Raw genomic sequence first — 72,089 nt, forward strand, 5'->3', positions numbered from 1 at the left:
AAGATCGACCTGAAGGCATATGCGAAACCAGTGTGCCACAGAGTGAGAAATATCCTGTTAGCAATCAGAGAGAAGGTACAACTTGAATTACAGAGGCTGGAAGACAATGGCATCATAGAGCCGATAAATAGTGCGGAGTGGTTGGCACCGTTGGTAGTAGCGATGAAACCAAATGGCAAGGTTAGTCTGTGTGTGGACCTGAGGGAATTGAACAAAAACATAATAGTAGAAAAATTCCCACTACCAAGAATAGACGAAATGCTGGCAAAACGAAGGGAGTAAAATGGTTCTCCACCATTGACCTCACCTCCGCCTACCATCAAATAGCTCTACACCACACATGCAGGAAATTGACGTTGTTCATAACCCCATTTGGGTGCTATCAGTTTCGCAGAATGCCGTTTGGACTAGCATCAGCGGCAGCCGTTTTTCAGAAACCTATGCACAAGTTGTTCAAGGAAGTGGACGGAGTTCAGTACTTCCAGGATGACATTTTAGTAATGGGCAAAAACAAGGCGGACCATGATGCTCAGCTGTCCAAAGTCCTGCATGTCTTGGAACGTAATGGACTCACTGCAGAGTGGGGCAAGTGCCGGTTTGGAATGACGTCTGTCACATACTTAGGCCACGAGATCAGTGACCAAGGCATCACACCCAAACAAACCAACGTCAACGCAATATGCAAGAAGTCAGGTCCTTCCTAGGCATGGCCGAGTTTTAAAGTAAATTTGTGCAGCAATTCGCCACCAAGACACATCACTTACGCCAACTCCTCCGAGACAAGACTACCTTCGAGTGGACGGAGGAGACACAATAAGAATTCCAGAGGATCAAAGAGGACATCAGCACAGCAGTCCCTCTATGTGGGTTTGATCAGCAAGCAAGATCAGTACTAACGACGGACGCTAGCGAAAATGGACTAGGAGCAGTCCTAATGCAAGAGATGAAAGATGGAGAAATGTCCACCATCAGCTTTGCATCCAGATCTTTGTCACCCACGGAGCAAAATTTCTGCGTAATAGAAAAGGGGATGTTGGCAGCAGTCTGGGCCATGGAGAAATTCCGCAAGTTCATATGGGGCACAAGATGCAGGCTTAGGACGGACCACAAGCCTCTGGTCAAAGTCCTCACGTCTTCTGGACATGCGAATGAGACCTCCCCGCATAGCTAAGATGACCTTGAAATTGTTGGACTATAGGTACAACGTAGAACACATACTTGGAGCTAGAAACAAAGTGGGCGATTATCTCAGCCGAGCCTCAGCCATGGAGGAAGCTCCGTGTGGTTCAGAAAACGAGGATATCAGAGTGGCGTTCATGGAGGATCACGAGAAAGTGATACGCGAACAGGAGTGGAAGGAAGCATACGAGAACGACTCTGACATCAGAGCTGTCAAGCAATTTACACTACAAGGATGGCCAAAAAAGAGGCATGTGAAGGCCGAGCACAGGAAACTCTTTAAAGTGAGAGAGGAATTATCGGTTGGTGACCTGCGAAGAGGAGAAAAGGTAGTTTCTCCAAATTCATTGGTGCCAAATTTACTCGCCATTTTACATGAAGGGCTTCTGGGCATCATGAAGACAAAGCTTAGGGCGAAACAGATGTACTGGTGACCGGCTATGGATAGCCAGATAGAAAGGCACGTGCGCGAGTGTGAACAATGCCAAAAAGCGGACAAGTCACAAAGCCCGCCAAAGGTGAAAGGCCCGCCAAATAGTCCGAACTTGGAGATATTTAATGTGTATGTCAGAGGGTCACAGGGGAATGCTCACTCGGCTATTTAAACAGCTCTTGAATCTGAATTGTCCACCCTACCCTCTAACTCAGCCATTATAGTGGCAGGAGATTTTAAGTGCACATTCGAACCACTCAGTGAGGGGGATGTGCTGGGTATCGGGGAGCAGGACAGCAAATTTGCCATCCCATTGCTTAGTCTCCCCCCAATTAAAAAGTGGACGCAACGAGCCATACAATTGAATGCCATATCTGTGGAGTTCAATTTGAGAGCTGCTAATGGACGAACACGTTCTGATCTCAAAGGGGCTAACACATACAACAGACCCAGCTGCCCATCGTGGATTGATTATATTTTTCTAGACATCCGACTTTGGGGAGATCTATTGGATATGGAGGTGAAATCAACCCAGGATAGTGACCACAATCCACTCTGTATGCAACTAAGAAATAACTGGACGATCTCCAAGTCCTTAAATTTGGTGAGGACACTGACAAAAGAGGTAGTCCCCTCCTACTGTAATCGCCGCCTTAAATGACGCAAGGTCGCCTATCAGGAGGACAAATTGGCTAATATTAGAGAGCTCATCGAGCAGAAATCATTGGAGCTTGAGGTGATTAATGCTGCTACTGAGACCACAGTGCCCTCTCCCTTTCCCGAATTCTATCAGAGGACAATTGATGGATTGGGGGAGTTTTTCGCCATCCCGGACCCTAGCAATCAGAGTACCAATAATAAACAGCTTCCCAGGCCTTCTAACCCGTGGTACTCAGACGTTTGCAGGGAAAAGAGGCGTAGCCTTTCCCTGGCTTTAAAAAGGAACAATCCTCTTCTGGTTAGATTAGCAAGAAGGGAGTACGCAAGGGCAGTTGAGCTAGCTAAACGCAATTGGGAAGAAGACCACTGGCAGGAACTCAAAGCTGCCTCTCTATTAAAAGATTCTGCAGCATTCTGGGAAATACTTACCAAAGGTAGCCGAAAGGGTTCTGATCCGATTCCTAATCACATCGCGGAACATGAATGGCATGCCCATTTCCTTGCCCTGTATTGCGATGCCGAAACAACTACGACAGGGTCTAACGGGTCTATCCCAGTAACAGGCTGGGATCATAGTCCAGACTACCTGATAGAGGGGGCTAATCTAGACGAACCCTTTGAGCTCAATGAGGTTTCATCTGCCATAGCTGTGCTAGCGGCAGGAAAAGCGGCGGGTCCTGATGGCCTTCCTTGCGATCTACTCTTGCACGAAGTTAAAGTGTGGGCAGACTTCATCCTCCTCATAATGAACCTGATAGCCAGAGGCCACCCTGTCCCGGACTCTTGGAAAGGGGCAGAGGTGGTCACGATATACAAAAAGGGCAATAGGGAGGATCCTGCCAACTATAGGCCGATTAGTCTAATTGACGTAATACAAAAAGTGGTTGGCAGGGTCCTCCTAACGAGAATAAGGTCGTGGATGGATGAAGCCAATGTCCTTTCCCATTTTCAGGCGGGATTCGGGAAGAAAGTAGGGAGGATTGATCAAGTGTTCAGATTCTGTACTCTACACTGGAAAGTGGTATCTATTGGGAAGGGTAGCCTATACCTGGCTTTTATGGATCTTAAGACCGTATTCGATCATTCGCAGATGATACGTTACTGGTCTCAAAAACAACCTCAGGCCTACAAAAATTATTAGATAGGTTTAGCCTTTTCTGTAATTTACGGGGCCTAACGATCAATACTGATAAAACGAAATTGATGTTACTTTCCCCTTCCAAACGCTTTAAGAATAGTATCAACCTGAATGGTACTCCTTTGGAAACTGTAGAGTCTTTTGACTATTTGGGGATCAGGATGAATAATCAAATGAAATGGAATACTCATTTAGCCAAAATGCTCCTTAATCATAGAAGGGTAGCGGGAGCCATTTTAAGAGAACAGCACCTTTCATCTAGTAGACCAGTAGGCCCGGCTCTCGTGGTCTATGAGGGTAAGGCGCTCCCTTCGGCTCTCTACGGGTCGGAGTTATGGGGATTTGAGGGTGTTTGCGAGTCGGAGAGATCTGAGAATAACTTTTTTAGGGGCTTGGTATCTCGGCCTCTCTCCACCCCTCTGACTCCGCTCCGTAGAGACCTGGGAAGGCAGTTCTTTACAAACATTGCTAGATTACATCCCTTATTGTTCTGGGTGCGCCTAAGAAGGACCCCTGAACTGGCAAACTATGCGGCCGCACTGAGCGAGATTATCAATCTAGACTCAGGGAACAAGATCAAGTGGATCGGTAAATTAAAACAGTTGGTAAAAGAAATTGGGTTCGGAGAAGCTTGGGTAACCCAGACCGCGCCGGCCAAGCAATTCATTAAGAAGGGATACTGGGAATGGGTGAAAGGGGTGGAGGCACGAAAACCCAACTGGGGGACCCTTACAGAACAGTTTTTAGAACACAAGCCAGTTGCTAAATTTGAGCACTATCTTGATTTTATACAATCTCCCCACGATAGATTGTTGTACATGAAGTTCAGGCTAGGAATGCTCCCACTCAACGACATGGTAGCGGGTTGGCGGAATCATAGCTTGGCCTCTGTGAGCTGCCCAGGTTGCCAAGCACCATCAGAATCGCTTCCCCATTTCCTCTTTGCATGCCATGCTTATAGTGCTGCAAGGAGGAAATGGTTGAAACCTACATGTAAAAACCTTGGGTTTACTGACTATAGGGCAGCACTACGCACGTTCAAATCTGATACTTCCTCCCTTAGCATGATCTCTGCTGTAGCAAAATACTTGGGCAACGCCTGGCTGATACGTTCAAAGATGGTAAAACATAGTAAGAGCTAGCGTCTTCAGGCCCCAAATGCTGTTTATATGCCAACTCTAATGAAATTGTTTTTATTGTACATAGTGTAAAAATGTCTTTTAACGGATTTTTAGATGATTTTTATTTTGTAAATTGTTGTATGAATTTATCTTGTTCATTGTTGTATGAACTGCTGGATTTCCCATTCCAAAAATATCTTGTTCATGCTTTTATGATATTTTATATCGAATAAAGTACAACAACAACAAAGCCTGATGCGCCCACCCTTAGGAAAATTTGGCAACCCCTCTAACCCGTGGGAGGATTTGTCGATAGACATTCTAGGTCCGGTACTGGGCACACATGGAGTCCAGAAATATGTAGTGGTGCTCATGGACAGGTATTCCAAGTGGCCTGAGATAGACATACAGGAAGACATGGACACAGACAAAGTATTAAAGTTTCTTACAGCCATCTTCCTTAGGGAAGGTATTCCACGCTCCATACTAAGCGACAATGGGCCCCAGTTTACGTCAGAAAATTGGAACGCTTACATGGGAAGGAACGCCATAAAGGTCAAACACACATCAATATATCCTCAGGCGGGAAATGGCTTAGCCGAAAGGTTCAATAGGGTCATCATGGGCTCTGTACAGTCTGCGATAGGAGCCGGAAAGGACTGGGAAAAAGAATTGAAGTGCACGTTGTGGGCCTACAGGATCACCCCGGCCAGCACGGGATACAGCCCCTTCCAGATCCTAAGAGGTCGAGACCCCTTCACTAAGGACAATGTCCCATGGAAAGAGCGCACCATCACGAGCAAGTGGTCTCCAGCAGTAGTTCACCACAATTTGGAAAAGGCGCAAAGAATATATACAGAACACTTTAACAGAAAACGCAACAGAAGGAGATGGAGTTAGAGAGAGGAGAGTGGGTCCGAGTCAAACTAGCCCAATTGAGAAGGAAAGGTGACAGCAAGTTCAGTGCACATTTGCAAGTGAAAGAGATTTATAACCGAGCGGCCATGCTGAGCGACGGGAAAGTTTGGTCTCTGGATCGGATGTCCAAATGCAACAAGGTATTGCAATGGAATAAAAAAGAAGATGGACAGGCAGAAAACCCCCAGACTCAATGCACGGAGGTCATCCAAGTGGAGGGAGAAGCAGGAAATTCTGGAGAGAGAGAGAGAAGAGGAAGTGGAGATGGGGAGCGATCCCGACACCATGGAACTCTCGGGAAGCACCGGCGGAACATCTCAAAAGGGAATTCCCCTGAGTATAGAAAGAACCGAAGTAAGAAATCCCCGAGAAGTTACCTCGAACCCTTCCAATACTCCAGTGAGATGCACCCGTGCTGGGAGAGCCGTGGTAAGACCGTTGAAGTACAGAGACTTTTAGATGGGAGATGGGAATGAGCCAATCAGCAGGTAGAATGAGAGACATTACTTTTTGTTGAAATGTGTAATCCATAAAGAAGGGAGATATGTAGTGTCGCACTATAGTCTTCACGCTGCGACGTGATGACGTAGAGCACAGCAGCCATTTTGTGTGGGATAGAGAGCGAGGAGCCCGTGACACGCGCAGACGCTTCCCGGCGCTCTCCCGCCGATATTGATAAATATAAAAGTACCGACCGGCAACCTGGGTGTCTGAGAGCATCCTTTACGAGGGTGAGTAAACATTACACATGATCTAATTGATCTAACACATGAATATGTTTAGGTAGGGATTTTGGGGCTGTGGGCACATTGAAACACCTGTACTATTTTTATGTTCTAGAGATGCAAAAACTATAAATGTGATTGCAGTATTGTATTTTATTGGTATCAGGATTTTCAGAGTGTTGTTTTAGTCATGTTTTAATTAACTATGCATGATAAATAAAAATTATTTGATCTGATTTGTACCCACCAACTGTTGACGATGAAGTATAAATTCAATAGAAGATTGAAGATGTTGCAATCGCCAATGAATACTTTTTCTGAGGCAGATTCGAAGATACAACTGCAGCAATTGGAGCACTTTGGGAAGCAACACTAAGGGCCTGATTCACAAAAGGCCTCCGCACTCAGGGCGGAACCTTCTTACTGCAGTCACCCATTGCGGGGCGCCCGCTATGAATGCAGACCCCCCCTGCCATGACTGCAGGCCCCCACCACGACTGTGGGGCCCCCGCCATAGATACGGAGGCCCTTTGTGAATCGGACCCTCAGTGTATATGGAAAAAGTGATATTGTTGGTCCCACACATGTCAGTACATGTGTCATCACAGGTGAAAACTTAAACACAGCAGCATTGGCAATGGACAAATGCATTGCATTGCAGAATGCCCGATGCTCTCTGATTGGTCAAGTTCATTCTCAGTAAACAACAGGACGTACAGCTTGTTGTTCCAACCGAATGTGCAAGATGACAGTTTGAAAACAGTTCCAGCATTGAAACACAGGCCTCAACGAAGCAGTTTGAAGTTTGCAAAAATGGAGAGCCCGATTCACAAAAGTAATCTGAGACAAAAACATAGGGGCAGATTTACAAGCCCCTTGCGTCATTTTTGCGCAGCAGTTGCCACTTTTTGTGACGCAGCAGCAGCGCAAAAATACGGCCCATTTTAACGTGACGCATCTAGGGATATGCATCACGTTGTAAAGCCCTGCGTCACATTATACCTGCGTCAGGGTAGGCATTCCCACGCAGAAAAGCCTCGTAAAAGTGATGCAGTAAGATCTACAGGATTTCACAGCGTGACTTTTAGGACGCCACTGCGTCAAAACCTTACACCTGCTTGAAGCAGGCAAAAGGAGTGATGCAGTGTATTGGAAATAGGCCACAACACGCATTGCTGAAGTTGAGTCACGCTTGCGACACAACTCCAGCAATGCTTGACTTTTCCACCAACAGATGCATCAGAATTTCTGACGCATCTGTCAATCCTTGCGCCATAGTGCGCCGTATTGTAAATATAGGGCATCCATGGTGGCGCAAAGGTTTTTCACTCAGGCGCAGGGAAACTGACGCATCTATGCAGATGCGTCAGTTTCTTGAAAATATGCCTCATAGAGTTTAGTTCTAGCTTAGTAAGCAGTTTACCTCCAAGATAGAATCCAGTAGCTTTACAACATTGAAATGCTGTTGGATGGGATGTGCTGTTGTCACACTCGTGTTAGTTCTTCAGCAAAATAAATAAAAATGCACACCCCATGATGAGAAGAGTAGTTGATATTCCACTAAACCAGTTTGAAAACAAATAAAAAAGGAAGGGATGAATCTAACAATAGTTTGAAAGTCAGTCAACAAGACAGATCCGATAATTTAAAAAAACACGGCTGATGCCAGTTGTGTTCGAGTCATGGAATACAGTGTGCAACAGGTCCACAATATGTGTTGGAAATTGAGTTTGTAAAAGTCATTGGATCTTAGATTCAGAATGCGATATTTGGAGAGCGAAAGTCTCTGTCCTAGAGGTTAACGTTACTTCTTTCTGAGTTAGGACTGCTATAAGCTTATTCCATGTGTTAAGGCATGTTTTATCAAGTCAATGGCCATGAAGTGCTTTTAAAAACATTAATCAGAATAGGATAACATTTAATTTCACTACATTTTACTATTTTGAACAGTCAACAAATGTAAAAGCCCTTGGCCAACCCACTACAGGAATCAATTCTTCGACTAATATATCTTGCATTTCTTGAAGCCGTGGGAGAACAAGGAATCAAAGAAGCAGGTGTTGTGTGGACTTTACATGTAAGCCGCTACTGAAAGCGTTGAAAGTGCTGTGTATAGTTATAGAACTACAAAGAAGTAAGTGCCATAAAAGAATAGTACATGAAGATGTGCTAATGAACGCAAGATTGCCTTTTGGCCATCAATAATACTCAAAAGGAAAATATTGTAGGAATGCGTTATGCATGCTTTAATGCAAATGAAAGACAGGAATACATAAATAAACTACTCTATGCAGGACCCACACAACATGGGAATGTTCAGCAACAGAGAAAGGCGTGCTCTCTATCTGTTTAATTGAGAGAAGTTTGTATGGTGTATCTTATTTAGACACCCAAATACAGTGCGTCAGTGCATGCATTTGAGCTTGCCCGTGTTGCAAACAATTTAAATCTTCCTGAAAAAGATTCAAAGCAGATGAATTGATAGTGGAGGCTGTATAGATGTGTTTGAGGTCCAATGTCAATGACTTTCAAATTTGTTTGCATTATTTCCCTATCAGCTTCCTGTTAAGTAAACACTGAAGCGTTGAATATCTTCAAGTAATGGTAGTTTACGAGCACGTTGTATGCAGGTCCAGAGGGCCCAAGTGAACAGCTTCAACTGCCTAATAATTCTAACATAAACATTCTAAATAACACATGACATAGTGAAGGCTCCCCGAAGGACGACCAACGAACATTCCACCCACTAATATATAATATAAGGTGCAGAAAGAACATACAGCCTGATTCATCAAGCTAAATTGCACTCGCAAAGGGCAAGATTCTCAGAATCTTGCCTTTTGCGAGTGCAATTTTTGCATTTGGGATTCATCATCCCAAATGCAAAAATCGCTATTTAAGAATTCGCATATTTGCGAGGAATTGGATTTAAGGAATCTCTAATAGAGATTCCTTAAATGCAATTCATCAACCAATTAGAAATAGCGAAATCCCAATATTTGGTCTCAATTTACCACCAAGTCTGACTTGGTGGTAAATTGCGAAAATAGTGTAAAAAGCACTTTAGTGCATTTTTTTCTTTTGCATGTTACACACACACATGTCCTTTGGACATGTGTGTGCGCAACACCTGTTCAAATGTGCATTTAAGGGGTGCTACAGGGTGTCCTTTGGACACCCCTGGCACCCTTAAAATCGCTATCTTATTTGCGAGTAGCAAATTGCTACTCGCAAATAAGGGATACTCCCCATTCATTCATAGGAATGAATGGGGAGTTATTCCTTATTTGCGAGTAGCAATTTGCTACTCGCAAATAAGGAATGTATAGGAATCGCTATTTATTTAGCAATTCCTACATGAATACCGTTTTGCGAGTCCTCAATAGCGAATCGCTATGATTCGCTATTAGGGGCTCGCAAAACGGCCCCTTGATGAATCAGGCTGATAGATACCACACATCTCCCCTTTTACGAGGAGAAAAACATAGAATAATGTAAACAAAAGAAAAAAGACAATAGCCATAAGTTAAGTAATTACATATTTATTACATTTTCTAGGCAACACCTTGAGTCTCGTACTCTTCCGAGTAACCTGGGTACCACAATCGATTAACTTTTTAGTGGCACCAGAGTTGTTCCCTTTGACCTTAGCTTTGACCTTAGCTAAGCGGGACACATTCCACCACTGACAATTCCTTAGTTTCATAGCCTGTCCTTTGATTTCTGCACTGCAAGCAGGATCCCTGAATTTAGAGTACCCTTTTTGTAACAACAATGATTCTTTGACACATACCCATTCACCAACAGAAAGATTTACCACTTTTCTTTTTCCGTAAGCAGGCCATTTTTCACACCATCGCGACTGATGTTATCACTGATAACCTTTGCTTTGCTGGACTCCTCCAAAACATTACACTCATCACCCAATGTCTTAATTTTCCAACAAGGATTCAATGTCGAACTCACCATCCTACTCCTCATCAATTCAAAAGGCACAGATCCAGAAATTGAGTGCGGATTGGTTCTATACGTCCATACTACATCTTTAACAGCAGTTTCGCATTCAACCTTGGATTTAACTGCACTTTGAATGAATTAAACTAGTACCCTTTTGAACCTCTCAACTTTTCCATTGGCTTGAGGGTGGTACAGTGAAGTGAGTGAATATTTCACCCCTGCTTTGATTAAAAACTCTTGCATACCAGCCGAAGTAAACGGAACACTATTGTCAGACAGTAACTCTTCAGGGGTACCCTCTCTACTAAAGACATCTTGTAGAAACCGGATAACTAACTTGGTGTTGGGCTCAGACACACCTCTCACTTGGATAAACGGTCTAAAAATATTATAAAATATTTCATGTTGTTGGGTAAAACATGAAAGGGGCCCAAAGAGTCCAAGTCAACTCTTTGCCAAACTCTGTCAGGGCATGGAACAGATCTTGGCAGAGAAGTGGTAATGGTAAGATGTTTGTTGCTGTATGAGCATTTAACACACTCCCTCTCTAATGACTCCACCTCGCAATCCACACTGGGCCACCAAAAATCATTGCAAACTTTGCGTTTGGTAGCAGTCATTCCTAAATGGTCCAGATGAGCAGTTTCAAGTATCTTAAGCCTAAAACACTTTGGGGGAATCAACCTGACCAGTAAGTTATTCTCAATTGGAAGTTCATCAGCGATCTTGCAATAAGGTTGTAAATCAACATGAATGGAGTGCTCCAGTAACTACAAACTACAAAACTTGTTTCAAAATGGGATTTGCCTTCAATGCATTCTGCCATTTATTCATGTTGGGAAAATTTACGGAGTCTTCCACACTTGCAATGATGCACTCTTCAACATCCTCTTGCTCCTTTGAACATACCTTGTTGTCCTCTACGGGTAACCTTGAAAATGTTCTTGATAAGTGGCTGTCCAAATAAAATCTGCACCATTCTTTAGTAGACCTCTGAAACATTCTGTGAAATCAGCATAGTTGTTTATGAACTTCGCATAGAATTCGCATAACCCCATAAAATCCCTTAATTGCTCCTTATTTGTGGGATGAGGGGCATTGACAATACCTTCAACAATGTTGGGCTTCGGTTTGACACCCTCATCTGAAAGACTGTGACCTTAATAGTCAATTTTGTTCACAGCAAAAATGCACTTGTCCTCTCTGAGTGTTACACCATTAGTTTGTAAGGTAAGAAGGACTGCATCAATGATCTCCTTGTGTCTCTTGTGTGTGTCACTTTGAACCAATATATCATCTTGAAAGATCACTACATTGGGTACATCTTTAAACATGTTAGTCATTGCCTTCTGAAAAACAGAGGTTGCTGAGGCCAATCCAAATGGCATGTGGCAAAATTGAAAGGTACCATCAGGTGTAACGAAAGCTGATAAATGACGAGAACATTAATCTAAAACCACCTGATGAGAAGCCGCTCGCAAATCAAACTTTGAAAAACATTTGGATTGGCCAACTGCAGTAATCAAATAATCAATGCGTGGCAGCGAATAATTTTCTACCCAAATGGCATTATTGAGGGATCTCAAATGAATGCAGAGGCATAATTCACCAGACTTCTTTTTGGCCAACACAAAGTGGCATCCACCTTTTCAATGATCCCTTCGTTTTGCATTTTAGTTAACATAGCAGATAACTCATTCCTGATACTATGAGGAACATTGCGAAGTTTGTGCTTAACAGGAGATACATCTTCCTAAATTTTGATAAAATGAGAACAAATGTTGATCTGCTCAATTCTTTCTTGAAAGACACATTCAAATTGTCTTTTACCGTGCACCTCCTCAAATACTGAATTGACCAGAGGCACCTGATTTTTATGACCTGGTTTGATAACCATACCAAACTCAGCTTGATGCCACAATCCTAATACATTAATACCTTTAGAAACAACTCAACTTTTACCATGAATTGCTTTGTTTTCACATTTAATACCCTCCCAAAAGTACCCTTTCAAATCAATCCTGCTTCCTTCAAATGCAGTGGTGATTACATCAGGGGGTAAAAGAATTTTGTGAGACCACGAACCCTTGTATTGGTCAATTGAAATAATAGTAATCCTAGCTCCAGAATCAATGAGCAGCAGAATACCACACCCATCAATTTCTATGTGCACTAGTGGATCATCAATGTTCTTGTTTGATTGGACGTTATTAATTTCTACACAATCTACAGATAGAAGTAGCTCTTCAACTTTTTTTCAACAATATCTTGTTCATAGCATGTTGCACGGTCTTGGACACTCCTAATAGGTATGCGTTTGCCACCCCTGCACACATTGCCAAAATAACCACATTTCTTACACTTACAACATTCTTCTGATGCTGCTGGACAATTTGTAAAACTAGAAACGTGAGTAGGAGAGTCACATCTAAAACGTTGCAATTTAGAGGAATTGCATCCAGAATTTATACCTTTGCCTCCTCTAGCACTAGTTTCTCCGGAGCCCGTCCTTTTAATACTAGGGCCACTGGTGTTATACATGGGAGAGGTTTTGGTGGCACGATTGACAAAAAGTACTCCAATGACAGGAGTAGCAACCTCTAACTGCTTGGCATCAAGCGATGAGCTTTCGATACTTTTTGGTATATCAATAGTTTAGTCCAAAGACGGGTATTTGCATGATAACAAATTCTGTTGTATCTTTTTAGAGTGACATCGACATACAATCTGGTCTCTAATAAGTAGAGAAGTGAAATTTTCAAAATCACAATACCCGCTAACATTTTAGGAGCAGTAACATGGGAATCAATAGATTCATTGGGTCCCTGAACACGTATAAAGAACTTGTGTCTGCGTACTACTAAATTGACTTTTCCTTCAAAGTACGTAATCAATTGTTTCACTGCTAATTGAAATTCATCAAGGTGTTTGCTGTCGTGGCCTGTGCACTCAAATGGTCAAACAAATTCTGACCTTCTACATCTATGTAATAGTACAAAAGACTGCGTTTTTTTGTCTGCTTTAAATTTAAGGTCCTCAATTGCTCCTGAATAGGCATTAAAAGATCTGTACCATAAACGCCATTACAAAGGTGGTTCACCTGGTTCCTGTAGAAAAGGACTGGGAGGTGTAACTGTTTGCATCGTAGAATCTTGGAAATTAAGTTTTTGTTTAAAGATAAACCTGGAAGGCAAAGAAGGTTAAAGAGTAAGAGAAAAGGAGAAGAGAAAAGAAAAGAAAGAAAAAAGTATAAAGAAGTAAGTAATGAGAAACGTTAGGACACAATAGGCATCATAGAGCATTCAATAAAGTTCAATCCATAGAGAAGAAAAAAGATATAGTTCTGTGTGGATGTGGTACTGGAGATAACCACACAGGGTGCTGAACAGAACATAAGACTATCCGGTGGACACCCGCTGGTTGCAATTGAAGTTTGTCGTATCCGGGCAGGGAAGCAGTCCCTGCCCTGACTACAGACAAGGTAGACAAGTGCAGACAAGGAAGAATTGCAGATGAGATGGAGCTGACAGCCGAGCTAATGCTCTATTAATTATAAATAGAGCAAAGTTTGTAATCGTACGTAGCATTGAAAATGAAGCCGGTTAGAGAAAATCCTTGCTCCGGTACAAATAACAGAGCACAGTCTGGAATGCACTAGGACCGACATAATAAAGTTAACCTTAAAAAACAAGCTGAGCTGACAGCAAACACATGTGAGGCTAGCAAGCGCTAACCATGAAATTGATGGCATGAGAAAGAGCTCGAGCAAAAATTAGCACAATCAAATTCCAAAGGCAGTCTCGAGCCACGAGCCACGCCCTCGTAATATGCGAAAGTATATGGGCATGCACAAGCGCGAGTGTGATAGTACATTGGTTACTGCTTTGAGGACAAAGGAATGGGAACAGATAGAGTCCTGCACACAGTAATCCCTGCGCCCTCGAAATTCAGGTGGACAGTACCTGAGTTTTGTAGAGTGGATAAATCCTTTAGAGAAGATTCCAAGTCGAAATAGGAGTTCATCCAAAGCTTGACGCCATAATGTTAAGTAGACACTCAAGCATTGTATATCTACAAGTAATGGTAGTTTATTGAGTGCATTGAATGGAGTTCCAGAGGGCCTAAGGGAACAGCTTCAACTGCCCAACAATTGTAACATAAACATTCTAAATAACACGTGACATAGTGAAAGCTCCCAGAAGGAAGACCAATAAACATTCCACCCACTAATATATAATATAATGTACAGCAAGAACATTAATACCACACTTCTCTATGCAGCTTGTCTCTCAGAGTATACCTTTTCTTTTGCTAAATCTCAAAATAACTCATGTAATCTCGTCATGATGATCACCTGAAATTGCCCAGGTTGGAATGCTCTTGACAAAGTACAATGTTCCTATGGCTTCTTTGGTTCATAACATGTTTTATATTGATTGTGGCCCAACTGCTCATGTAATGTACCATTTTAATCACGCAATGTCACCATATCATATGCCTCACTGCGCAGTTCAACCTTTCACAAGCACTATGTGTGCACCTTTGTGATTACACCTACATTGAAGAAAGAGTATTGCGGTCTGAAATTAATGCCTTTTGGCTATGACATCTAATACAAATAGTGATATTCAATTTTAGTGTTGCTCCCTTTTTCTCTCCCTCATATATTTGTTTACATTTGTTTAATTGTCCTTCAAATATTACCTGTGTAGACGTTGTTGTTTATTACCACATTGCCCGGTCGCAACTGGGTTTAAGGGATTCCTCCTGTTGTTTTTTACATTTCTTCTTATAAAGCAACATACATCAGTGTAGCTATAAACCTTTTATTCTTTACATGATGTGGCCTCCGAAGACATTCACTCAAATCCATATATTCACAATGTTTTTGCATATTTTCATCACAGCGCTCAGACTAGATTTTTAAATGTATTATACTACACTATAAAAAGGTACAGCCATATGGGAATATGTATCATATCTAAGGTCTGGTCTATTTGCCAGTGGTTCTCTAGTTTTAGACACAAATCTGTACATAAACGTATCAGTACTTGTTGGCCATAAGGCTATACCCTATGAACCAAACCATTGCCTATATTTTACTGTATGACAATCACGGCCCCTACTGTGCGATCTCCCTATGAGAAACAATAGGGAAAATTAAACATTTTTGTTAACTTGAAAATAAATATTGAAAATATTTTAATATTGAATTTTAATGTAAATGTATTTTATATATTTATTTTTAATGTAGAATAAAATGAAAATAGTATTCTACTATTATCTTAATTTAGAAATTAATCTTTAATTTAATGGAAAGATATTAAGTTATTTTTCTAAAGTTTAAATTGAAAAGTAAATTCCCACATAATGTTACAAAATATGTTTACTATGCATTAATAATGATTAAAAATAATGCGTAGAAATAATTTAAATTAATGTAGGTATATTTGGATAAAAATATTACACAATTCTTTTAACTCAAAATAAGATATTCAAATATTTGATAATTACATAATAAACATGTACTTTATTTAGTATGTTTATTTTTTTAGTATATTTTAACAATAAATATAGTAATTTATATAACTATTTTAAATAACTGAAATCAATTTAACATCATTTCCTATGGGATTTTATACCCTACCTCCATTATTTTCTATGGGAGGGTGTTGTAGTACCTGTGGTTGGACATGTGTGGTGCTGGACTTGACTTGCTACAGTTTTGTGAGTAGGAACCTACATTCAAATTTTAAGAATAAGCAAAAAGTGTGCAAAGACTGATTGGTTGGCCGTCTCGGGCCACCCAAACCAGTCATGCACACTCTGTCTTTCTCCATGCAGGCTGCAGAGCAGCCTACATGAAGAACATGGCCACCCCATTAGCCCTTGGCTGGGCGGGGTCCCCACCAATCACAAAGCTGCTTGCAGCATTGTGATTGGTTTAGGGGAGGGTCCGAAGGGAGCCTGGCTGCCTGCTTCCTGTTCCTGTTGGAGGCAGGAGAGCAGGAGCCAAGAAGACACGGGACCCAGCGGAAAGGAAGGTAAGTTTAATTTAATTAATTTGTTCAAAAATGTACCCGTGACAGCCCCGCGTTTCCACCCCACTCATGACCGCTCGCGCCCGCCCCCCCACCCGCGAGCAATGCCGGCAGCGACTGGTGCTGAGCCATTTAAAATTCATAGAGGAGTAGGGCAGGGGTATGTCTTAGCCTCCTTCCTCATCAACAGAGATGTTTTAATGCACGGGCAAAGTGGGCCCTGGCCCAGGGTCCCAGCCTTTCAGGTGGCCCCCTGTCAGAGTCAGCTCCGTTTTCCAGAGTTTTGCCCCAATGACCTTGAATATTTCTTAAACAGATTGTTTCAAATAGTGTTTTCCTTTAATTTATTTTTCATGTACCTGATGTGTGAGAGTCTAGTACAGCCATTTTGCATAAAATGTTGTGTTTATGTTTCATACAATATACATAAAAAAAGTTTCTTTTAGATCAAAATAAGGCCTAGCATATAAGAAATGAGAGGGCGTCACAGAGAATATTTGCAGTAATATTGGTGAGCTGCTGCTGTGTTACAATATTGAAAACACACATAACTATCCCTGAATATTAGATGTAAACACATTTAGGGTCTTATTGACGAGAAGTGATGCATCGCTGTGTCAAATGATGGATGCGTCATATTTACTGTATGATGCATCATGTCACAAGGAGTTACAGATACGTCAGTATTTCTGACGTATCTGTAGGTGCAAAAGTGATGCACTGCTGGGGTGTGTCTGAAAATAGATGCAACTCCAGCAATGTGTCCTTTCACCTAGGGCAAGCCCCATGTGAAAGGGCCTGCATCAGTCTTACGCCTGCTGTGAGGCAGGTGTAAGATATTGACGCAATGGCAACCTAGAAGTGGCGCACTGAGTTCTCATATATTTCAATGCGCCACTTCTACGAGGCTTTTTGCGGGGGAACACCCACCCTGCATACATTATACCTGGTGCAGGTATAATGTGGTGCAGGGGTTTACAAAGTGACGCATCTGCCTAGATATGTCACTTTGTAAATAGGGCGCAGATGGCACATTTTTTACGCTGCCGGTGCGTCACAAAAAGTGACGAACTGCCGGCATAAAAGTGAAGCAAGGCCTCATAAATAAGGCCCTTAGAATTTGGACGGGTGTTCCTTTGCACTGTCAGGGACCTAATGAAATTAAATGAAATAGTGTATTTAATAAAGCACGCAGTTTCTCAAACTAGAGTGTCCTGGCGCATGACAACGGGAGGAAAACGTGTGTAAAAGACCTATAATTTATTAAAAAGCCAGGTTTTTAAGTTTTTCCTCAAAGAGAGTAGGTCTGTGGTTAGTCTCAGAGACTCAGTGAGCCTATTCCTCAATTTTGAACCTTGAAAGCCGAGGGACTGCCTCCAGTTTTAGGCATGATTGCCAGGTTGACTTCTGGAAGATCTTAAGGGTCTAGATGTTGTGTAGCAATTAGCGCGTTAATTTAGGTAGCCGGCTCCTAAGCTGAGGAAAGCTTTAAAGAAGATGGTCATTGCTTTGAAGTCAATCCGTTCTTTTATGCGGAGCCAATGTAGAGACTTAAGAACAAGGGGTCATACTAAATCTGGGTTTAAGTCTCAGGATGGCTCTGGCCCCGCATTTTGTACCACTTGAAGGCGCTGGATAAGGGATTTGGGAAGACCGAAGTACAAGCTGTTGACATAGTCAAGCTTTGATGTCACCAGATCTGCACCACGATCTTTCTGCTCTCAAGCGGTAATTTTATTATACGCAAAGTCACTTTAAAAAGTGGATCTAGTTCACTTACAACTCAATTTTTGATGTTTAAGATAACTCCCTGTTTTGAATCATTTCTAGATGAAATTGAACCCCAACTTGCGGAGATATAATATCTGAAATTCAGATATGGTATTCTTCAAATAAAGGCTTTTACATCTAAGTGGGGACCTTTACAGAATGGGGAGAAAGATTGTAAGTGTACATTGTGCCACCTAGGAAGACAGGAGGATATAGCACGTCTTTTTTTTCTGCCCTGCTTACACTAATACTAGAAGAAAATGGATAAAATCGTTGGCCAGGAATCTGGGTGTTAGGAAATACATTGACATGTTGCGTATCCTAAAAACTGATAACTCAAAGCTTAATGTATTTGGTGTCTGTAGATTTTATTGGCTATTAAATTTATGAGAATGAAGAAAGGGCTGAAGTTTTAACTGCTTAATTGTATTGATGGCACTAAAGCACTTTATTATGTGAATCATGCACTGTAGAAAGGCCTTTACGAAAATACTCTTTGCACTCTGCATTCGAAGCGCATTGTATTTGGCACCAGTAGATTTCTATTGGCTATTAATTTTATGAGAATGAATAAAGGGCTGAAGTTTTAACTGCTCAATTGTACTGATGGCATGAAAGCACTTTGGGGCAGATTTATGATGGGAATGCGCCACGTTTGTGTCACGCAACTGCGGCGTAAACGTGGCGCATCCCTACGACCCATTTACAACGTGACGCATCTAGGCAGATGCGTCACGTTGTAAAGCCCTGCGCCACTTGTGGGCGTTCCGGCGCAGGGTGGGCGTTCCGGGGCAGGTGCGCCTCGCAAAAAAAAGTGGCTGAGTGAAAACTATAAGATTTCACCCAGTCACTTTCAGGCCAATGCTGCGTCAAAACCCTGCGCCTGCTTGAAGCAGGCGCAGGTCTTGACGCAGCATTGTATAGATGGGGCACCCTCGAGCCTTGCTGGACTGCGTCGCGCTTGCGACGCAACTTCAGCAATGCGCCACCTTTACGGCACAGATGCGTGACGCATCTGTGCCGTTTTTTCCCCATGGTGCGCCGCATTGTAAATGCGGCGCACCATGGGTGGCGGAGCAGCGGCGCAAAATAACTGGCGCATCCCTGGGGATGCGCCAGTTATCATAAATCTGCCCCTTTATTATTTGAATTGTGTACTTTAGGAAGGCCTCGACGAAAATGCTCTCTGCACTTTATTGAATTCTTACATATCAGCGTTAAATGCTAATAATAGAAAACCCAAGTATTGTATTTCACTTACCAGATGATTCATGTATTATCCATGTTTTATGAAGCAAAAGTGATGCTTTTATTGTTCTTTTATGATTCTATGAATCGAATAAAGATGTTTTTGACTTGACTTGACAACTGCTAGATCATTTTCACATTTTTATGGCTAATTCGGACTCAAATGTTAACTTTAGTAAGACTTTATAATGATTTGTGGATCATCTAAGAAGGGAATTGTACCCATGTTATAAAAGATACAAATATAACTAATAAAAACATATTTTCCTACCGAGCAAATACCTTCTCCTACCAGGTCCATATCTTGACTATTTGGTAACTGGCATCATCTGAAGGAAGTTACTTTTTGAGAAATCTATTGCTGCAGTTTTCAGGTTTGCAACTAGGCTAGTTCTGAAACCACTAAAAGAGATGACAGTTTTAAACACACCTATATGTGTGTCAGTGATTTATATGCAGGTATTTGGAAACATAGAAATGTGGATATTTTTCAAAGGGTGGAAAACAACTGTCTAGGAAAATGTTAGCAGTAGCCACTAGCTGCTTTACCACCAAACGAAATTCTGAATTGCGCACTCTTTAGATTGGAGACCACATTAAACTATCCCCACTTTTAGTCGGGCACTTTAATCGGTCTAAACCAGCTGCTGTACTAAATAGAGAAATTATCCATGATTATTTAAAGCGGGATGGTGTTAATATCTTGGTTATAATAACTAAGTTTGTAAAGCGCCTGGTTACACCAACTGGTGTGTCCCCGCGCTATAAGAGTCCTCGTAAGTCCCAGGCACTAACCTGCTGTAGCTTTCAACTTCCTCACATTACTTCTCAGCTCTTATAGGTTAGCAAATATTAAGAACATGCTCCAATTTAGGTACCCCTGCGTACTTTGAAGATGCGGAATCTATGAAGAGAGTGAGCAAGGGGGATTTTAAGATATGTATCCACAGAGGAAGTGGAAAAAAACAGGGCAAAAAAGAAGGGACAAAAAGTCACAGTCATGTCACACTTGGAAAACAACACAAATTGGATTTCGAGAGGAAAGTATGAGCTGGTGTATTTGCAGCTGATTGCTTGATTTTCAAACGCAGATTAAATTGCTGTACATGCTTTTTCGAATTCTAGGTAAATAAAGCCACCAGTATCACTGCTGTACCACTGAAACAGTAGCACTGACGCCATCATAATCCGAAGCTCACCCTTCACAAGCTTCCCTAACCAAACCTAATCTAACTCACTCATAAGGTGAATGCCTGTCACCTAATCTAGGTATAAAAAAACAAAGAAAATGTTTCTTTCTTGCGGGTATTAGAAAATGTTGAAAGTAAAACGTCAGGTGGCCTTTCGCTTCACAACAAGGGATTTCCCTGAAGTGGTGGGGGAGAGCGGTGAAGCATTTTGTGTTGTACATGCACATGCTGCGTAACTTTTGGAAATATTTTACTCATAGGCATATTTGGACCCTGTAGGTCAGTGCTTCCCTAAATTTTTAGAACCATGATCCAATTTCTAAAACAACACAGTTGCGACTGACCTAGCTTGGACATGTGGGGGGCGATATTTTACTGTAACTAAAGCATCATGTGGTAGCGCACTGTCATTTACAAACAGCACATTTTGAAATGGCTACTAAATTTGCATAGACGAAGAGTTTTACTGATCAAACTATATTGCAAACAAATGATAATGTGTAGAAATCGAGTTTTGGTGGCTATTTATCAATTGTGCATCACCAAGTAAAGTGTCTTGATTTGTTTTGATCCTAGTAAAATCCTTGTTTCCATCACACTTCAGAATTTTCATGTGCTTCATTTTTGCTTTCCTAACTGATCAATGTGTACAGTTCATTTACAGAGATTTACATGTTGTTGTGTGGGATGTATGACGTTACAACGCATACTATTACAACGCATACCTTTACAATGCATTTTTTACAACACAACATCCATTACAACGCATTTCATTACAACGCATGCCATTACAACGAATTTTTAAAAACTACCTTGACAACGCATTCCATTACAACGCATACTACCTTTACAACACATACCATTACAAAGCATAACATTACATTGCATGTATGGTAAGTATTGGATAGTGTAGGGGTAAAAATTACTATTCTAACTCCAGGAGGCTGCAACAGTAGGGTAAGTGTTGGATAGTGTAGGGGTAAAAATGACTATTCTAACTCCAGGGGGGTGCAACAGTAGGGTAAGTGTTGGATAGTGTAGGGGTAAAAATTACTATTCTAACTCCAGGGGGTGCAACAGTAGGGTAAGTGTTGGAAAGTGTAAGGGTACTATGTGTTGTAATGTTATGCGTTGTAATGGTATGCGTTGTAATGACATGCGTTGTAGTGTTATGCATTGTAGTGTCATGCGTTGTAATGGTTACGTTGTAATGGCATGCGATGTAATGGATGTTGCGTTGTAAAAGTTTCGTTGTAATGGTAGGGCAATGTAAAAGTTGCGTTGTAAAGGTTGTTTCCCTGTTGGGTGTTACAAAAATGGCAACGTACACTTTCCTTTCACTCTTCCTGTACCCTAGTAAGAGTGTCACATAGTTCACTTTAATTTTCTTTCTCTGAATGCAAAAGAGAGAGGAGTTGGTAAACACTAATCCCCATGTAAAGAAATATAAGCAGCAATTTGTCAGAAGAGATATCCTGACACTCTCCATCTGTCTTTAAAGTATAGCAAACATGACAAGATAAATACAGACTTTAAAGGAATCTTTATTTATTTCTTGAACTTTCACAGCCCACCAAAAATCGGATTGCAATCCACCAGTGATTCGCACCCCGCAGTTTGAGAAGCACTGCTGTAAATCTAGGCACTTTCATATCTATAAATATGTAGCTAAACCTGATGAATATGAATCTCATCAAAACCTAAAAATCTGAATGAGGCATCAGAAACACCAAGATTGGTTTGATGGACTTGTACCACATGGAGTGCAGAATGTCAAAATAGTACCCCGGGGAATTCAGTGGCTAACTTGTTCATGTTGACTTGTTATTCTCTGTATCCAGATACATCAAATCTAATTGCTCTTTAATTGAGGCAATTATTTAATCTATTAATGGCAATATACATATGGCTTCAACAGTACATTCTACAGATTGTAAAGATTTGGACCCTGCTCCTGCACAACTGCTTCATCGAGCAGCATATGCAAATAGTCCACACACTTTTAATGAATTCATGGGCATAACTCACACAAAGTGATACAAGATTCCATTTTGGCTTCTTGCCAGAACAAATCAATTGGAAGCGATCTATTCTCACATTACACACCAACACAAACATAGAATGCTAAAAGTCCATAGGTCGCAAACTACTCCACCCAACAGCGGGTATACCCCATGAGCATCATGGTAGATGTAGTTCTTAGAAGCGTGTGCGCTTATCGTAGATTCAGGAGTGTAAAGGCAAAGTTGCAGGCCAACTCTGGACACCGGTGTTTCAGGATTATTGTCCTTCATCAGCACAGTATAGGCAGTTTTTCCGGGTTTGCTGTGCAGGCTGCCAAGTATTATCGCGTCTGGTACCTCTCACGGCGCGTAGGTGCATAGCCTGAGCTCTTCAGCTCGTGTGGCTCGAGGGAGCCATATTAAGTGAAAGTCCATAGGTCAGACACTACTCCACCCACCAGCGGGTATACCCCATGAGCATCATGGTAGATGTAGTTCTTTGAAGCGTGTGCGCTTATCGTAGATTCAGAAGTGTAAAGGCAAAGTTGCAGGCCAACTCTGGACACCGGTGTTTCAGGATTATTGTCCTTCATCAGCAGAGTATAGGCAGTTTTTCGGGATTTGCTGTGCAGGCTGCCAAGTATTATCGGGTCTGGTACCTCTCACGGCGCGTAGGTGCGTAGCCTGAGCTCGTCAGCTCGTGTGACTCGAGGGAGCCATATTAAGTAAAAGTCCATAGGTGCACACTACTCCACCCACCAGTGGGTACACCCCATGAGCATCATGGTAGATGTAGTTCTTAGAAGCATGTGCGATTATCGTAGATTCAGGAGTGTAAAGGCAAAGTTGCAGGCCAACTCTGGACACCGGTGTTTCAGGATTATTGTCCTTCACCAGCAGAGTATAGGCAGTTTTTCCGGGTTTGCTGTGCAGGCTGCCAAGTATTATCGGGTCTGGTACCTCTCACGGTGCGTAGCTGCGTAGCCTGAGCTCGTCAGCTCGTGTGGCTCGAGGGAGCCATATTAAGTGAAAGTCCAAACATAGAATGCTAACTGTGGGTCAGATGTACGTACCAGTGGTTGCAAAATTCTGGTTGCAATTTCGGATCAGTATTTTCACAACTGGTGTGCTATTTTACAAACTGACTAATTAGTCAGCTTGTAAAATATACATTCTACGTGAGTTGCAGTTCAACCAACCTCATAAATATTAATGGGGTAGGTCACAAATTGCGGCCCACTTGGAATCGCAGTCATCACAGGTATGTATGAAAGAAGGCCACCATGTCCGTAATTGCTTTTAATAAAGCAAATATTTTTTAAATTCCGCTCATTTTCCTTAACGCCTTAACCGCGGCGGTTTTTCCGCCGCTGTGCGGGCGTTCTAAAGGGTGGGTGGGGCTCCGGCGGCCATTGGCCGACGGCAGCACTAGCCAGGTAGTGCTCCTGTCGGCCAATGGCCGACGGCAGCACGGAATGGGTTAAAGGAAAACAGAATGAATTTTTGGAAACATGTATATAAATGTTACTAACATTTTTTAGGAGTAGACAGTGGTCCATGGTCCATGAGACTTTTTGCAGAACTATGCTATTTTGAAACCACCAAGCACACTGAGAAAGGTGCAGGCCCTGATGAAGTTTTAGAACTGGTGAAGACCTTGCTTTCCACATTATAGCTAATGGGTTAGGTCCTTATTTGAATTAATAACGTCTACATTTTCTGAAAACAATTGGAAAAAACAGACATGTTTGAGAAGTAATAAATACAGATTCTGGACAATAAGACATACACGGTCATTAGGGTTGCATTTAGGCTACACCAATGTAGTTTACAATGAGGGACAGGTGTCCCCTATTGCATATAGATCACATAGATTATACAGCAGCAGAGAAACGGTTTACTGCAAAAAGTCTCACAGCTGTACTGGTGGCAATTTTAAAAGTGTCCTCTGGCCCAGGGAAAGAAAATAGTCATAGTTTTGCCTATAGCTAAGTTTGAAGTGGCTACTGTAGTTAGTATCCCCAGTGGGAAAGCTCTTTGGTTGCAGTGGGGCATGGTGCAAAATGCGACTTAAGTCAAGTGCAAACTGTAACCCTGTATGCAGAATGCTGAATCCAACACAATAAGTGTGGGAAAAGATGGTTCAGCTTTCTGAGAAGCAAGTAAAAGAGCATGCATTTCTGTTATTTACTTAGTGGAATCTCCTAATACTTTTGTATGTGTACAGAGTGTATTGAAGTTGCTGTCTTCAAAAACACCTTCCGCCGCGGTCGGAAGGCGACCGCGGCGGAAAAGCTACGGACGGAATTCCAGACCCATCAGCCATCCTAATATGGCGGTGGGTCTTTGGAGGCTCCACAGCAGTTTTTCCGCATCCTCCGGGCCGGCGGTGGCTTCCGCCGGCCCGAAGGATGCGGAAAAACCGCAATCATAATCGGCCCCTAAGTGCAGGTAATGTGTATAGATGTAACTATGAAAACAAGCAATATAATGGCAAGGAAAGCAATTAATATGCAAAATGTTAAAAGTAATTGCAGTATTGTGATATGCTTCAGAAGGTTATTGCATTGAATGAAGGAACTAGTCTTTGTTCACCATCGCCTGCTTCTACCGCCTAGCTTGCCTATCTGAGTTTCATGAAGTGACCTCTAATCAACGGACCTTATATGAACAACAAGGCTCTTGTTTTGTACATGAAGGAGGCCAGTCTCAGTCTCTATGTCTCAGTTGTGGTGTTCCCAAGCCAGCTGATACATCCAGGCAGGTTCCTAAAAGCTGATGGTCATCACTGGAAATGTTTGCAGGTCAGCTCGCACAAACGAAATATCCGTTCTTGGCAACCCCTAAAGGGTCTTTTGCAACCATATAGTTCCGTACCTTATGAGGGAAGGAAAAATGTCCAAAACAAGAACACCTAGTTTAGACCTCATGGTTGTGAACTAATATAACAACCAAGAGAAATGTAGGATGTTTGTGTGCTACCAAATCTACAACAACTTAACCAGAGTTTTTGGATTTGTGTAGTAGGTCTACACAACAAAGACATTCACATTCTTATCATCAAAAACAGCAGAATATTCCCTTGTTTTAGCATCCGAAGGAAACATCACCAGTACAAAGGGCTCTTGTTATTATTGAAGTCTGCCATTTGCTCCTTATCGAAGTGAATGGCAGTTGTGGTAGCTTTCCTAGCCCATTAGAAGTATTTGTGTATCCAAACTTGGATGACTATTTGTAAATTCTCATCATTGGATAATGAAAGATTTAAATATGACATCTTAGGTTCTATACAATCTGAAGCTCCAGTTAACAACAATAAGTCAACGGCCATGTCATTTCAAGTGCTTCAGTATTTCAGTGCAATTCTGGGCACAAGGTTTGTAAAGTGTATCCTTCTGAGGACAAGTCTTATATACACAGAAAATATCTTCAGCTTCAGGCACTCCTCCAACAGACAGCTAGATAAATGTACTGTCTTGTAGGGCCCATGGCATCGCATAAAATCCTGGGTGCAAAAGCTTAAAAAGTTAGAATGGGTTCTAAATTACAAAGTTCTCCTTGGTATCTTCTTCGAAAAAGGAGCATAACTTAGAATTTTCCTATTAAAAAATGGAAAATGCAGAGGGTGACCTCAGGGTAATCCAATTTCTTACATAATACAATATTCCATTGCAAACAAACATATAAGAAAACCTCCTAAATCACAATATTGCGGTACCTGCGAATAGGCAATTAGCAAAACACATGCAGGAGGGTATCCAATATAGGTAAGATATTCAGAGCTAATCACTAGGAGCAGCTGGAACCCACCAAGAATGCTTAGCCAGAAGCAGGGCCAGCTCAATCAATTTAGAGATGATCTTCTTAGGCTTGGGCTGAGGTGTTAGTCCAAAACGTCAGACCTTGTAATCACACATAATGTGCCAGTTTGTGATGGCCTTAATCTCATCTACCAATGTAGGCCAACCCTTGAGGGACTTGGCAACCCTAAATCATGTGGAAGAAAACTGCCTCTCCTGCCCTGCATCTGGGACATGAATGGAGAACTTTTGGATAAATACCATGTAGCCACTTGGGTGCTGGGTATGTTCTGCAGGTGAGCTGAAATAATTTCAGTAAAGCCCTGAGCCATTGCCCATTCCTGATCTGTAAATTATCATTCAAGTTCTGTTTCCCGTCTCGCACTTAAGTCTGTAAGCCTAAGTTCATTAGATCTCAGAACAGCTGGATATAGGTATGTCACCTGTCGTTAGAGTCTCCTAGTGTCATTAATGTGTGCAGTATGTTGACAGTTTTTGGCATCATGTACTCCATTCTCCATATTAATCTAGCATGTTTGTCAAGGACTCTATGGTTAAAAATGTTATGTATATATGTATATATATATATATATATATATATATATATATATATATATATATATATATATATATATGTATATATATTATATATATATATATATATAGAGAGAGAGAGAGAGAGAGAGAGAGAGAGAGAGAGAGAGAGAGAGAGAATAGGTAGCTCAGCAGCAAATGGCACAAGTGGGTCAATCTTCTTTAGGTATTCGCTCCAACAGTGCTCATCTGCTCTCCATCCAATAGGATATGAAGGCTTCAGTTTAGGATTATGAAGTGCAAACTCTGAAAAAGCATTCATGCCGAGTGACTTCCTCACATTATCTCATTCAACTTGACCCTTTGGCTACCTTGCCACCCACTGAAGCTGCGCTGTTAAATAGTCAGTTTTGAAATCTGATGCCCTGTGTGACTTCTGCCCTCTTCAATGGGTAGGTGCAGTTTATGAAGTGAAACTGTAAATTTGCCTGGTCCCCAGCAAAACTCAACGAACATAGAGTTGAGATCATGGAACAATTGTTCTTTAAGTGGCACAGGTGAAGTGATACAACAACTGACGAAGGAGAATCATTTTAGACATGTCGCCCCTGCCCAACCATGACAAAGGTGAGATGTTCCCAGAAGGTCATGAGGGACTGAATGGGCCAGAAATTGCCTCCTCCAAAGGTGAGTAGATCGACCAACTTAGAAGTACTCCAATAGTCAAGAGGGAACAGGATAATGTATCTTTGTTAGTGACTAGTCCTGAAACTGTACTGAAGACCTGCAGTTGTTCCAAGATTGGTTCCAAGTCTACGTTGAAATCAGGCGACTATCACAGAGAGATGACATGCGAGTTCTCCCACATATCAATTCCCTGAGCCACCCCATTTATCTACTCTCGCTGGCCAGTGGCTGTATTGCTAGGGCAAAGCGCAAGGGAATCAGATGGCAGCTCTGCCCGATACCATTCTTTACTACTGTTTAATCCGAAAAGATCCCACCACTTTGATGCTTGCCATGGGGGATGAGTACAACAATCGTATCCAGCCTACTAGTACTCACCTAAACCCATGTGCTGCAAAACTGAAAATGTATGCCCAGTCTAGCATGTCAAATGCCTCTTCCATTTCTAGGTGGATGCATCTCTAAAAGTAGGGAATGTTAAGCATATCTTCTATAACGTGGGAAAATATTCATATATTCATGGAAATGCTCTTGATGGGCACAAACGAGCACTGATCCAGGTAGGCCATGTACAGTACGACCGGCAAAAATCTGTAGGCTCAGAATGTTACAATCCAAGTTAATCATAGGCGATCGCAGTGCTTTTTTGGGCACATAGATGTGGTATGAGGAAGGAAGGCTGTGTACTTAGCAGCCTCAAATACATCTTATAAAGGTTGTGCTAACTGTGTCTGGAAAGTGCTATAAACTCAGAGGGCAGGTCATCAATACCGGGAGTCTTGTTCAGTGCCAGTTGCAATTTCGCTGGTTTAATTTCTGATAGTGTAATTAGACTGCCTACTGTGTCTTTTTTCAGTAAATAATGTTCTTAGATCTGAGAATTATACATAATCATCAAAGCAAGATATCTGGAATAAAACTAAAGTGAGTATAAGAGAGTGTTGCATAAAACTTAATGAAAACATTGTTAATTTCGCTGCAATCGCAATATTCCCCATATCATTATGTGGTGCTGTTACTGGGGCCTACGCCGAGCCATTTTTAACCAGGCAAGTCACTAACCTGATAAGCTGTAAAACATCTGAGTGTTGCCTGGAGAGTGACTCATTGTAAACAGCCAGTCCCAAACCAGCTGAGTGATCCCTGGACAGGCCCATCCTATCTGATGCCTCCATGTGTTCGGCCTTTTCCTGAGCCAGAGTCTCATTCAAGAACGTTTTATTGACTTCTTCTGTTTCGATAAGTTTCAATTCTTCTTTCAGTTTTGTTAAGCTCCCTAAGTAACAACCTCCTTTCTCCAGATAACATCTTTATACAAATACTTCTGATATACACAATACATATCTTCCATTCAGTCACAACTTTTCCGCCGAAGGACAATCTCTTCTTTATTCGTGCCCCTGTATCCCAAGTCCCTAAGAGTCCTTGGTTGTAGTTGCTAGCTAGGAATCCACATCAAAGCCCCACCCCCACCCGGCACACTGTGACAGGTATTGCGGTCCAGTACTCTTTTCACTACATAGAGAGACTCAAAATTACAAAGATTTTGCATTGGGTTCTGGAGCATCCTCCCTAGCTCTGGTACTGGTCAATGACTAAGCCACACACCGAGATTAGTATAACATGTCTTTATTCTTCTGCATGTAACCGCAAATTCAACATTCTGAACCTGCATTCACTTCACTTCACTCCGCTCTAAAGCTTACATCACAGTTCTATGGAGCCCATCAGGAGCTGCAAGGGTTCTGTCATTGCAAACTCACACAATGCTACATCGCTCCCTTTGTTAAATTTTTTTTTATTTACAAATATATATATAACCATAGCTCTTCCATGAGTCTTCGTGGTCCTTTGATCACATGTGCCGACCATGTCTTCGGAAACCGGAGATAGGCAGTAGAAGTGTCCATGACCTGCATTGGTGATGTAGGAGCAACAGCAGTCAGAGGGTCTTCACTTGTCCTTTCAGACCTAATCTCTACATTGACATCCGTGCTTGACGAGCAATGAGCCACATGTCGGAAATGCGAGGAATCTCATGTAATGGACTTCCCAGGACATTGGGCGTTCATCATGTTTCCTTTGCTGGTCACAACATGAAATGGTTCAGCATCAAAAGGAGCATTCAACTTTCTTTTTCTATGCTGACAAACAAGCACTCTAGTGAACGTAATGTCTTTTGCATTTTGACGCTTCTCTGCATAGGGCTTGATTTTCCTTTTACGATCCAAATCTTTCATGCAGGTTTCTTCCTTTGATCTTCTTTTGGTCCATTGAGGTAACTTGGTTATCTTGGCTCTCACAAACATCAAGGTTGCAGGGCTTGCACCTGTGGTTGAGTGAGGGGTCGAACGGTAAGCTCGAAGAGTTGAATTTAAGACAGTTTTATGGTTGAGCTTTTCTAGTACGGCACACTGGACAGCTTTCTTAAGAGTACTCATGAAATGTATGACAAGGCTATTGGCCCTCTAGCCAAAGAGATGTGCGTGCTTTTCTGACGCTTCACATTAAGATGATTGAGAAAGTCTCTGAATTCTCGACTGCTGAAAAGTGGGTCCCCCCATGTCAAGAAGATGCTCTCCAATCTCCCAAAGACTCTTTCTTGACTGAAGGATAAGAGATCTTCTATAAATGAAAAATGGGAGTATTCATCAACGATCACCATCAGATGATGTCTATTGTCAAGAGGACCGCAGAAGTCAACAGTGCTTCTTTCCTATGCATGTGTTGGCAATTCTGGCATGTTTATGGTGTGGTGAGTGATTTCCAATGACAGAAAGCTGCATAAATGACAGTCAATCACTTCTCTTTCAACTTTCTCGTCGAGTTGTGGAAATCAGACTTGGTCTCGGAGAGCTTGTTTGGTGGCCACATTTCCACAATGTCTTTCATGGGCCACTTCAATTATCTGTTGTCGCACACTCTCCAGAATGATAATTCTCGAGCCTCTTAGAATATTAATTTCCTGAGTAACGGACAGTTCATCTTTGAAATTTTTTAACTTCTTGTATTTACTGTCTCTGCTAAGAGGTTGAAGGTGTTGGTACCAATTCTGATGTGTATTAATGTCCTTCCGTATTAGCATGTCACTGTCTTGACTCGTGGCAGTGACAATTTGTTCCATCAAAATGGCAGTTGGGGTGCTTGATTTCACAATGAAATTTATGTACTCTTCAGCTGTCTTAGAAGGGGTGCCAGGTCACTCCATGGAAGTAATGGGCAGACTTTTGACCTTTCCCTGGACAATACACAATGGTGTATTTGTATTCTTTCAATCGCAGACCCCAGCGTTCAATGCAAGGATGTATGTTTGCCTTTGGATTGCCAAAGAGGAGCAACAATGCATGATTATCCATCACAAGGCTTCCAATACAAGAATGTTCACAAGCCCACACCACTGCTAAACTTTCTTTCCCAGGTTGTGAATAAGCATGTTCATTTTGGGACAAACTTCGGCTGGCATATGCCACAATACGTCTTTGAGCATATCGGTGTTTGCTGTGCTGTGCAAGGATGGCGCCTAACCCGACTGTCAGCTCTGATAGCTTCACACGCAGGTCGGATGATACCTTGGAGTTAGTTTGATGCACAAAAAGGGTCCACCTCTTGATCATCTCAATTCTGTTTGCTCTTATAGCACAAAAGGTTGATATGATCAGGGGTCCACCTCTTGATCGTCTCAATTCTGTTTGCTCTAATAGCACAGAAGGTTGATATGATCAAGCGAGGGAAGGAAAGGATGGGGACAGCAGGGAGGGAGATCTGAAGAGAGAAAATACAATTAGAACAAAGCTTTGCATGAAACTTATATCAATTAATAAATACTGTTCTATACCAATAATCTATACTTGTAAAATAAAATAACTAAGCATCGTCTTCCTAGGATTTCTAGAAATTATGTTGACTCTCTTTCTTGGTTTTAATAAACAATGTGCCGTACTGTGTATCTAATGAAACAAAGGGAGATTTAAGCACCTCACTATACTGCTCTATTGATAAGAACCTTCACAAAATACTTTCAAGGATACCCACCCTTTCATATGCTTGTAATGGCTTCACAGGGGTTATTCCTTCAATTTCCGTACAACCCATGTTACTACAAGTGTTACAGCAAACAAATGATGGACGGAATGCTGACAATGCAAACATTCTCCCCCAGTCAAAGGATCTGGGTTAAATCCATTGTTCTTTTGCCCACAACGCCACCCCAGTTTGTAATACTTTTCGCCCTAAGTGGGATGGGTATGCCCAGACGTGGGTCCCCTGCTCACTGTGCCACTGGATTCAAGCTAGCCTGGCTGAAGAAGGGTGACATACCCTGAAACCGGTCCCAGGATGCTTGTTTCCAGTCCACAGAAGACCTGGCCTGGCAGTTCGGTCTGGACTGTTCCCATAAGGCACAGGGTCAAGACTGATTTGCATATGGCTGGGTCCAAACTGGGGTGGCGTAGTGGGCAAAAAAATAATGGATTTAACCCAGATCTTTTGACTGGGGGAGAATGTTTTCATTGTCAGCATTCTGTCCATCATTTGTTTGCTGTAACACTTTTTGCCCTAAGTGGGATGGGTATGCCCAGACGTGAGTACCTTGCTCACTGTGCCTCTGGATTCAAGCTAGCCTGGCTGAATAAGGGTGACATACCCTGAAACAGGTCACAGGATGCGTGTTTCCAGTCCAGAGAGGACCTGGCCCTGCAGTTTGGTCTGGACTGTTCCCATGAGGACCAGTTTCAAGACTGATTTGCATATGGCTGTGTCCAAACTGGGGTGGCGTAGTGGGCAAAAAAACTATGGATTCATTCCAGATCTTTTGACTGGGGGAGAATGTTTGCATTGTCAGCATTCAGCCCATCATTTGTTTGCTGTAACACTTTTTGCCCTAAGTGGTTGGGTATGCCCAGACATGGGTCCCTTGCTCACTGTGCCACTGGATTCAAGCAAGCCTGGCTGAAGAAGGGTGACATACCCTGAAACCGGTACCTGGATGCTTGTTTCTGGTCCAGAGAGGACCTGGCCTGGCAGTTCGGTCTGGACTGTTCCCATGAGGCACAGGGTCAAGACTGATTTGCATATGACTGGGTCCAAACTAGGATGGCATAGTGGGCAAAACAACGCTGGATTTAACCCAGATCTTTTGACTGGGGGAGAATGCTTGCATTGTCAGCATTCCATCCATAATTTGTTTACTGTAGCACTTTTCACCCTAAGTGGGATGGGTATGCCCAGACGTGAGTCCCTTGCTCTCTGTGCCACTGGATTCAAGCTAGCCTGGCTGAAGAAGGATGACATACCCCTAAACCGGTCCCAGATGCTTGTTTCCGGTCCAGAGAGGACCTGGCCTGGCAGTTCGGCCTGGACTGTTTCCATGAGGCACAGGGTCAAGACTGATTTGTATATGGCTGGGTCCAAACTGGGGTGGCGTTGTGGGCAAATTACCAAAGGATTTAACCCAGATCTTTTGACTGGGGAAGAATGTTTGCATTGTCAGTATTCCATCCATCACTTTTTTGCTGTAACCCTGTTACTACAAGTCATGAAAGAAAATAGGGATTCAATGTATATATAATTCACTATATATGATAAGCACAGCAGTAATGTAGCATTACAAATGGAGCCAGTAGTGCAAAAGATATGCATGAAGAAATATAACATGAGATAAATGGAAAGCTATAAAAGTTTCATGCTGTTTTCCATTATGGCCAATAGCATAAGTTCCAAATGTGCCAAACATCCTTGCCGCCTCTAAACACGTCTTCGTACAACTTATTTCATTACCCACTTCCTTGCCGGTTCTCAACACAGCTTTGGCTTGTAGGCATACAAAGGTCTTTACCCCTTGACATGCCATTTCCGTCACTGTGGAGAGCATTGCAACAAACAAAGTGCAGGAACTCGGGCCGGTAACACACGACCGCGAGAGCTGCACCCACAGGACCCAGATCTGCGGGTAACTATACCCCAAACGAAACAACTGATCTACCAATCAATACACTGGTCCCGAAGCACCCTTACCCCACCACCTGAGATTCGTCTCTGCAAACGTCCATCTTCTCCAACGCGGGAAGAATAACCAGCATTGGTCCACAGCCAAGGATACAATAAATCCCCGCACTGCCGTCGGAAGCACATCGTCACGTTGTCCCGGAAGAGATTCTGAGCCTAATGAGAAATGTGGTTCATACAGGGTATTTCAGGATCAGACTTTACCTATACACCAAGCAGCAGGGTTTTAGATGACTGCACTGACAAGATTAGTCACAGTTTCTATACAGTATATTGCCCACCTCAAGTGGCCTGCTGCTAATAAACCACAAATAAAATATCACAAGTTGATTTAGATGAAAGGCAACATATATACAACAGAACAGGGTAGTAGTCTCCAATGACACAACACAATCATGTGTCTTGTTTTCCGTCTTTTATTTTCAGTTGTGCAACATGTGCAGATGAAGCAAACAGCCAACGCGTTTCACCCAGACATGGGCTTCTTCAGGGCAGGAAAAATTAATTTTATAGTAAGCAAATGATCCATCAGGAGGCCGTCCTTCACTGCCTGAAAGACGGCCTCCGGACACGGCTCCGTATACACGTTGCGCCCATGATGGAATTCTTGGATACCCAGTGATCATTTGCTTACTATAAAATACATTTTTCCTGCCCTGAAGAAGCCCATGTCTGGGTGAAACGCGTTGGCTGTTTGCTTCATCTGCACATATTGCATAACTGAAAATAAAAGACGGAAAACAAGACATATGATTGTGTTGTGTCATTGGAGACTACTACCCTGTTCTGTTGTATATATGTTGCCTCTCATCTAAATGAACTTGTGATATTTCAGGATCAGACTTGACAACTTTCAGCGTAGGTGACAGGGCTAGCATCAACAACAATCTCAGTATGAAACTTTGGATCAAAGTATGCCATTTCAGTAGCATTCTCAATAGCTTGCTTGATTTCCTGAAAGTTTTGCTCGCAGTCATAAGACAAATGAAAAGAAACATTATTTTTCATCAAGTCTCTTAAGGGTGCTCTGACAGTGGCAAAGTCTTGTATGTAACTGGAGCTATAGCTGGCCATGCCAAGGAATGAACATAATGTGGAGACGTCTTGTGGGGGACTGGCAGTGGACAACACTTGCACTTCAGCTGGATCAGGTGTCATGCACCATCAGAAAAGATATGTCTAAAGAATTTTAACTTCGTCTTATGGGATTCACATTTCTCAGCATTCAAAGTTAAGAATGCATCAGTGACCAAACAACACACTTGTGTGAGGTTTTATCATGCTCCTTCTGTGTAAATGACATCTTGAAACAGCTGGGAAGCTGATGAAACACCGAAAAGTAGTCTTTTGTAACGGAAGAAACCAATATGTGTAGAAACGTTTGTAATGTACCTGCAATTCTCCTCGAGTTCCAGCTGATGATATGCTTTATTCAGATCAAGGTGAGAGAATATCTTCACACCATTTAATTGTGTTATAATGTCGCCATTGTATGGACCTGAATGTCGGCGTCTTTTGATTGCCTTGTTCACTTGACGTATATCCAGACAGATGCATACAGCTTCTTCCCTGTCCTTTTTGGGTACTACAACTATGGGAGAAACCCATGGATTTGGACCAGTGGAACGCTCACTGATACTATGTTTGAGTAAGGATTGAAGTTCTTTTTCAACAGCTTCTTGTAAATGAAAGGTTATTCATCCATGTTTTTGAGCAACAGGACGTGCGTCCTCATTAATGTGTAATTGGACTTTCATACTCTTGAGTTTTCCCAACCCATGAAACAATGAAGGGAATTGACTTACTATTTAATGATGAGCATTAGTTCACTGATATCAGTCCCATATCAGCAGTTGTGCTGCAGCTGAGTAAACAGGCTTTCAACTCCGTACCTTGGAGTACATGAATGGGTGCTTGTACTTTTGTTTTCTTGTGTTTCATCGTTGCTACAAATGAACTTTGAAATTTTAGTGGGGTTGATGCAGCCCACATATACACTTTAGTTTTCAATGGCATATGGTGGGGCAATGGAGACAGTTCATTATATTTCTCCTCAGGCATAATATTTCTTGAAGCATCACTATCGATAATATTAAGTATTAAACAAACCTTGATTTTTAGTGTGATTTTCAGACATTGTTTGAATGACTTTGGTGCTTTGTCATGTCGACCTTTCATTAGTCCTCAGATGTGGCCAGTCCAACATGCGCATATTTCTCTGAGGTAAACATCGACATGACACAACCACCATCTTCACTTTCACTTGAAATTGATACTAAAGAACTGTTTGATGGAGATTTAGATGTCGATCGACTTTGTTTGGTGTTGATTTGCCTAAGTTGATGTGGTCACTTGTCCTTGTGGGCGTGCATCAAATGTCGCTTCTGGAATGTTCGGGCAGCCATTTTGTCTTCAGGCCATGAAACACTAGTTCCTTCATCTTACAAACGGTTATAAAATGGTTGGCATTTCCACAACCTTTGCAGATCTGCCCAATGGAGGGACATTTACCTTCATATGGTGATGTAAAACCACCCCTAAAGCACAGCTTCTTTTTCTATGGAGAAATCCGTCTGTGTGCCTTGGTCTTATGCTTTGGCTTACTTTTCACATTCATGACTGACTGAGCAATGCTGCCTCCATGCCATCAGCTTGTCAATCAGCATGCTCTTCAGCTCTGGCAGCCATGAAAGCTTGCTTCATACTCTCAATAGTAGATTTTCAAACATTTTGCGCTGAGTTAGGATCACAGAAGTGATGCTAGCCATCCCAAAATGTTTTTTACCAATTTACTTTCCAGCGCAAAATATGTTTTGCGTTGGAAAGTACCTTACAAGTAACACAAAGCAGCCCTCATTGCTTTGCGTTACTTTGCGGCAAGTGGGTATTACATGGGTGGTACATGGGTGTTCCCATGCAACAACCCATGCCTTTTTGATGCAAAACCCTATCTACAAACAACTGTAGACAGGGTTTTGCGCCACAAGTTTACACCATCTGAAAGGAGGCATTAAGAGAAGTGTTTTCATTTATCCTTTCTTTTCCTACTTTGTGTGCGTGCTGCACTGTGCAGCACACTACAAAGTGTGAGAAGTGTTTGAACTTGTCTAGGCATAGTATTTTGTACAGGAAGGCTACCCTTTCTGTACAAAACCTATGCTAGACTCAGGCTTGCACCATAACGCAATTGCATTAAGATGTGTACTGGGCGCATGGTAGCTGAAATCAGTGTTGGCACTAGAGAGAGGGGAGGAGAGAAAGAGCCATATCTCTGTAGATATGGCAGTGGAAACATGTATGGAAGGAAGTAATGTGGACGAGAGGGACTCTGGGTACAGACGAATGGTGGCGGGTGCTCCGACCAACACGACTGACACTTTTACATGACAAAACCCCCTAACACGGACGTTACCTTTATCACACTAAATGTCAGGGGGCTCCACACGGCGAGCAAACGTTATGCAGTCTATGCCTATCTAAAGAGGCAGCAGGCCCATATAGCTCTCTTACAAGAGACTCACTTGACGACAGCGGAAGCCAGCAAGTTACAGAGAAAGTGGAGGGGCATGATCTGCGCCACGGGGTACTCTGCATTTGCCAGGGGCACACTGATATGGGTCAGACCGGGAGTTCCCTTCCATGAACAGTCCAGGGTAGTGGATAAGGAGGGACGCTATGTCCTACTGGAAGGGCAACTGGATGGACAGTCTATCCTGATAGGCAGTATCTATGCCCCCAATGTGGAGCAGAACGTCTTTTGGTCTCGCCTCACGAACACGCTGGCACACCACACCCACACACCTTGGCTACTGGGAGGGGATTATAATAGTGTCTTAGACACGACCCTCGGCCGATCTCGCCCCCCGCCACCACGGTCACCACTTTACAGACAGACGGAGCTCTTCAATGCGTGGGTACAACACTGGACGCTGACAGACACGTGGAGAGCGTTGAACCCCACGACGAAACTGTACTCGTTTCACTCCATTCCACACAACCTTCGTGTGAGACTTGATAGATTCCTATGCTCACCTACCATACACGCCAAAGCTAGACACACAGACTACCTCGGCAGAGTACTGTCAGATCACGACGCCCATGTCCTGACCCTCCGATGGAAACCGCCTCACCCCCCAGTACCGACATGGAAACTCCCTCGGGAGTGCCTCACAGACCAGGCATTCACACATGATCACGGGGAACACCTGCAGGAACACTTCAGACTCAATGCGGGTTCGGCGTCCTCCAGTCTCGTGGAGTGGGATGCACACAAAGTGACGGCGAGGGGCCATTGCATACAGCAAGTGTTAGGGGTACGAATGGTACTAGAACGCGCTTTACGCAGTACAGAACAGGAGCTGGCGACCATGCTGCAAGCAGATGACCGCGGCGAGGTGACCCAGCTGCAAATAGCAGAGGCTAAGACAAAATACGCTGAGACACTGCGGGACCTGCGTAAATATAACTTCAGGAAATACGCCAATAAGGTACACCGGGAGGGCAACAGGGGAGGCACACTCTTAGCCTGGTTAGTTAGACAGGATCCCGACTTGAAACCTATCACGGAAATTACGGACCGATCCGGTCACCTCCAGACATCCCAGATAGCGATCATGCAAGTTTTTTACACATATTACTCACGCATATACCAGACTTCCAATCCAGACGACCCGCTTGCGATGTCCAACTTCCTCCTCCCGTTGCCTATCCCCCAAGTCTCACCAGCGGTCCGGAAGGACCTGGACAGGAAAATAACACGTACCGAGATTAAAGCAGCGATAGGGGCGCTTGCCAGGAACAAGGCCCCAGGCATGGACGGCTTCCCCCTTGAATATTACCAGACATTCTCGGCTCACCTTGCCCCACGGTTAACGACTATGTTCGAAGACGCACTCAAAGCGGGAGTCCTCCCACATTCCCTCAGAGAATCATTAATAGTGTCGTTCCTAAAACCACACAGGGACCCCCAGCTTCCATCATCCTACAGGCCGATTGCATTACTAAACTCAGACTGTAAAATCCTAGGTAAACTGTTAAGGATGAGGTATGCCCAGGTTGTGCCCCAATTGGTCCATCCTAACCAAAATGGATTTGTGCCGAACCGCAACACGTCCCAAAATCTCCGTAGGCTATTCCACGTCCAAGACATAGCACGGGCCCAGTTCCCGAATGCAGCTTGCCTCATATTGGACCTCGAGAAGGCATTTGATACCCTCCTATGGCCATATTTGTTTGAAGTCCTCGCTAAGAACGACTTCGGCTCGCGCCTAACCGCTTACACCAGGCTCCTTTATACACAACTCAAGTCCAGGGTCCGGATAGGTACCTACATCTCCTCAGAATTCACCGTAGACAGAGGGACTAGACAGGGATGCCCGTTGTCGCCCCTCTTGTTCGCCTTGGCGATAGAACCCCTGGCGATACGACTAAGACGGAAGGGTGAGGACTGGGGTATTCCCCTAGCACGTTCATGGCACTGTGTATCTTTGTACGCAGATGACCTCCTGATTTATGTTCGGGATGCCACGAGCGACCTGACATGCATTTGGAGGACGCTGGAGGAGTTCGCGAAAGTGTCGGGCCTTAGGGTCAACTGGGGGAAATCCTCCATATACCCGTTGAGCCCCCATATGGCCCCCTTCGAAATTCGAATGGGTACCCAATCACTCGCCTGGAACGCCGACGCCCCCCCGATACCTAGGAGTGCGGTTGTACCACAACCCGGAAGATTTATACACAGGCAATCATCGAAGAACTCTGGCTGGTCTGCGGACAGCGGTCAGTTTCTGGAAGACACTCCCACTGGCGCCTATAGGCCGAGTGGCCCTGGCAAAAATGATTATGGTCCCTCGCCTGTTGTATAGTTTCGCGAATCTCCCGGTGATCCCACCCCGATCATTCTTCGGAGAACTGAACACCCTCCTGATAGACTTGATATGGGGAGGGGGTCGGTGGCGAGTGGCGCTCTCCACGCTCCACCTACCAACCACGGAGGGAGGACTGGGTGCGCCGGCCTTTGAGGCATACTTCCTAGCGGCACAGCTCCAGTGGCTATCCTACTGGACGGCGGGTCGTCACATGGGGGAAACCTTCACAACTACTGGTCCTATCTCGCAAGCCGCGATCGTCAGACTTTTGCTGCCAGGCACTAAACCCTTACGGACCCGACCCCTACAAGTGTCCGTTGCCCGAACGTGCATGATGCGTATCCACCGCATGTCCAAACCACAGCCACCGTATTCGCCATTGTTGCCACTGGTGGGGTTCCCTCGCAAGGATTCATATTATTCCCCGGGCACGCTTCGAGTCTGGACAGAGTTGGCCGTCACGGAGATCGAATCCCTGTTCAAAGACGGACCGTTAAAGACGTATGCGCAGATGATGGACCAATACGACCTACCCCCGGGACAGTTTCTACTCCATAGGCAATTATTAGATAGCAGCAGGGCACACTGGAACCCGGAGACCGGTGAACCCGCGACACATCCAGTGATTCACGCGATCTTGCACATGGGGGTGGGGAGACACTTGGTAACATGGCTCTACAGAGCGGTGCGTTCTTTAATCCTCCCATCCCTCCAATATCTACGCGAGAAGTGGGAGACAGACTTCGGCAGAGCGGTCCACGACGGGGAATGGAGGTCAGCCCTGGAATTTCCTAAAAAAGTCTCCAGAAACGCAAGGTTCCGCAATATACAATTCAACGTCCTCCATAGGGCCTATCTCACACCGGGCCGCCTCCAACGGTTCTTCCCAGACACCCACTTCGAGTGTCCCCGCTGTCGAACCCCGGAGGCAGATTTCAGACACATGTTCTGGGATTGCCCCACCCTCCGCCGTTACTGGGACATGGTCCACCGCACCCTGGAAGAGGTCACGTCCATTGCCACCATGAACACTTGGGAGGCATGCGCGCTCGGAATTTTCCGCAGACGGAAAACTGAGAAAACGCAATGTCGATTCCTTTCACTAGCCATCCTCCTGGCAAAGCGCAGTATCGCCATGCACTGGAGGACCCCCGTGGGACCACCGGAGGCAGCGTGGATCGGTGCGGTAAAAAAATGGGGTAAGGCGGAGGAGGAGATACTCCGGGAGGAGGAGGTACGAGGACATCGCAAACATCCCATATCCCTGGAGTGGGCTCAGCTACTGTATAACTTCACGCAGGCGACATGCCCTCCAGAGTCCCCTACAGCCTCGCAATCCCAGATACGACCGTCAACACTGACCCCCACGCATTCATAAACACGTCACGAATTCTGCGTACCTGTCGTGAGTGGCCACACCCGGCAACCCTCTGACACCCAGACACATACCAGCAACAACGCCCGCTATGGGCTTACGCCAGACGACCCGAGAGCACGAACTCTGTACTTCGACACGGTGACCTAGACCCCCCCCTCCCGCCTTTCCCTTGCTTCCACCCCTCTCCCAAGTTAATCAGTTCACCCCAATAGTTACTGGGTAGGATGGCAAGATCAACGTAGACAGAGAGTTACCCTTACATATTGTTCACTGATCGGACTCCCGAAAAACGATATCACGATGCCACATGTTATCGCGAATCACGCCCACATAGTCGGTGCCCCCAGCACCGTCCCCATAGTGCCCGACACAACACGTGTTCACCCCCCACGGGTGCAGTTGACAGGCCAACACGATCCGGACGGCCCCCCCCCTGGGGGGTGCATACGCTATGGTGGGACGTCACGTGGTACATATTACTGTGCACACAGAACGGGGCGATCGACAGAAAACAACCCCCAAACTGAGAAGTGTCCAACAGAGACTACTCTTGAAACTGTATCTCTATGACCTCATTTTGTAATGCTCATTTACCTTGATTGATCATTGTCATATTGTTCATGTAAATGCAACCTAAAACCCAATAAACAAATTCAAAAAAAAAAAATCTCTGTAGATATGGCACTGTCCTGTCCCCTCCATGTCACGCAACACATCATTTTTGCCTGCTGCGATGCGTTGCATGACTTCTTTGAAAATCTGCCCCAGAGTTTCTCTCAGCATTCGTCATCTGAATGAATCTGGCAAGCATCCGGTGATCGCTCTGAGACGTGTAGCTTCCTCATCATTAAATTCCTTGAACTTACCGTGTATGATAAGCGTATCCAGTCTCTCAACAAATTTGTCGTTGGTCTCACCATCTTTCTGTCATTCTTGACTGAAGATGTACCTTTCGTGATCTTCATTCGGCATTGGACTGAACTTGAGATTCAAGGCTGCTTTGATTTGACTGTATGTAATTTTGTCAGCTTGCGGCATTTTCTTTATAACTTCTTTTACACCTTCACCAGCAATATTCTTAAGGTACTTGATAATCTTCTTGTTATCTGCGTCTTCTATTGCATCAATAAAATCATCAAATAGCTCTATCCAGGCAGTCCATCTGTTACCAGTATTCAGCTTTTTGGCAGTATCAATTGGCGGTGGTGGGAAAGAAGGTGGGGGCATTGTAACCATCGGTGGAACTTACTGAGGTGGAGAGTAGTGTTCTTTCTGACACTGCTTGGTGATCTTTTTTATGCAAACCATCTCTGAGGCCTTGCAACATGCTGGACTCTGGGTCATCTTTGATAATGACAGGAAATGTGACCTGTTTCTTGGCTCCATTGGAAAAGCAAACTTTTACACACCTCTGGAGTTGTTCTGAGCCCCACTCCGCAGCTTTGGTGGTGTACTGCTTCGGGTATGGACGGCTCCACAAACACAACCTCAGGTGCTTCCACTGGGGTCACTACCTCCAGCGCTGTGGCATGATGCCTCTCTTTAATAAATACTGCTAAGCAGATGACTGTTTCTTGTATCTGTATCTCTTTACCTTTAGGCGTCTCTTTGTGCTGTCTAACACCTGGTTGATCTCTGCTTCGCAGTGCTTCTGTTTGCAGTGATATCTGCCACTTTGCTGTTTTTTTAAAACCTGGTTGCATCCACCTATAGCGCTATCCCTCCGTATGATGTATGGTTTTGAGTTGAGTAGTAGTGCTGTACCTCTCTTTCCGGCCTTCCCAGCAGGTTCTAAGCCAACAATGTGTAGACTTCGGAATTAAGTTTTCGTTACCTTCAAATGCTTTACACGGACTGGGGCTGTGCTTTGACTCCTCATCGACAAACATCGATTCCGCACCTGGCATAAACAAGCAGTTTTCTGGACCATGGCAAACTCTCTATGAGAGCACTATTGATCTTCGGTTTACTTATCCTCTATCTCATCATCAGTTGTAGAGTCCTCCCCAGCCTGGGCTCACCAATTATTTTACCACACATGGAGCTTGGTATAACACATCTTTATTCGTCTGCATGTAACTGTGAACTCATATTCTAAACTTGCATTCACTTCACTCCGCTCTAACACTTACGTTACAGTTCTATGGAGTCTATTAGGAGCCACTAGGGTTCCCATCATTGCAAATTCACACAACACTAGACTTTCCATCACCTTTTTTGATGCAGACCTGACGCAAAATCAACTTTGGTATTTACAAAGCAATGCAAATTTGGATTTACACTGCTTTGTCAAAAAAAAGAAATGCAGGACATTGTGTTGCTTTATGTTACTTTGCGTCAGGGATGGGTTCCTTGGGTGGAGCATGGGCATACTCATGCATCCACCCATTGATGTTGTCACCAACCCATATTTACAAAGAGTTGTAGACTTAGGTTTGTACCAAAGTGGTGTGCCTGCCTGAGGCTGGCGTAATGAGGGAAAATATCTTTATTTCTCCTTGTTATTTCCATTACAGTATGTTGATTCTAGTGTACAAGTGGTGCATAGGGGAGTAATATGAGTATTCAATATTTGAGGGCTGTGTAGATCTCCACATTTCAATCAGGTCCCATCCCTTCATCAAGGCTGCCAACGAGGCAGCAAGCATGCTTGAAGACGTCCCTACAGAGGTTCTTATGATCTGTGGAAATGTGCATTCGTCACACAGTTAAAATCTACCATAGTCAGAGAGTTGGCAGTGTGTAAGACCTCCCAAGAACACGGATTGCATTGCTTTTGGAACATGTATATATACCCAGTAACAGCAATGATTCTCTGTTCAGTAGTCCCTCAACCATAACAAAGCTACCTTCTGCATCTGTATGTTGTCTGATGGCAAAAAGGGACTCCACCTGGACATAGTTAACATAGCAGATACAAGAAGAAAATGCTTTCAAAAGTGGTCTAGAGATCCCTAAATGATCTCTGGCTGACAATTGTTAAGTTATGTTATATTTTTAGTGAAGCGCAACAAATACCTAAAAAAGGTGTACTGGTGCTGACAGAAAAACAATTCTTAGATACGGCAAGAGGATTAACATCTGTATAACCATGTATTTCGGGCTTTCCTAAAGTGTAGCAGCTTCTCTATTTTACAAAGAGAATCCAGAAAATTGCTCCAGAGTTTCACTGCTGCTATTGAGAAGGCCTTGCCTTCACGACGGGCATGCTTGAAATGAGAAATCCAGAGCAGACATGAGTCTTTGGAATGTAGGAGGTGAGAAAGGGTACAGACGTTGAATTTTGTTCTGAGCTAGCCCGATCCTAGTCCATGCACTGCCTTAACACGACAGAGGGATTTAAACATAACTCTCTTATGCACTGAAAGCCAAGTTGATTGCTCCAGATCCGTGGTGGAAGAAGCACATTTTGAAAGACCCAGGGCCAATTTAGCTGCAACATTTTTAATCCGCTGCAACTTCTGAATAAGTCCCACCACGACTGCCAAAAACAAGGACTTGCAGAAGTGTAAGTGACCAAGGATGGTTGCCTGTATGACACCACGGATGCGTCGCTCTGGGTAAAAACAATAGGATCTTTTTTATTGTCCTCAGTAGATGAAAACATGTAGTAGTAAGATGATTAACCTGTCTAGCTCGTAACTATAGTGGATTTAGGAAAAAACTAAGATTTTTTATGGCTTTTGCAGGGCATGAGATGGACCACAAATAATTAGGAGAAATATATTCAAGTGTTGTATCCAGAGTACCTCGGCCTTATTTGAGTTATATTTTAAGGTGTTGCCGCTAAGCCAGGAGGAAATCACTGCCATGCATTGATGGAAAGTCTCACAGGGAGTAGGTCCCAACCTATCCATGGCAATGACCGTCTGTGTGTTGTCAGCCTAGTTCATACAGCTGAGACCGAAAGATCAAATTAGCTGTGCCAATGGGAAGATGTAGATATTTAAAAGTGTTGGACTTAGCGGCGGCCCTTGGGACACTCCATGTTTTAGAAACTTAAAGTCCGACCTATATGGGGAAGATGAACTGCTTGGCATTTTTTCTCCAGGTAGGACTGCCACCACTGGATGACGACACCACCCAATCCCGATTTCCTACATTCTGGATCCTAAATGGCATCAGTGACCATATCAAATGGAGCAGACAGAACCAGCAGCACAATTTCTGGTGTGTCTCCCTGTCTGCTGAAAGCCTCAGCTCATCCAGCACTGACAGTAATGCTACCTCGGTGCTGTGGGATGGTTGAAACCCTGACTGGACCGGGTCAAGAATCTTATTTTGGTCCAGAAAGTGGATACAGTAAGACTTACATATTTCTTTAGAATATTTACTGGAAAGAGCAGCAAAGAGATCGACCCAGTGGCGGCCCATCCATACGGGTGAAGGGGCCACACCACCACATCTTTTCAGGAGGAGAAGACGGTCTGTCAGCCTGACCAAAGGTCAGCTTGACAGACACTCTTCTTGTTCAGGTCAGGAAGCCAGGAGGTAGGCATGCACTAAACGCAGAGGCTCCTGGCTGCCTGAACTGAACTTTGCCAGGCTGAGGATTTCACAGCCCTGTGGGTGTGACCGGTAATCAGACAAAATATCGAAAACAAAATATCGATATACAATAATATTGATGTTTTAATATCGATGGTATAGTATATCGATGTGCCATAATATCGACAGACAGAATATCGAGATTAAGGTATGTATGTTAGTAATATCGAAATTTTGTTGTTTAGTGTTATGTATTTTATTATGTTGTTTATATGTTTGCTAAATATGTTTAGAAATGTATGTTTGAAAATTAGTAATTATGTTAACATTTTGCGTTTTAGTATTAGAGCGGGTTGTGGGTTTATAGGGGAATAGGGTGGGAAGTAATTTAATAATAATTAAATAATTAATATATATTTTTAAATATTTTTTAATTAATAATTAATTTGTAATTAATTGAAACTAATTAGTTAATTACATTAATTAGATTTAATGTGGTAATATATTTAATTTAGTGTTATTGTTAATTAATAATTAATTGGTAATTAATTAATATTAATTAGTTAATTAAATTAATTAGATTTAATGTGCTAAGATATATAATTTATTGTGATTGTTAATTAAAAATTAATTGGTAATTAATTAATGTTAATTAGTTAATTACATTAATTAGATTTATTTTTGGGTAAAGGGGTATTTTTAGGGTTCAGGGTCAGTTTTTAGTTTTTGGGTAAAGGGGTATTTTTAGGGTTCAGGGTCAGTTTTTAGTTTTTGGGTAAAGGGGTATTTTTAGGGCACAGGGTCAGTTTTTAGTTTTTGGGTAAAGGGGTATTTTTAGGGCTCAGGGTCAGTTTTTAGTTTTTGGGTAAAGGGGTATTTTTAGGGTTCAGGGTCAGTTTTTAGTTTTTGGGTAAAGGGGTATTTTTAGGGTTCAGGGTCAGTTTTTAGTTTTTGGGTAAAGGGGTATTTTTAGGGTTCAGGGTCAGTTTTTAGTTTTTGGGTAAAGGGGTATTTTTAGGGCACTGGGTCAGTTTTTTGTTTTTGGGTAAAGGGGTATTTTTAGGGTTCAGGGTCAGTTGTGGGTTTTTGGGTAAAGGGGTATTTTTAGGGTTCAGGGTCAGTTTTTAGTTTTTGGGTAAAGGGGTATTTTTAGGGCACAGGGTCAGTTTTTAGTTTTTGGGTAAAGGGGTATTTTTAGGGTTCAGGGTCAGTTTTTAGTTTTTTGGTAAAGGCGTATTTTTAGGGCACAGGGTCAGTTTTTTGTTTTTGGGTAAAGGGGTATTTTTAGGGTTCAGGGTCAGTTTTTAGTTTTTGGGTAAAGGGGTATTTTTAGGGTTCAGGGTCAGTTTTGGGTTTTTGGGGTACAGGGGTACAGTGTAAAAATTAAAGTTAAATTAAATGTAAATTAAATTAATTAAATTAAATTCAATTAAATTAAATTATATTATATTTATTTTAATTAATTTACATAAAAAATTATTATATACTTACCAATACTTATGTTGTAATGGTATGCGTTGTAAAAGTATCTGCGTTGTAAAAACATGCGTTAATATTTGTAAAATTATATGTATTTTTAAATTATTTTTACATTATTATTAATACATTTAAAAAAAGATATTTTTTATTTCGATATTTTTGTACAACGATATTATTTTTTCGATATTTTTGTACTTACCATTATGTAGATATAAGTTCGATATTTTTGATTTCGATATTTTTGTGTCGATATTTTTGTATCTCGATAATGTGTCTTTCGATAATATGTCAGTGATCCGGCGTGACCACCTCAGCCTAGCAAAAGTGCTTGAGGCTCTCCCCCTAATGATGAGGGAGAGCCTCACTGATTGCCTTGGACCTGGGCACTTCAATTTAAAGCCTTGAAGTGCCCAGGACCGTGTGTCAATCAGTAGCACTTCGTCAAAGATTGGGTGAGTTCAGCAGTCTCACTGACCCCATCCCACTCTGTGACGAGTGAGGGACTGCTGCCATCTCCTAATTGGCTGACCTCAGGTCAGCCAATGAGAGAAGGCAGCAGTCCCAACCCTCCTGGACCTCCGAGGCTTTTCTCTTGTGAGCAGCAGGACAGGCACAGTTTTTGTTTTTGAATGTTTGGTGCGTGCATGCTTGTATACATTTATGAATTTGTTGTGAGTGTTGTGAATTGGTATGTGTGTGCGCGTGGGTGTGAATGCATGGGTGTGAGTGAGTGTATATGTGTGTGTGTGTTGCCCGCCGCCCCCCTCTCGTCCAAAAATACCGCCCGCCACTGGATCCACCTGAAATTAGACAGGACATCAGAGTCTGCATTTGGTTTCTTCAGCAGTGTTACTACTCTTAAAGGGAAAGCAGCCATTACAACGCGGGCATTACAACATAGTGCCATTACAACCCAACACAGAGGCAGAAAAGCCATGTTAGAAATAAACATAAAGGATTTCACATAAATTCCTATTTAGGCAGCACATCTACACCCTTAAAGGCTCTAAAACATGAGCAAATGGCTAGTATTGTTCTGTGGGAAAGTTGGCAACCCTACATATTTGTTCCCACGATCTTAGGTACAAACATTCACTTTGGACCCAGGCGGAGGTGTGCCCCTGTAATAAAGCAAGTTGGACACCACGACTCATGAGGTAGGTGTATATCTTACTTCTTTTTGACAGGCAGCCAATACTCCTTACTTTCCATATAAGAGAATGTATTCTTGTAATCTGATCATCTCAGTGTAGAGAAATGGGAGCCATGAAGGAAGTGTCTCCCACTCACAATCCCACTGCGGTGCAACAACAGCACATCCACGAAATGTTGCACGTATCTAGGGGCATATTACCAACAACTAGCGATAATTTTTGTCTCTAACTTGTTTAGAGACAAAAATTATCGCCGCACATCGGCGATTTTTATCGCAGATAAACCTTGCTATTAGCAAGGTTTATCGCAAATGCGATAAAAAACGCCCGCAATGCATGAATATCGCTGAAAAGTCAGCGATATTCATGCATTATCGAGCAAATGCTCTTAGCCATGTTATCCACCTCCCATTGGATAACATGGCTAAGAACTGCTCAGGGCAGGTGTTAGCTTTTGGAGATATTCGCGCTTAGCGCAAATATCTCCAAAAGTTGGTAATAGGAGATAGCGATGTTAGCGACTGTTTCCAGTCGCTAACATCTTGGCACGCCCACTTTGCATATCATTAGTGATAAATATCACTGACATGCAAAGTGGGGCCCATGATTGGTCGCTATCTCCTATTAGCTGTCGCTAACTGGTGTTAGCGACAGCTTGGTAATAGGGAGATAATTTTATCTCCGCTTTCTTGGCTTTTAAAGCCAAAAAAGCGGAGATAAAACCCCTTGATAATATACCCCCTAGAGTGTGATCTGCTAATATTATGGCAATCCGTATAGAAGTAACATCCCTGCCAAGCTTTACTTGTGACTGTGGAACTGAACAATATCATTATCACGAACTAGTAGACCAGCCAAGGGATAAGTTTGTGCCTCCAGCACCGTTGATATAAATATATTAATTCGTCAGATGATTAGATCCGCAGCTCTAGGAGGCAACTGCTGTGTGCTCTCTTTGTCTGAGTCGGATTGGGACGGTGCCAGATCCGGATCCTGAACTGTGGCCTTCATGACGATGGGATCATGCGGGCAAAACAATGGGGTGAAACTGAATGCGGCCGCCACTACCGGTTGCTGTCCTTCTATCGTGGCTTCCTTGTTCGGTTTGTCCAGCTGCGACCCCTGGCTTTCCCTTTTGCTACTCTAATACTGTCTCTACGACCACTGGCCTCAGAAGTGACCAGTTCAGTGCCAGGAACACAGGGGCAGCTGGGGCTCCACTGTCTTTATTTTCTGTCCTTTTTTTTATTACACTAATAGTGAATCAGTAAAATATGGTATTCACTAATAGTGTAGTAAGAATGGAGTACATTAAGCTGGAATATGACTTTCCATGGAAGCTGAGGTCAGTAAAATATACTCTTAAAATGTATGTTGTGCGCGCGCTTCCGGGTGGGAGTGTGTTTATGTGTGAGTGACTGTATCTGTGTGAATTCGTGTGCATGTGTAAGTAAGTGTGTGTGAGTGAAAGTGGAGGTCAAATGGCGTGGGATGTCACTTCCACCACCCCTGGCACTTCGGTGAATGGACATCCATGGTTTGTCCGGTTTAGCTCCTCCTCGTCTGTCTTTGTCTTCACGGCGCTGACATTTAGGATGTGGGCTCTCCTGTGTTCTGATATCCGCAGCCCATCTCCACACCCACACATGACTTCTTTTGGGTCTGTAATCAAAGCGGCCTTGTCACCTACTGATATATTTTCAGCATGGCTGGAATATTGTTTGCAGCTATGCTGAAGCTATGAGTAAGTGACAAGGCTGCGCAGGCCATGTACTGTAGCACCATTTTAATGACTTTTAGCTGCACCACTTTAAAGATATTGTCTTAGTCATGTCCTAGAGAAGCGTGGCTGCTATGCAGCAAGGCTCAAAGTTATTTTAACAAGCATTTGCAATGCAATAGGTCTCGCATTTGTGAGTGTTAGAGGTATTGGCATTGCAAATGACAATGGGGCCGATTCACAGAACTAACTTAAGACAAAATCCTAAACTTACTACTTTTGGTATTCACAGAAGTTGGGATTTTGTCTTAAGTTTGTCTTAAGACAAACTTAAGACAGACTTAAGACAAACTTAAGACTAAATCCTAACTTAAGTCTGTCTTAAGTCTGTCTTAAGACAAACTTAAGACAAAATCCTAACTTCTGTGAATACCAAAAGTAGTAAGTTTAGGATCTTGTTTTAAGTTAGTTCTGTGAATCGGGCCCAATGTGTTTAACTCATGTATTTTGGACTGGAGTGGAGTGATGTATGTGGTGTGGAGTGGAATTATGTGGGTTGGTTTTTAATTGTGGAATTGTGTGTGGTGGGATTGTGTGGTGTGAAGTGGATGTGTGTTATGAAATTATGTGGCATGCGGAAATATGTATATAGTATGTGGTATTGAGGGTACTAGAATTATGTAGAGTGGGATTGTGAGTCAGAGTGTAATTATGTGGAAGGTCATTTTGTGTTGGTGAAGTATTCATCAGTAAAATAAAAATAGTAGTAACGTAAGAGCCAGTGCATTAACTATGCCCCGAAACTGAAATAAAGGGACGCTGGAGGACGATAACGTGACCCTGAAAACCAAATGCAGGTGAGATAAGTTGACTGGCAATGGGGGTACTTTATCCCATATATCCCAATAGGTCTTGTTAATGTGAGAGCGATTGACTTGCCAGTTTTTAGCGATTATTGACTAGTGCAATGACATTGGTATGGGGGAGGTAAATAAAGTAAACAACACTGGATTTGCAGAAAAAGAAAGCACCATATTGAAACGAGACCTATTTCACTTCAAAGAAGCAGACGCCATTGTCCCGGGCAGCTTGGAAAGTAAAATCGCGCATGGCGCGGTGAATGTTGCAGGAAAGCATGTTGTGCCTGCAGTTGGAGAAACTTATTAAAGAAAATAGTGCTTACAGTGGAAGCTACATCCCTGACTGACACCAGTCAATGCCAGCATCTTCTGCTCTGTTGTCGGGGACTGGTAATACGACACCGAGATGTACCAGCTGCACGCATAGCCTGCCTGATGACAGTCAATCAGTCCCTTGGCTGAAGCACCCACAGAAAAGGGTAACACGCCCTAGGTATTTTTCCAGGGCCAACGCCTAGTTCCAGATTCTCAGGGATAGGCCCACAGCAGGCATAACTGATATCAGGTTCCTTTTGATGTTACAAAAAAGTCAGATTTTTGCTGCCGAGAACTCCACTAATTAAATAGATTTTCCTATAATATCCGCCTCCGTGTCATTAAGAAAATCTTGATTTTCCCTGCCTATTTTAGGAAAGGTTTCATAGCCTAAATATACAAATAAGGGTTGTCTGCATTACTCAGCTCAGTGATGACCAGGTGATCGACTCCAGATGGATGAAAAGCTAAGTCAAATCTACTGATCGTTGAAAATGTCAACACTGAACATGTCTCTAAACACTTGCACCAGAAATGGAACTTTCCAATAGTCCTGAAAGCGACAGCCAAATGCAATGGACAGTCTGTGGGATGAAAGGTCAAGCTGAGCACATCATAGTTCCTGTTATGTTACACCACCATACAAATGCCCTAGGATTCTGAAAGGTGTGTGAGGTGAAGGGTCGCCATCCATGTGCCCAATTGGGTAACATCAGTCTGTGACCAGGGTGCTACGGATCTTTGAGGTGAAAGGTCACCGTCCAACTGACAATTGCTGAAGGCAATCACATTATCACACCGACCTCCTCCTCGAACAGAAATACATTCAAAGGTCTCTATAAAAGGAGGCTGCCTAAGACCACTTTGTCCTCTGAAGTTGTCACAGACCTCTCCCACAGAAGCAGTCGTAGAGCACCACCTCCACATATACAGACAAGATGCGACGGGTTTGGTCACGTTTGTGCCGAATTTGCTCTAAGTGCAGAAACTTTCCCTGATATAAGGTACAGTTCATGTATGTCTCCTAGAATGTACGCCACACCATGTCACTAACGTGAGCATCCTTGTAAAGACGTCAGAGAGAGAAGCACACCCACTGCACAGTGCTGCTAGCAGTGTTGGCGGAGACCTCTTTATCAGTGGCGTGGATTCCACCCCCAGATCCAATAAAAGGTTTTAATGCCCCACCCCCGGGGGACAGTGTGGTGCAGCATGCGTGTGTATGTGCAAATCTGCCGCATAATAGCGTGAATATGGCCCCGCCACCCCCCCCCCCCAACCACCCATCTAGGAACAAAGTGTGGATGTTGGTTTTACCGGTGCATTGTGTGAAATCCATTTAGTAATGACTCAGTGCCCCCAATCAGAGTCTGTAGATGTTCCTCAGTTCAGTAGTGCAACGCCACCTCTGACAGTGCTGTGGGCCCACGCCCACTTCCCCCAGTAGTGCAGTGCAGTAGAACACTGTCCTTCTACTGAGTCTGTGAAGGACCCTTCAGTACTGCAATGCACCGCACCACCACCCGGACTGTCCTATGAACCCTGCCCCGCTTCCCCTTCGAGTGCAGTATCTCAGCGCAATCACACTGGGTCCGTGGATGCCCCTTTCGTGGTGCACTGCACTGACACTAGACAATAGAGCTGTGTCTGCAGACCCCCACGCCCGGCAGTGTTTGAATGTGAAGAGACGCCCCCGGTAGCGCCCACCCCTTACCGTAGATCATGGCCAGGATGGTCTCCTGCAAGAAGTGTGCCCGGCGGTGCTTGAAGAGCCAGATGGTGAGGGTGAGCAGCAGGGAGAAGGTCAGCAAGCTGACACGGTACTCATGTCCCTGCAGCCTGGGTACTCCCAAAGCCAGGGCGAGCAGCAGCCACCGCAGGCCTTTCTTAAATCTCACACGAAACACATCCTAGGTCGGAAATGCAGCAGCCATAACAGAGGGACACACCAGCCAAATATATACATAAAAACAAGGCGCGCGCTGGAGAACAGGAAGTCCAGCGAGGGCCGGCAGTCCAGGAGCAGCGGCCGCCGGCCGGCCCCACGCGCAGCAGCCGCCGGAGACGGCGAGCGTCCACTGACGTCACCATCATCATGGGGCTGTGGCGCGCGGCGGAGACGTCGCCGTGAGCGTGCACATCGCCAGCTCCGACACTGACTCACGCGCGCGACCCAATCCCATGAGCGCGTGGCCAGCTCTTGTCTCTCCCTCTCCCATTGACGATGCTGGGCACGTGGCCAGCTTCTGTCGCCCCTCGTTTGTCGGCTGAGCCCACAGCTATAGTGCTCTCTGCGAGAGCGCGCTTTCGCGCGCTGTTCGCAGCGAGCCCTAAAAAGGGGTGGATGGGCAATACGGACAACTGGAAATAGTGTGAGGGAATGGGAAGCTAAACAAAAGCGCCATGACACAGCTAGAGCTGGCTGCCTCATATCACTTCTTTTGTTAAGCCGGGAGGGAGGGGAAACCCAGACAATAGAAGGGTGGGCGATGGGAGGGGTAAAGAAACATGAACAACAGGAGGGTGTGTGGGTGGAAGGTAACAGGCAACTGGAGTTAATGAGTGAAGTACTCCACTGTTTCGCCTAGGCTTAAAAATCAAGGGGCAGATTTACAAGCCCCTTGCGCCACTTTTGCGTCATTTTTAACATGGGAAAAGTGATGCAAAAGTGGCACAAGGGGCTTGTAAATCTGCCCCCAACTCTTTATTTATTCACTATTCTACTCAGCGTTTTACGGTGGAGTCCGTGTTGTCTGAACCCACCTGAACTGAACCAACCTACGTCAGGACACACTGTCCTTAACAATGTATGACATTACAACTCCCCAAAAAATTCCAGGATGTCAGTTTTGCCCCTCCAATGCATTTTGGGTCGGAGGCCCTTCTTCAGGGGCTTCAGTTTTAGCACTGTTCTCGATAATACACAGCTGATACGCCTCTTGCCGGTGCACTGACGCTACTTCACCAACGTGTAAAATCCTCCCGACTGTTATGAAATCTTATGTTAGAACGTAGTAAGGGCTTATGGCTGGCTCCTGTATTCACAATTTTTGGGAGTTGTTATGTCACGCATTTACGCAATTGTGTTAACTTGTAACAATGTATTCATTAAAATGAACAAGTGTTAATTTGCTAAAGTCATGTTGTTTTGAAGGAGTTTTTGCTTAAATGTCTGCAAATAGAGACGTATGTGAATTTGTAATTAATCTGATTTATGTTTAAAATTGTCTGGAAATAAGTACAGGTGCAGTAGCACATAGCAACAGTGCACAGTGGTAAGGACAGTGTGTCCTGATGTAGGTTGGGAGGGAACAGGCAACGTGACTAAAAACACACATTTTGACTAAATAAATATTTTCCTCACATGTCTGTGATGGAAGGATCTGGAATCTGCAGGGAGATGCAAACTTTCTCCCACCCAGTATTTCCATAAGTCTTCTGATAATAATTGTACCTCACTTCTGTGGTAGGCCTGGTGCCCGCAACAGGAAATTGCCTAAAACGTAACATGGATACATCACATTTTCCCACTCAAAACTGACCTGTTTTTTTAAAAGTGGGTAGCAGTGGATTTAGGGCCCTAGCTCAGCCAGCACCTAGTGAAACATAGCAAAAACGTACATTTTTTAAAACTGGACACCTAGGGAAATCAAGGGTGGGGTGAATTACATGGCTTTCACCAGGTTGTTTTACTGAGAATCCCTTGCAAAGCTCATACTTTGAATGAAAAAAAACACATTTTCCACACATTACTGTGATGGAAAGTTCTGAAATCTGAAGGGAGGTGCAAATTTCCTTCCACTCAGCATTCACCTAAGTCTTCCGATAAAAATGGTACCTCACTTGTGTGGGTAGGCCTAGTGCCCAAAACTGGAAATGGTCCAAAAAGCAACATGGATACATCACATCTTTCCACTCAAAACTTACCTGATTTTACAAAGTGGGTAGCTGTTGATTTTGGGCCCTAGCTCAGCCGGCACAGAGGGAAAACTAGCAAACCTGCACATTTTTTAAAACTAGACACCTAGGGGAATCCAGGATGGGGTGGCTTGCATGGATCCATTTTCCCCACAATGCCCTGCAGACCTCAAACTTAACCTGAAATCAAACATTTTGCTTACATTTCTTCGTTTGATCCGTTCCTGTCACGGGCACTAGACCCAGCCACAGAAGGGGGGCAGAGTTTTTATCGGCACAAGTGGGGTAATGCTGGGTTGTAAGAATTTTGTGGATTCCTGCTGATTCCGGAAGTTTCCATCACAGAAATGTAATTGAAATTCGTGATTTCAGGCAAAGTTTGACGTTTGTAGTGCATTGTGGGTAAGAAAAACTCATGGGATTCACACAAGGCACATCACCCTGAAATCCCCTGGTTGTCTACTTTTCAAAAATGTCTGTGGTAGGTAGGTTTCCACGGGTGGCGGACGAGCATGGCCCCAAATCCCACAGCTACCTTTATTGCCGATCTCTCCACATAAAACTTTAGGGCCCTGTGTAACACAATTTATTTGTTTTCCTTTTTTTTCCCGCTAAACATGTATATTCGTAATCAATTTTACAGTACATTGAAAACAATACCGTACAATGGATATCTTACTGTTATTAGTCTAAAGCTATTATGAGATACTACATAGCTTTGATGCAGTTTAATGTACTTGTGCAGTCTCACAGTAGTACCTGGAAAGAAAAGGCTATATATATGAGTACATTTGCGATTTCAGAACAACTAAACTATCCTACCCCCCCACCCCTCTCAACTGGCTCTACCCCATGTAATATACTCAGCTATGCAGTATACCCTGGTTCCCTCATTTTGCTCATAGATGCATGTGTAGAGTGTAGGGGTTGGAGAATCCCACTAGTCATATATATCATTCTGTGTCCGGTATTAGGGGAGGGCTGTAAACGGAAAATAATTATCATATTATTCATCAGTACTTCTAGGGATGGGTGCAGGGTCAAGGGCCTTAAGTGCTTCTAGTTGCAGGTCCCATTCCATTGATATTAGAGTCTTACGTTGACCTCGGGCCTCCTACCGTCTAATGGCAGAACTCTCCGCACTACCCCATCACACCACCTCATTACGCCAAATATAAACTGATGGGACCTTCGCCGATTTCCACCGCATTGTGATGGCACATTTGGCAATAAGAACCGCCAAGTCAGTGAAACGCATTTGCACCTTCGGTGATTTAGGGCGGCGGCACAAGCCAAGCACGGATCTGTCAGCTGTTTGCTCTATAGGGATCCCTGTTGTGGAGCTTATACTTTGGATAACCCCCTCCCAGAATTCGGTTAATATAGGGCACGCCCATAGCATGTGTAAGATATCTGCGTTTTCCAGTCTACATTTAGGGCACTGGTGTTGTGTGTCCGGTAACATACGTTGTAAATGGTAGGGAGTGAGGTATGCCCTATGTAATATCATATACTGTATGAATTTGAACTTGGCATGGCGAGACGCCTTTTGGGATACTCTAGCCATGTAGCCCATTCCTTATCAGTCAGTTCTTTCCCTAGATCCTCAGACCATTTGTTGTGCAGGTCAGTGAGAGAGATACCAGCCTGTGCCCTGATGGCACGGTACAGCCATTTCGTGAGGTGGCTCCCCCTTCCCATGATATATAGTGCTTGTGTCAGGTCATGCGTTTGGGGTTCCTCTCTGGTAGGGGCCCATTGTTTTTTAACATAGGCAAGGAGTGCTGCATGTGTCATGTATAGGTTGCCCGAAACCCCATTTGCCCTAGTGAAGTTCCCATGATCCATGAGAGTACTGTTGTTGAAAAGCACCCCCACTCTGGTGACCCCCTCCTCAGCCCAGCCGCGGATGGTTCGGGTTGTAATTAGACCTGTGGGTGTAGGGATCCCTAGCAATGGCAAGTTATTAGCATATGGGATACTCCGGCGTGTGTATTGCACCGCCCTATGCCAGTATAGAAGTGCTGTGCGTAACAGCATCAGGGTGTTCTGTGGAACTTTCGAGCGAGGCAATACCAAAGTGTGTAGGACTCTGCGGGTAAAGTCTTGAGCTGTGTATCTCACCTCATGTAAATTGTGGCCTGCCAGCCAGTAGAACAGCCATTGATGTTGGCTTGCATAGCAGTATGGCCGAAAATTGCGATTCTCATATTACCATGACTAGAGAATCTGGATTCCATTAAAGACACGAAGGCTGACATTATGCATCATTCCTTTAATGCAGTCCAAGCAGGCGCTTACATCACTATATTAAAAGGTTCCAGAATAGGACAATAGCAACACATGAAAGGCATGAGCCATCAACAATCTGCCTCTTTTAAATGTGGAGGAAAATAAGTTCATGAAACTTGAAACATCAAAACGATCTTCTGATGAGCAGGATGAAGGAGAAGGAAGAACGTAGGTAAAACCAAAGGCCAGACGACACACAGTTAAGGAGCGTTACCTGAAAAGAGAAAGAAGTAAATATCTCTTGAAGTAAAAAATAGTGTCAAGCTTATCAAGCTAAAAGGAACAAGAGATGAAACAAGTACTGTTAATAAAAGGTACAGTAATAAACTGTAACAAAAACAGCATTAAATCATTGTAAAACCACCAAGGGGTGGGATGGGAGGGATAATGTCAGCCTCCATGTCATTAATGAAATCCAGATTCTCTAGTCATGGTAATATTAGAATCGCAATTTCATTACAAGAACGGAGGCTACATTATGCATGTTGGTAGCTTTGTAAAACAACATCAGACATATGTTCAATAGGCTTGCAATAATGACGTGCAAAGGTGTTAGCATTTGACCAGTCAACAGCTTTGAGAATATCGTCCAACTTACCTCCAGACCAGAGAGATTTACTGGCCACAGCACCCCTCTAAGGGAGTGAGCTTGAAAAATGTATTTAAGTCAATACCTGCTAAACTCATAACATTCTTAACCCATCTAGCAATAGAGGTTGAGGTTATGTCTTTGTGGGGTTTAACAAAGGATATAAGTAATTGGTTAACATCTTGAGGGCGAAGAGCAAACATTCTGCGATCATACTCTCTCATGCAGTCCACAAAGTTTTGGACATAAATCAAAACGTGGGTAAAAGCTTGAATCAGACATAGTCTTTGTTCTTCTATAAATCTCAAATTTGAATCCGAACATGTTATGAGATCTATTCATAATCTCCAGGGCTTTGACATCAGAGACCCTTCTGCATCATGAGATTAGGCATAGTAGAGTAGCCAGCTTAATGGAAAGGTTTTTCTTTTATTTATTTTTTATTGAGGAGAGAATTAACAGGCTACTTATTGAAAAGATCAAGGATTGGTTTGACATCCCAAAGACTTTCATATTTAGGTTTAGGAGGTCTTCTTAAACGAATGCGTTTCACCACTCTACAAACAATGACATTTTTACTTACCGTTTTACCATTGACAAGGACATGACCAGCAGAAATAGCTGATCTATAGCAATTGATAGTTCTATAGCTGAGGCCTTTATCAAATTGTTTAACAAGGAAGTTAACTATGTCAACAATAGGTGCTTCCAAGGAATCCAGATACCTTTCCGGGCATCAATGTACCCAGATTCTCATTATATGTTGTTATATCTGTAGTAAGTGCCTGGGCCCAAGATTCTCTGAGGAGAGTTGCAGCCGCCGTCGAAAGTCCTGAGATTTCATTGGATCTCTTGAAACTCTCCAGGCAAGAAGGGTTAAACTCCTGTTCTGAATTAGGGGGAGAACTACTCCGTCTATGCCTGCAAGAAGATTCTCTAGGGTAGGAATTACGAAGGGGGGTTGCAAGCTAGTTCTAGAGTGGGGGGAACCATGCCTGGGATGGCCAAAAGGGAGTTATTAGGACAAGGAAGCACTGATCCTGTCTCACTATCTGAAGAACTCTCAGAAGCATGGCAAATGGAAGGAATGCGTACAACTTGGCTCCTTTCCAAGATTGTAGTAAGGCTTTGACTGCTAGAGCACCTGGGTCAGGTAAGTCTATCTCTAGAGTGCCCCAGATCTTGTTTAGGGTACTGAACACGGAAACATTCAGTTTCCAATTGCTGTGATCTAACAGGAATCTTGAGTTCCAGTCTGCAGAGATGTTCGATTTTCCCGGAAGGTATTCCGCTTTGAGAGCGATCTTGTGTTCCAGACAGAACATCAGGGATGGGGCATTAGCCTCATCATAAATCTTGAGTGATCAATCACCAATTGTGAAGGAAGTATTTGAGTCTGCCACCCACTTTTTGGGGGAAATAAAGAGAAGGGAGAGGGGAGAGAGTTCTCACTTGCAGGGTTGTTTGAGATGAAGGTTCCACGGGATCTAAATTCTCTGATGCGTTGGCCTCTAATTCTCTCGGGGGTAGAATTGAGGCACTCTGTACGGCTGATACCCACTTCCAAAACAACTGGATCTTGGAAATGGCCATTGATTGAAGCGGCCTGATGAGAGGCCCGTCTTCTGGCCCGTCCAAAAAGGTGCCTTGTCCAGGGTGGTGAAAGATGTATTTCCCATAGGATTTAATGAGGTCTTCTCCAAAGAGTAAACCTTTTGGGTTTTCTGAGGGTTCTTTATCCGCCATGTCAGTTTTGGATTTATTTTAGTCAAAACAACTGTTTGTCTTTCTGCATTAATGCTAGCGTTGGCATTACCCAGAAGATTTAATGCTCTCTGGCTCCATCCCTTGATGAGATTGGTGTTGAGAGGGGTGCCATTGATGTGGCTGTCTTCTGCGGAATCTAGGATTCTGGCTAATGGCCCCAGTACATCAAGAAGACGGTCTTGGCACCCTTTCAGGGATTTTTCCATCCCTTTTCTTGGATCACGTCCAAGTTTGAATAGGAATTTAATGAGTTCAGGGTCTAACTTGGGGGTATAGCAGCTTTTATCTTCAGTAGAAGGTCTAGAGCATTTAGCTCTAAGGATGTTACGAGTGTCCCTTTCAAAGAGGTTTCTTTTCCACTTTTTTAATGAACTTTGCAATGTGGTCCTGAGGGAACCACTCTGAACTTCTTGGGTGTTTCAGATTAACGGGGAAAACATTTCCTCCCCTAAGGGGTCAAATATAATGTCCTTAGAGGCTGATGGGAGTTCCTCTTATGGATTGTAAAATTCTTGATCATCTTCATCAAGATCAAGGACATACTCATCGGGAGTGTCTGAGGATTCTAATTCATTAGATTCGTTATCTCCCATATTGTAAAGAGCATTATGATATTTTGTGCCGCTAGGGACACCCAGATGATTCATGCCGCTTAGGACAACCAGATAAGTCGTGCCGCTAGGGACACCATGGGAGTTCGAGGTGTGAGGACCTCCATTAGAAGTTAAGGTGCTAAGACCTCCCTGAATTGATGAGGTGCTTGGACCTCCTATATTGGTCTTATCAATGGTTTTACTTTTCTTGAGTCTTTTACCCCTTAATTCAATGATCTTGTCAGAGTAGGGGTTTGGAATTTCTGAGATTTCGTCCTCATCAGGGAGTGACCTTTAAGAGGACATGATCTGACTTAAGGTCTCAAACTTGCAGGACCTCAATTCCTTATGAAGGATTTTTTGTAGGGCTTCGTTGTCTATGATAGGAGATGGGGCAGAAATGGTACATAGGAAATTTTCACTTTTAAAAAGTGGTAAAGCCCTTTAAATAAAGATAATTAGGGAGGATTTCCCTTAATAATAGTGACAAGGTTTATTGATGAAGGAATGTCAAGAGAATAATTAATCTCTTATAACTAATTATGTTATAGAAGCTTTGCCACTTCATGAGGCGGAGTGGAGAAGTGTGGCTCACTGGTTAGAGGAGGCAGACCCTGAAGCAGAGGTCAGACCTGGGACCAGGGTTCAATTCCCGACGCGGCAGGGTCTTGAGCCCAAATGTCCATGGACTAGATAATTCTCGCTTCTGTGCCTACTCGAATCATGGGTTCACACTCTGCAACTCTGGGCAATAGCTTGCCTAATCTCCACTACGGCCTGGCTTTCACCTTGGGGATGCCCAGTAGGGGCTATCTCACAGGGAAAAGCCAGGACGGGTTCCCAAAGCAAGCGCCTTGAGACCTTGCGGTGATAAGGCGCTATATAAGAACCTTTGACACGACATGGCAAATGGGTATATTGTTACTGTAAATGCACCTTATAGCGATTACTACCCCTGTCCCTGGCAAAGCATTGAATTGTTTTACCCCAAGCAGCATCCTGCACCAGAACACAAAAAACAAAATATTAAGGTTCGATTAAACATCTAAACATCTTTAAATCTAAAAATATTTAAATATATTCAAACATTAGAAATAGTACATAAGCTGAACGAAAAGGCAGGTTAATCTGGTCAGTCATGCAAGGATGGGACTAGGTAAGGGGGTGTAGGGAGATCTCCGGGGTGGGGTTAAGCCACACATAAAGGAACTTCAAAATAGAGATACAAATGAATAATGGTAATGAAGGAAAATGAACTTATCTGCTTGGAGCCGCATTTAAAAGAGGCAGATTGTTGATGGCTCATGCCTTTCATGTGTTGCTATTGTCCTATTCTGGAACCTTTTAATATTGTGATGTAAGCGGCTGCTTGGACTGCATTAAAGGAATAATGCATAATGTCAGCCTCCATGTCTTTAATGAAATCCAGATTCTCTAGTCATGGTAATATGAGAATCGCAATTTTCGTCCATACTGCTATGCAAGCCAACATCAATGGCTGTTCTACTGGCTGGCAGGCCACAATTTACATGAGGTGAGATACACAGCTCAAGACTTTACCCGAACTTTCGAGCGAGGCAATACCAAAGTGTGTAGGACCCTGCGGGTAAAGTCTTGAGCTGTGTATCTCACCTCATGTAAATTGTGGCCTGCCAGTCAGTATAACAGCCATTGATGTTGGCTTGCATAGCAATATGGACCAAAATCAGCTGCCCCTTGGCCGCCTCTAATTGCAGTTTAGTTAGGCACACCCTTGGACGGCCATTCGCCCAGACAAGATCGAAAAGTAATGTATCTAGTATTTTAAATATGGGAGTAGGAATTATCACCGGTAGGCTCGTGAAAAAATACAGCCGCCGTGGGAGGACTACCATTTTGAGATTTGAGATTGCTATCCGGCCCATCACAGATAATGGCAACAAAGTCCAAAAGGTCGTTTGGGATCGAATTGCCCTAATAGCCCTATTCAGGGTGCCTTCAATTAGGTCTTGTGATTCTCTATAGATGTGTATGACCTAAATATTTGAACGTGTGTTGCGCTATCGATAGGGAGAGTTGTCCAAATTGTATGGTATCTGTGTGTGCACCAGGATAAAAAAAGAATGCTTGTAGCTTTGCCTCGTTTATAGCAAAGCCAGAGACCAATTCAAATTGTCGGAATATACCTGGGGTGGGCCCTAGGTCATCAACCATGTCCTGCCTATATGACCCAGCCTAATGCCCGCCTATTCTGCTTCGGACCGCAGTTTAATGGCCAAGGGTTCCAGTGCAAGCACAAATAACAAGGGCGACAGTGGGCATCCTTGTCGAGTGCCTTTACCAACTGGGTATGCGTGGGAAATATGATTTCCTGAGCGGGCTCGCGCCGAAGGGGCAGTGTACAGTAGCTGTACCTACTTCAGGTAGGCGGGTGGTATGCCAAATTTCCCCAGTGATTTCACCATGTAGTCCCAGTGGAATGTGTCAAACGCCTGTTTTCAGAGACGGTCCCCATGACGTGATATAGTTGGCGAATATTCAGTGAGGTACTGCGTGCAGGCACAAAGCCACATTGGTCAGTATGTATCAAATTCTGCAGGTATGGGCGGGGCAGAGCGCCAGAATTTTGCTCAGAATTTTATATTCTGTGGCAAGTAATGAGAGGGGCGATGACCTGAGATATCTGTGGCAGAGCAGCCCGGTTTAGGAAGGGATACCACTAGTGCATGCATTGTAGTGGAGGGGAGGAACCCTGTTTCCATCGCAGAGTTATAGAGCTGTTCTAATTGAGGAATCATATTATCCGCAAAGGTGTCAAAGAATTCTATTTGTAGACCATCTAGGCCAGGGGCCTTATTTCGTGGTAGCGCCCGAATAGCGTCGCCTGATAAAGCATCTTGAGCGGTGCAGCCTAGTTGGGGAAAAGGTAGATCATCAAAAAAGGCATCTATGATATCATCTGTCTGCTGCGGTGGGGCTTGATACAGGGTTTTATAATAATTGAAGAAGGCTTCATTTATATCCCGCTGGGTGGTTACAGTGTTTCCCCCTGGTGTGGCTATCTCATGTATGACAATGGCAGAGGGCGCGTCACGTTAAATGCCCGCCAGCAGTGCACCCGATTTATCAGCCTCTGTGTGCTTTAACTGAGTGTATGACTTATAGTCTATTATTCTGAGGCTTTCCAGCAGTTATGAGTGTTTAATACGCGCCTCCTGCAACTCTGCTTTCTTAGTGGGATTCCGTGTCACTTCTTGCTCTAATGCGTTCATGTTATTTTCAATGGTTTTTAAGTTGTTGTGTATTTCCTGCCGTGCTTCTGCCGTGGTACTAATAGCTATGCCCCTGATCACAGTTTTAAACGCGTCCCATTCTATGTGTCTTGTGAAGGCAGTATTGGCATTTTCTGTGAAATAATTTTGGATACCGACCGCCATTGCATTCCTAAAAACAGGTTCCGCCAGCCTCTGAGGCCATAGTTTCCAAGTGGGGATCGAGGTGGGGGTTACACCCCAGGCAATGATTAGTTCTAATGGGTTGTGATCCGATAAAGTTTTATTCAAATAGGTAGTGTGTGTGACTTGTGCTGTGAGGGGAGTAGAGCAGAATATTCTATCTACCCGGTGTGTAGGTGGTGGGTCGGGGAAAAAAAGAAGTACTCTCTGCTGGTCGGATTTTTGAGACGTCAGACATCTCCCAGTGCCCAGCCTTCCGACTACCTAACCAGTGCCTCCGCCTGTTTAATGGATCCCGCTCCCGGTATCGGAGGATGTGAACGGTCAATGGCAATGTCCATGATCGTGTTGAGTCACCACCCAGTATCCATGGGTACCCTGTTCAGTCCGCCAACACATCGGTGATGTATATCAGGAATTTAGCTTGGTAAAAATTAGGGGCGTATATACTTCCAAGCATCACTTGAGCGCAATACTGTGTTCCCCTCACTAAGGTATATCGACCCTGTGGGTCTATGTGTAGTTCTAAAGCTACAAAAGGAACCCCGCCCCTCACCCAGATGGTCACCCCCTTGGCAAAGGCAGAGTACGATGTGGAAAAGATTTGGCCTCTCCATTTCTTTAGCATCTTTCTAGCTTCAGAGTCGGTGAGGTGGGATTCTTGGAGGAACACTATGTGTGCCCTGCATCTGTTGAGCTGTGCATATATTATATGACGTTTGTGTACAGAACCCAGTCTCCGTACATTTCAGGTTATTATTGTGTAGGCATCTGACATGTAGTCAGATGCCTACACAACTTGAAATTCTTGAAATACTGGGTCCAGCGCTAGAACTACCCTGGTCCATCACTACAGTGTGAACTGTGAACAGGTTATAAGGTGCATTTGCATTCTGGGTGGTGCTTTCGATGTTGTACATAGTGATGTATGTGATGTTAGAGCCCACAATACCCGGACCCAATACATTAACCTACGTGTTTGTATCGAAGCTGGGATAATGTTATGTGTGCTACTATCAGCTGTTACCTTACCAGTTACAATTATAGAGCGTCCAAACTGGGCAGTTCAAAACAAATTCCCCCACCCTAAAAAATGTTAGCCCAGCAAATCGTTCGCGGTCTGAGGAGTCACTGTACGGAACAAAGCAATACTGTTTTCAGAGTCAGAATGTGCTGTGTTCTCCTCAGAAGAATTAAATGCCGATTGGAGGTTAGTGTCTCTAAAGTGCTTGCAGCTACTATTGCCTCCACACGTCCTTCTAGGGATTGTTCCAGAGTAGGGTTACCGCCCTGAGATTTTCTGACAGGATTAATATGGCGTGATCTCCAAGAAATCGGCGTCCTCTGGTTTCGGGGCATACTTTGCGAGGTTCACCCCAATGTCGTCGGAGGGAACATGATCTCCAGCCATTCATTAGCGTCATCCGGGTTGTCAAAGAAATTCGCTTTTTGTTCCACTGATTTTCATACTGTATCGGGGGCCCCTTTCTGGCCTTCTGAAGTAACGTGTTCCGGTCCCTAAAGTTTAGAATCTGGGGAATCATGGGGCAGGGCATAGCCCCCGCTGTTGGTCAGCCTGACGGGATCCTGTGTGCCCTCTCCACACACAAAAAGTCTGAGAGGCCCTCTGTGGCCACATGTTCCCTGAACCATTGCTCCATGAACTTGGTGGAGTTGGGCCCTTCATAGCGCTCCGGTAAACCTATAACGTGGACGTTATTCCTCTGAGTTCTTCCCTTCGCATCATTAATCCGCTCCAGTAATCCCGACATTTGACTCTGCAGCTGTGTTAATTGTGTTGTTTGCTCCTTATGTTGCGGCATCAATTCAGCTGTGGCGCATTTGTTGTCTTTAACTGTGGTGGTGAGTTTGGCATGGTCTGCTTTCAGAAGAGTGAATCCTGTTGTCAGGGAGCCGATTTGCTGCTCTATGGATTTTCTAGAGTCCCGCACCTCTTGAAGAATTAGATCCAGTTTGTCGATTCTGAAGCCATGTTTGTTGGTGGGACACAGCTCAAGAAAGGCTGCTGAGAGGAAGCGTCTGTGTCCTCTGTTGTGAGCTTGTAGTAGTGTTCTCTGGAACTTTGCTTTTTGGGCGCCCCATTTTCAATTATTTCCCAGCACAGCACCGGGAGTCAGTTCAATGCGCCTTGAGGTAAGTATGCCTATGTGGGTTTGGTGCCTTCGTTATTGTATGAGGTAAAGCACTGTCATCAGTGATCAGCTCCATGTGGTCTGTTGGGTGTACGATTTCAGCCAGATCCGGTGGACCCCAGGGGCGATTCAGAGTAATGTTCTCTGCGGCTTTCCCCACCCTTCAGCCCTTCACCCCACTGTGTTTCTGCGCAGGTAGCAGAGCTATTCTGCTATCCAGTTGCTTTTCTGTTTATATATTCGCAAAATGATCCTCAAATAATCATCACGTTCAGGTCATCCTGTACCTTTGCTATCCACTTCCCAAGGCCCTTGTGGTCACTCTCCAGTATCTGCTTGCTATAGGGGGGAGAGGAGTGCTGTGATTTGTGCTGAGGGTCCAGCGGGGTGCCCTGCTTCCCACAGAGGCCTTCTTATGATTTACACTCCCCACAGTGAGGATGCACCCAACCAGCGTCAGATCGGGCCTGTAGGCTTAGGCGATATCCCACTCTCAATCTCATCGCGCACACTGTGTACCAGGAGGGAAAGGGAAAACAAGAGCCCGTGGTGTGAGCGCTCCATAACACGCTACTCACTGTTTTCACCCGGGCTCCAACGCCACCACCGCACATGTGTTCGCTCCAGTCCAGTTGCAGCACAGGGCGGGGCCAGGTTCCACCGCAAGCCACAAGCGGGCCGCCGCTGGTCTGAGTTCAGTGTAGAAGGGATGATCGGGCACTCCACATACCCAGGGGAGAGAACTTCAGTCCGCACTCACCCACCGGAGGCCACAACAAAGGCAGGTGCAGCGCAGGAACGAGGACGTGAGCGGCTCCGCTCACCGCAACAGATTTAGGATTTAGTCGCCAGCCACCCGTCTCCAAGGTCCCGCATAGGCCGGCTTCCACTCCTCAACCCCACACTTGTCACCCGTCTTGTGTGCTCAGGAGTTCAGTGAGGTGCAGGTGAGGGGGGGAGAGTGTAAGCAATGCACTGCCACAGAAGCGGGCGAGGCGCAGGCCCGATTGGTGTACCCTGCGGGGGGGCCGGAGGCCTCGGGAACTCAGCTCGCAGGGCCCTCATTCTCACAAGGGGGTCTCACAATAGTCCAACAGCTGCAACTCTCCACTTCGTCCACACCTCCGTGGTCTCCCAGTCCGACGCCACCTTGTCAGCATCGGGATCGGATGTGCTGGTCAGGCCCCAAATGGCGTCAGTGCATTCGCTCTACTCAGCCATGCAAAGGTCATCCCATCGGATTTGGAGTGAGAATGTCACCTGTCTGCCGCTCTACGGTTATACAGCTCTCGGCCAGGTGAAAGATGCACCCCAGCAACGCAGAATTTGTCAGGATTAATTGCTCCTGGCATGGAGCTCACTCAGAGTGCGTCCGCCATGCTTGGCGGTTAGTCACGCCCCCTGGGCCCACCCATACAAGTGAGGTACCATTTTTATCAGAAGACTTGGGGGAATGCTGTCTGGTAGGAGATGTATAGGCCCTTGTGGATTTCAGAAGTTTTTCTCATAAATATGTGAGGAAAATTTGTGTTTTTAGTCAATGTTTGAGGTTTGCAGGGCATTGTGGGTACCAAAATGGTGTGGGATGCATGCGAAGGCTTGGAGATAGGTGAAAACCAACTCCAAGGTCAACTACTGTATCATCCTTCATCCCCTACCAAGCTTCTGGGGAGAGATCTAATGGCCAAACAAAACATGACCATTCACTTTTCAGAAGATGGAACCATGACTTGCTCAACCCCTGGGATTTCACCCTTACGACTCATGACCCTAAGACCCAACGCAGACCACATTCTCCAAAGCAGTCCTGTCCCTCATTGCCAACGCCCATCTCTATTAGCAAGACAAGTACAGCTGCCTAAGGAACTCTTATTCCATAATGAATGGCACCAAGTGCAGGAGCCCCAGGAGGAACTAGTGTCAGTTGTGGTAGAGGAGATCAGACCCACTTACTGGGCCTTGATGGCCTCTGGCACAATCAAGTCACATGGGCATGCATCATTTTCTTAGACCCAGGTCTCCACGTACAGAATATATCGGATGAACAACTGTCCCCCGACTACCCAGATGCCTCAATAATAGTCTTGGAAGATTTCCATAGACATCGTGTCGAACTGCAGCTCTGGGCCTCTGCGCCTGTCACCATGGCGATATCCCTCAGGGATCAAGATTTCACACAGTTACCCCCACAGCTATGGCAACTGGTCCACATGACATGGGGCTCATCAACACCACTGAACCAGTTAGGACAAACTTAGGGAAGGAGCCATCCAGGGGAGCAGTGGATGGCATAGCCCCATGATGATCAGGGAGTACTCTGTGTAGTGTGTTAACCTGTAATACCCCTATGCACCACATGAAGAGGTCAAAGGGGGGAACTTGGCAGCTAGTAAACGACCTACACCCCCTAAATGATATAGTGATCCCAGAATTCCCTGTGGTACCAGACCCCTCCATCATACTAACCAACATCCCAACTGACGCTATGTACTTTTCAGTCACAGATGTTACAAATTGCTTTCTTCAACATTTTGCTTCACCCCGACAGCCTGATCGCATTCACATTTAGAGGAGATCAACTGCTCTTTCAAAGGTTTCCTCAAGGGTATTATCGAGTCACCATGTATCTTTAATAGGATCCTGAGGCGTGACCTGTCCAACACCCTGATACAATATGCTGATGATATCCCCCCTTAAATGATATGCAGGCAAGACACTATAGCCCGCCTCACTACGTTAGCAGGGAGAGACTAGAAAGTAGACAAAGAGAAAGTACAATACGTACTGCAGGTGGTCAGCTATTAGGGTCAGCTGATCTTAGCCTCAGGAAGACGGGTCACACCGAGTGAATACACACCATTAGAGCAATGACACCACCTCAGACAAAGAAGGAGATGCAAAAATTCCTTGAGCTCTGCAACTACGTCAGGCAATGGGTCTTCGACTGCAGCACCCTCGAAGCCCCCTTGCTGGCCGCAATGAAGAATGCAAAGTTAAATGGTCCCCAACTGATATGGACTCTTGAGGTGCAGGATGCCCTTCCCCCGCTTCCAAAACTAAAACACAAACGCACCCGTACTTGGGACAGCAGACTATAACAAGGAGTTCTTCCTGTTCTGCCTTAGCAATGGACACGAGACGACGGCAGTGCTCATCCAGAAGTACTGCTTAGGGCACAAACATATCACTTATTAGCATAGTCAAGTCGACTCTGTAATGCAGGGACATTTCCCTTGCGAGTCTGCCCTGGCTGCCACAGCCTTTGTAGTGGACAAAAGCACTTCCATGGGGCACCCCTCACACCGTACACTGAACACGCAGTGGTCGCAATCATACAGAAAGGGAAAGGCACCCTGACCACCCAACGAGTCTCAGGATATGAGCTTATGCTATCCAGACCAGCGCTCAACATAGTGCGGGTCCAAATCGTCAACCCATCCACCTTCATTGCCCATGAAGTAGAAGGACAGAAAGTCCATGACTGCCTTGTGCAGGCATCAGACGAATCCGCCAGGGGAGAAGATCCAGTCCCCAATAGTAAAGTCATGTTCGTAGATGGTTCTTCTGTCACAGATCAAGAAACCGGTGTTAGGCACACAGGGGCAGAAGTGGTCACGGGAGATAGTCAGACATCCTCAGGTTCCATGCAAATCGCAGCACAGTAACATTCCCCTCAGACCATGTTCCCCTGGTCTGAGGGGAATGTAAATGTAAATGTAAATCCAGTACTTGTATAGCGCACGAATCACCCCCGAAGGGGTATCTCGGCGCCGTTTGGAAGATTAAGTGAGCTATTGCCCAGAGTCGCATGGTGCTGGGCAGACCACTGCCGCTGGAGCCAGGGATTGTACCGTGATCCCCAGCGTCCAGGATCAGTTGCCCTGGCCACGGCGCCACACCTCTTCCTTATTGCTACTGGATGTGTCACGATAAGTCCTTAATAACAGTTTGAGCATCAGCTGATCGCTGTGGCCACATCCATAGAAAGCTAGCACATGAATCTACCGCCAATAGAATACATTTATAAGCACCATCTGAATTCAGAGATCCGCAGTGATCCAAATAGATACATGATAGAGGCTTATTTGAAATGAGAAGGGGCGTCTGTGGTGGGTGAACTTTTAATTTGCTAGCAAATGTTGAAGTTAAGAACATTTTGTTTTGTCTTTTTTTATAGACCATGCCACCAATAGCGTTTCTGTAGTAGAAAAACTGTAGCTGCCACACCTACATGGGCAGACGTTGATCCTTCAAGAGCAGCTATGATTTTTTTCTAGCCTTTGGTCTTGGTTGGGTATCTCTTGATCCCCCACCCCGAGAATGCGAGCAAAAGGAATGTTTTGAGCACTCAGTAGATAGAAGTATTTTGCTGGATAATGTTTAGGTAATGTAGTGCCAATGCGTGAAGCATTGACAGCAACCATGATGTCTTCATCCACCGGCGTGTGTAAACGAGTAATTGTAGCACCAACAGGAGTCTGAACTGCTGACTTGATGGCTTTATAAGCCACTAAATTCCCTACAACGTATATTCCAACATGCAGGTGAATCAATGTATGAAATGCCACTTTTCCCCAAAGCAATTTATGCTTGATAGTGTTTCCTTTAGAATCTCTGAATCCATTCAAGTGCCAATAATGTAAGTCTTCATTAAAAGACTAGACACAGTAATACAACTCATGAACTATGAGTGTTGAGAATTCAGGATCAGTATTTTCTAGTGCCAGAATGAAAGCTTTTAGTTCAGCCAGATGAGCGGTACAATTCCCTTAGGATTGTGTAAATGTTTTTTTTGTTGATGGAATTCTCCATTATTCATGGTTCCACGCAATGCTGCACATGCAGCTGAATATCGTTGCTTAGTGCCGAATGCGGGCTGAGTTGAACCATCCGTATATATTATGTAATCATGCTGATCAAGAGGCAAAACATCACAAGGGAAAGGGTATTCTTATTCATATTAGAGAAATTCTTGTGTTTGTAAGGAACGGTCAAAGACATAGTCACCATCAGTAGCTGATATGGAGGTGGCCCATTCTTTCCATCTAGGATGTAAGGCGTTTGTGTTAGGAACGCTTGTCTTGGTGACAGCCTCTAAGGCTGGAATTGGAGTTACCACAATTATGCATTTCCCCTGAGCCAACGGTCTTTCCTTTATAACAGCTATCTTATCTGCAGTCAGTATTTTGTGTTGATGCAAAACATATTTCAGCATTAGAAAATAAATGTGATTTATATGCAATTGGTACTGTATCAGCCTCGTTAGAGGTGACATATGTATAGCCAGTGAATCACGCAATTATGCGGATCACCAAGTTAGTTGTGTTGGCCCGAATGTGTAAGTGTCTGGATGCAAGCATATCTGTTTGCAGTGTTATGAGAATCTGTGTGTGTTCTTATGTCCAATGTGTAGCTAAAGAAATCAGGAGGAATTAATTCATGCAATGATTTCTTTCATTGTGCGTAGTCTGGTATGTATGTCCTACCAAAGTTAAGAAAACCTAAAAGCGATTGTAGTTTTTAATGGTGTTTGGTGGTTGCAAGAAGAGCACGTTTCTCTAAGAAATGTGGGGCAAGGCTTTTGCCTTTATTTATCAACTCGTATTTCAATAATAAGACACTGAGAAAAGCAATTTTAGTGTTTTGAAAATTGAATTTATAGCCTTGTTCAGCAAAGTGTGTGTTTAAGTCATTGTCCATGAGATAAATGTCATCAATGTGTGACAATGCTTCAAAGTCATTGTCATGTATAATTGACATTACTCGGGCATAAAACAGATCTGGGCTGTTCTTACACCCCTGACGAAGTTGGCAGAATTTTCTCTGGACTCCTAAAGCAGAAAACGACATTAAGTCTCTGCTTTCAGGCGCTAAATGTTTGCAGAAAAAGCCATTGGAAATGTCCAAAGTGGTTTTGTATTTTTAGGAGCTATGTAGCTCATTAGAGCTGAGCTATGAGAATTTTGAATTGCGACAGTGCAGGAGTGACTTTTTAATTGTCTATGGTATAAGACTAAGTGGCAGGAATGTTTTGGTTTGGCTACTGGAAACAATGGATTGGTCATTTCAGAAAATAAGGCTCTACTATGACTTGATACTCTAATTGTATGAGAATTCCCTAACCAGGAGTTTTGCTTCATGTTTAATTGGGTACTGTGGTTGCACTTGAGGGCTGGACCTTATGACTATCACGTTATAAGGCGAGTCTTTATCCCAGCCTGCATAATTGCAATATAATTCCCGGGCTTGTGCAAGTACCCAGTCTGTGCCATACGCTTGTTTTACAACTTCAGGAACAAGAACAGAGAAGGCGGGTATAATTACATCTTTCCCTTGTGGGACTTTTTTGACAAAATCAAGCATCCAATCCATTTCAGCCAAGAGAATATAATAGGTGTTTGTTAAATTTTCCCAGAATATTACTTTCTTAGTAAACAGTATATCACCCTCAATTTGGATGTCAAAATCATATACTGATCTGGTGTTTCAACTTGAATAGATTCATTAAGTTGCTCTCAAAACCAGAAATGCTCGGAGATTTCGGTGAACTATCGTGACCTCTGTTGTGTGGTCTAGCTGTGTCAATGCCCACCTCTTTTCCTGAAGGAGCATTCTCAATATTTGTGGCATGTTTAGTGGAAATACCTGACACTCTCTTCTTTCTGAATTGGGGAT

Source organism: Lissotriton helveticus, chromosome 1_1 (assembly GCF_964261635.1).
Source record: "Lissotriton helveticus chromosome 1_1, aLisHel1.1, whole genome shotgun sequence".
Lineage (NCBI taxonomy): Eukaryota > Metazoa > Chordata > Amphibia > Caudata > Salamandridae > Lissotriton > Lissotriton helveticus.